Below are 72,089 nucleotides of genomic sequence, written 5' to 3'. Positions count from 1 at the left end.
ATCAGCAAGAAGGGATTTTTCCTTTACCTTGTTCACCATTTTTACCAAAGTTTTGATCTTTTCCTTTCCTCTCCTTTCTCTATTAGTTTTCAAATACTCCCACCACAATGAAGCATGACCTTTCAACTTAGTAATTGCAATCTTCACCTTCCTATTATTAGGAGTGTTTTCATAATCAAAGAACTTTTCCATAATAGAGATCCAATCTAACACAACATTGGTGTCCAACTTCCCATCATAAGGAACAACTTCTATAGTAGGATTCAAATGTTCCCTAGACAATAACCTCAACAATATTTCCTCATCTTGATCTTCTAGTTTTGAATTAGGGTTTGGTGCTACTACTTCATCATTATTCACATCCTCAAGATGTGCTCCTATTCTTTGGGCTATATTCACAAGATCTAATCTGGCTACAATTTGTCTCAATGTATCCAATATGGTATTATTGACATTTCCTCTACTAGGAACCAACTTTACAAATTAGGTTCTTACAAGATTGTAATCCTCTACATGTTATAGGTTAAATCCACAGATTGACAACCCTACAACCAAATCCACAAGGATGAACCTCAAGCTTCGATACCACCTGATGCAAGGATGGAAAGAAGAATTAGGGCCAAAGGCACACCCATCAATCAAAACCATCCTTGTAGAGTTAAAAAAATGGAAGCAAACACACAAAGAGAACAACACCATTGAGAGAGAGAATGAAACACTTTATTAATTCATGCCCACCTATAAGGCCTTGTGGGTTATGGCTAGATACAAAATACATTCAATATCCAAGATCTTGCTTCAAATTCACACTTCTAGACACATATGCAACAAATTTCTCAATCCTCCAAACTTCTAGACACTAAGCTTAAACAGGAACATTTGACACATTTAGGATCACTCAACACACGAAGGATAGCTCAACACACATTGTGGAACTTGAAACATACTACAAAGTGAGATGGGATAACACACTAACTCAAGTGTTAACATGACATAGGATAACTTCAACTCAACAGATACTACAAAATTACTGGCACTCAACAATTGGTACAACTTGACAATGACTGTAACTCAACAAAAATTGATAGAATGAACACAAATAAGTAGGATAACACATCAACCCAGGATGCTCCTACATCATTCTTAATTAGCCAGGCTACTTCTTTTGGATCAGTAGACTCCAGCTCTAGAAATCTTTGTGAAACTCAATTATCCCTTCCTTAACTTGATAGGTCAAACTATCTTCCAACTAGTAGACATCTCTAAAATATTCATCTCCACCATGTCATCAAGGATAACTTTAGTAGCTAATATTTTCTAATTGACTAATCTCACTCATCGAGGACCCTAGATTTGGCTCTTTTTTATTGTACTTTTGTGATATCCATGTCACCTACACTTTACCAAAATTGGGTCCCATAATTAGGCTAATCATCAATAATAATACAAAAGTATTTATATATTAGTGATGACTTTGTTGATGAATCTAATTTTTCTATGTAGTAAATTAAATATTTTCACTTACAATTTTCAAGGCTTGCCTTAATTGATGGTCATATTCACCAATATTTGGTAAAATTTTAACTTACACTACAAATTAATTATTTATATTTGACACGTGTCTCTATTCTGAAGACTTTTCTTGAAACTTTTAATCCTTTCTCAATTTTTTGCAAAATAGATTTGAGTGGGGACACATGTCTTTACTTTGGAAACTCTCTTTAAAACTTGGTATTCTTTTGAAACTTTGGCTTGCAATAGGATTTAGGTCATTGATTTAGGATCATCGAACAGTTAAAAAAATTAGGGGTGCTTCGCCAAAACCACCATTCAATAATTTGGAGGGAAATTATAATGATAAAAATGGGCTAAATTTAACCTTAAAGTTTGATAATTAACTAGGCACCATATAATAATAATAATAAAATCATTTTTTTTAGGTATGTGTTCTTTTTTCAACAATTTTCATCAATAATTAAAGATTTGTCATGATTTTATAGAATTTTCATATGATTGAAAAACAATCGCCAATAAAATTTAAAAAATTCCTACTTAAAAATAAAAATTCACCAATAAAACTTAAATTTTTCCCCCTGAACTAATGTTCGATTTGCCAAAAAAATAAATTTCAAAGGGGGATTTCTTAAATTTATCCCTACTAATGTCATGGAGATTACAGTCATCTTAAGGTCTAATCTTCTTGGAAGGATCTTCCAAGATCTTCACAAACCCTCTATAATGAGTCCACAAGATCAATCAGATCCTTACTCTGATAATCTTCCCCCAGGTCCTTGAATAAACTACCTCACCTTTGGTGATTTTATACACACTCAAGAAAAACTTGCTTTGATACCACTTGATGTAGTGCAAGGTAGGAGAATCCCCAAAGGAGATGTCCTAGCCCCTAGCAAATAACCACAAAATGAAAGAATAAAAATAAATAGAGATTTAGATCCAAAATAATGCCAAATCTTATAATATAATCATAATATTTACATCCAACACGCCCAATTGTAAAGCCTTCTAGGTTATGACCAAATACATAAAAAAATACAATAACCTATCTACAAGATCTCACAAGATCCAAAACCTAGCTAGCCCACATCCATAATCTAGTAGAAAACCCAAAGAAGAATGTAAATTTGTGCTCGCAAGCCACCAAACAAATTTCTTATTTTTCCAAGCCACAACAACTATCTCTACTAAAAAACTTCTCTCTTCTTCTTCATGCTAGATGAATACGTTAGCATGAATGCAGATGATATTCCTTTCCAGGATTATCATTAGCATTGCCAGAGTATGTGGGAGATTCTTAACATTATTGACATGTTGCATTCAAGAGTATGTTTGTCATTGATGAAAACATAGTATTGTTGACATTAAATCAAGCTTTTTATTAGTGACAACACTTATTTAGATTCTATATGGTTACTGAGCTTGTTGAACAACCTACAGTGTTTTCCATGTAATTCAGTAGCCACCAAGCTTCATAGTTCCTACCAAGCATTCCAGTGGTTACCAAGTAAATTCATGTAGTGTGAAGTCCTATAGTTCTTACTAAGTAGTTTAGTGGTTACCAAGCTTCACAGTTTCTATTGAGCCATCAGTTCACATGAAGTGAAGTTAGTGTTAACCAAGTGATGAGATGATTAGTGTTTACTGAGTTCAAGTATGGTAAATGTGGAATTCAGTTTCTACCAAGTTGCATAGTATCTACTGAGTTGCTAGTGTAGAACAAGTTTGAGACTACTCTAAGATGATTAGTATGGATTGAGCTTCCACTTCTAGTGAATGCATGACAATGCCAAGTAATGATAGAGGACATCGTGTATCAAAACTTCACCAAGTCAGTCTTCAGAACCTGAGTGTCTTCATTTGAGCTGAGTTTATAATATTGGTGTTAACTTGTATATTGGTCAACTCTATAATTTTGTAAATTGGATATATATATATATATATATATATATATATAATGTATTTTATCATATCCATATAGAGAAATAGATGCAAAAAAAAGATGTGTATATGCATGAATGAAAAGTGAGAGAAAAGAATATGTAAGAAACATGTGAATGTGAATAAAAAACAAAGTATATTGTAAGGTCATATCAAAAAAGGAGTAGTGAAGTCATATCTATCACATAAAGGTGATCAGTACTTCAAAGAATCTCTACCATAAAATTAGTTGTAAGTCAGAGATCTACTATTTCATTCTAATAGGTGAACCAGTCCAAAATCCTCTAACAAGGTAGACTTAACAATCTTTTGTCAAATCTCTTTACCAAGTACATACTTCATTGTATGTTTGCAAATCCTCTAACAAGGTGGACCTAGCAGTCCTAATTGCTCCTAACAAGGTAGATAATAAAAAGTGATCATTGTAAGTCTTAATAGGCCAACTTTATGTTGTAGTATTGAAGTTTTGTGGGTATCATCCCCACCCCAGTTTTACTTTCTATTTGGAAGGTTTCTAGGTCACTAAATTATTGTGTTCGTGTGCCATGAATGTTTATGTTTTTAGTTTCTCATGCATGCAGTTAGATCTGATTTAATGAATCAAATGATTAATGGGTTATTGCAATTAAGATATGAATTTGATGAAGTTTTAAGGTTACTGATTCACCCCTCCCCTCTTAGTAACCTAGCATAGTTTTGAATATTTCCAACAATTGGTATCAAAGCATTATGGTTCTCAGGATAAAGCTTGACAGCTTGAGAAAAGATCAAGTTCAATGGAGATTTTTAAACTTGATAAAGCAATTGACAATGAAAAGCTAGATCTAGAAATGGCCATTGCACAACTCAAGAAAGCTAAGGAGCAACTTTTCCAATCCTTGAAAAGATGGAAGGAACTTGTAAATCAGATGAATGATCACTAGTACATTGAAGAAAAGATTGAAGATCTTTTCCCTTTAAGTAGTTCAAATGAAGTAAATAATGCAGTTAAAGAACTCCTAGATGGTTCCCTACAAGAAGAAATAAGAAAGCTCAAAAGAGAAAAAGAAATTTAGTCAGTAAGGCTATGTGAAATCTTGGAGCAAAGGAACAAGATGAAAGAAGAAATGGATGAAAGAAACAATGAGATCCATAACCAATCCATTCAGCATGAAAATATTATAGATCAAATCTCCAATGCAAACAAAGAAATCATGAGTCAAAGACAAATCAATGAAAGATTAAGAAATGATCTAAATTCATAAAGACTAATCAATGAAAGAATAAGAAATGACCTAAACACTAAAAAGAAAGTCAATAAGAGAATGATGAAATCTCAAGCAGACATGAATCGATTGAATAAGCTAAATGAGCACAATCTCTATAGACAAGAGGGTAAAGTAGGAATTGGATATAAAGAAGAAGGTTAATCATCCAAACAAGGTGCTCAAAGGAATCAAAGACCTACTTGCAATCACTATGGTAAGATAGGTCATACATCAAACAAATTTTGGAGTAATGGAAAAGAAAAATTCAATGGTAAATGTTACAATTGCAATCGACATGGTCACAAGGCTATTGAATGCAAAGAGAAACCAAAATTCGAAGGAAAATGTCACAAATGCAAGAAACAAGGTCACAAGGCATCAAACTATAGAACCAAATCATTCAATCTAGCATAGCAAATTGTGAAAGCATTATTTGGTTGGGACTATAACACCTGGTGTAGATGTCATTACTGTGGAGAGTATGGATGAAATGGAATGAACTATGTTAAACATCACACAAGGAAGAGAGATAACACCATAAGATGTTTCACTTGTACAAAACTTGGTCATCTAGCCAAGAATTGCATGAATATAGGTAGAATTGAAGATGAAAAGAAAGAAAAAGTAGATAACATCAGAAAACAAATGAGGCAACAATGGATTCCTAAATCCATCAAGGAAGCTAGTACAAGAAATGATGGTCATGTCACTCAAGAAGTGGGTGACTCCACCATTTCCAACTAAGTACTTAAGTAAGAATTGGAACTGTGTAATCATAGTCACATCTAAAATAGCTCCAAAATTGAAAGGAAGCAAAGATCCAAATCAGTATTTGAGATACAAAAGGATCATAGAAGATTAGTATTAGTTATCACTGAGTAAGGTTGGATCATGCACTCTACCAAGCAAGGTTGGGAGTAACTAGTCACACATGGTTGGTTACCAAGTTATGAAGTATTCACTGAGTGATCCGAACAGATAGTGGATGACAGCCTGTCACACATAATGATCTCATCATAGCTACTTTCATACTAAGCATTAATGGAAAAATGTTATCAAAAGGGCAGGAAGTTGAATTCATTTTTTTCACCAAAATCTTGAAGTGTTATTGCGATCAAGCAAATTACAGAGTGATCAAGCGATTTCAAGCAGAATTTGCAGTCAAATTTTTTGAAGTTTTTTGTAACCTACTAAGTAACCATGGAAACATCAAGTAGCATAAACAAGGAAAAGAAAGGGTCAGAAATGTTGGTCTAAGGAGTCGAATGGAAAGCACCAAATTTCAAACTTGTACCAACAATTACAGAAACCCTCAATCCAAATTGAGTGTGCAACTCAAGAAATTGGAACCCTAGAGATGGATGATGCCCTAGGTGAATTATGTGTAAATGGTGTTCTTAAACCCGAGCATAAGCACTTGGAAGATAAGGGTTTAACCCACATTCCCCACCTACCCTAAAGTTTCCAAATCAAATTGATTAGATACATCCAAAGCTGAGTTCATAAAAGTCAGTTATGGCTTGAGCAACTAGTCTTGATTACTAAGAAGATGATTTATCGCATGAAGACCAAGCTTGAAGATGATTGAGACTATTATTAACTTAATAAATACTGCATTGGTAGCATAATTTGTATATTGTACACATATCAAGCTGGGGAAGCCTTTCAGATTATTTTAAATTTTTTTCTCTCCAAAGCCAAAGCTACTAAAACCCTAGGTTGGGTGGAGTTAGAGAAGAAAACCTTAGCTGAGTGGGATGGTAGAGGCATGAATATTAGTAGTCTAACTAAAGCAGAACTAAAATTTGGCATACATGTGATAGCACATAAGATTTATAGTTCGAGTTGTCTCAATAGTGTGTCATGTGAAGTAGTAGACTTGGCATTCAAAGTCATGAAAAACAATATGTCATATGATCTTGTAGATTTATAGTGGAAACATTTCAACAAAAATATGGAAAGTCTAAGGACATCTAAGAACAATTCTTGTAAATTCGGTTCATTGTTGACATGTCTATTTTTCTATGTTCAATTTTTTTTCCCTTCTAAAGGTACAGTCATATGGAGAAAGGATGTGCCAGTTTTGTATCAAATTAATGAGTACATTGAAAAAATGGGTGAAAATTTTGTCAATGTAATGGATAACTACTTTGATGTTTTCAAGGAGAAAATGAATAACAGATTCAGGATTCCCAAGAAATTCATTGAAGATTACAAAGATGATGATGATGAAGCAAAGGATGAACATGAGTCTGAAAAAGAAGAAGAGCCAATGAAGAAGCAAGGCAAGGTGATCATCACCAAGCCGTCAAAGCCAACCATTGTAGTGTTCACCCAAAGATCTAGGAAGAAAGGTAGTGAAGTTGCATATAGCAAGCCTCCTCTCATGTTCCAAGAAAGACTGAAACAAATGGAAGAAGGTACAAGAATAACTAACTTCAAATCATTAAAGTATGAGACCAGGATAAAGGATGAGAAGAAATAGATTGAGGAATTGGCACTAACCAAGATGGGTAAATGGAAGTATTCCCCTGATTAGATAGCTTCTCAAATTTCTAATGATCTTTTAGAGAGATTGAAACCAAGATGGGACTTAGCCATGTAGATAGAAAGAGATATCTATGAACAAACCCTGAGGCAGTTGTTGCCAAGCATTACAAATGTTGAGGCAAAAGAGTCTATGAAGAAATATGAAGATAAAATGACTCTTAGATTCAATACTTGTTTAATTTTGTTAAAAGATATAGAGCATGTAGTCAAGAATGCTACATGCATGTGGAAGAATATTTTTCACCTACAGAAACTAAGTGACTCTCTAGTAGAAGTCAAAGATGATAAAAGTGACGATGAGGAAGAAGGAACAAATTTTGAAAAAATTTAGTTTGACAACAAAGAAGTTGAAGAAGATAAAGAGGAAGAAGTTATTGAGGAAGTCAAAGAATATGATGAGGAGACTAATCCTATAAAGATAGCTGTAGTAGGCATTGCCTCACTTCCTCATTCTCCAAGCAAATCAATAGCTACATCAAATTTAGAGTCAACTTCAACAAGTTTGATTGTGATCACAGTAGATACATCAAATGTCCAATCACTCTTCGCTCCCTCACAACTCCGCATTCACCAATGGAAGTGTCTACCACTTCATCTACCTAGCTATAGCCTCCCTCCTCTTTAGTTCCTAAGTCAAGTTCATCAACACTATGTACAACATGTTCTACAATTTTGTGTTCTTCAATAGTAAGTACAATTTTGAGTTCTACAATTTTGGATTCTACAATTTTGTTTTCTATAGCTTTGGATACTTCAGAAAGTATGTTAGCTTTGGATTTAGTAAGCATTCCAATCAATATTCCATCTATTAGTACTATATTAGTTTTTACTCCTAGTCTTGCTATCTCTACTAATGTTTCCATTCTAGATTCTAAGGTAGTTTGTGTAGACACCTAAAAACCTTTAGAAAATAAAGTATTTTTATTTTCTAAAAAATTCCTGATGACATCATCATTAATTAATTAATTAATTATTTAATTAATTTATTTATTTTTATGCCATTAAATCCCTTTATCTTAATTAAAAATATTTAATTAAGGAATCCCTCCCAAAAAAATTTTAATCTTATTTAAACATTATTTCCTTATTTATTAATTATTTAATTAATAAATTGACCAAAAAACCTAAAATAAATTAAAAAAATTATTTTTTGCCCAAAACTTGGCCAATTTCCTTAAGACCACTAACCTCTTCCAAAATCTTCTAATCCTTCTTTAATTTTGATTAAAGGCTAATCCCATCATTTCCTACCCCTAATCCCAACTCAAAATATTTAATTAAGATTAAATATTAATCTCATGTTTATTAAAAAAGTTTTAATAAATATCTCCTCAACCCAAACCCTTGAAATAAATAAAACTTTATTTATTTCCTAAAAATCTAATTTATCCTCATCCTAAGAAGTTCTAGACTCTTCTAGAAAGTCTTCATCCTCATCTTAGGAAGTTCTAGACTATTCTAGGAAGTCTTTATCCTCATCCAAAGTCTAGACTCTTCTAGAAGATGTCTTTAAACCTAATCCTAATCCCCTCCTAACCTTGTCACATTCTCTAAACATGGGTTAAGACTTACTAACCCAAGCCAAAGTTAACAAACATCTCCTCCTTCACCCACCCTCGTTAAATGCCATCCACTTGCCTATCCCTAAGCTAATCCTAAACCATCCTAATCCATCCTCTAATCATTTGCACAATCCTAAGCAATCTTAAAACCTTCCTAATCAAGCCCAAGTCGAAATTCCTCTCATCTCCTTCAAAATATCTCAACCATAAAACTTTATGAAGCCCACTAGGCCATAAATGACTCTTCCAAGCCCTTTTATTGCTCTTACAAGCCATTATGAGGGCCTTTATGAAGATTTTATCACTTGAGCCTCCTTTGTTGACTCATCCTTCCCCTTTCCTCCATCCTCTCACCCTGTGACATGTGTCACTCCCTGATTGGCTGTAAGGAAGCACAATCCATGTGCTCTCCTCTCATGCAATCTGAGCCCTCCATGAGCTTTTTCCCATCCTTGCATCTTAGCCCTCAATCCCTCAAGCCTCTTGCCTATAAATTGGATCCTTCCCCTTTGCAAAACAACACAATCCATGAAGTAAAGTCATAATGCCATTTTAAGAAGCCATTTTACATCAAAACCATACACTCACACCCAAATTCCAACTCCATTTGAAGCCCTTTTTGAAGCATAAAGCTTGAGCATACATCCTATCTATTTAGACGAAGCTACTCAACAAGAGAGTTTCTCATTGAGAGAGCCCATTAATGGCTCATATTCTCAATTAAGAGCTCATCTTAGTCTATCTTGAAGTTTATGAATTTTGTTTAGTTTGTAGAAGCTTTATTTAAATTTGGTTTCTATTAGCATACTAACATTGCTCATATACAGTTTGTACAAAGGTAGTGTAAGTCAAGGCTCAACCTTGTACAAGAATTTTGAGTGGAAAGGAGATAGAGGAGGACATCGATTTAGATGAGGAGACTGAGATTCCAAAGTTGGATTTTGATAATGCCACTATAGATCAAATGCAAATAGCTAGTTAGCTCCTCCAAAAGAAAGCCAAGTAGAAGAAATTAAGAGAGGAAAGAGATAGAGAATATAAAATCATAGAGAGTGCTAAGGATATTTTGACTGAGGTAATAGGTGTTGAAGTTTGTACTTCTCAAGACATTCTATTTGAATTGGAAGAAGTAGTCCATAAGTTTAATGAGGACTCTAGGGGTCAAGAAAAAATGATTGAGAAAGCTGAGAAGAAATTTGATAACAAAGTACTTGAGCACATTGCTCAAAAAATTGCTATTCAGCAAGTGGAGCTTTCCTCAATTTTGACCAACTTTGAAAATTCTTGCACAAATGTAACGTCACTTTTTGGAAAATTATGCAATGTTACCAAGTTCACAAAGCAAATAAAGGGAAAATTGAATAAAATTGATGAAGATCTGAAGGTTAGTGCACAACAGTTGCAACTTGACCCTAGTTCAAGCTCTGCACATCATATGAAAATCAAATTCTCGTTAGATTTGCAGGCATAATTATTGAGAGAAGAAGCAAGGATCTGGTCTTCACTAATATATATTTAGAATATGATCCTTCTCATCATGGACACAATGCAAATTTTGAAATTTGTGCAACAAGTGATTATGATGATTGATCTCTTCATTGCTCAAATCTTTCACTCTTCCTCAAATATTTCACTCTTCCAGCATACTTATCCAACTTAGTTTGAATTCTCAGGATCTTCCTCTTCCTGAGCATGTCATTCATAAAGTTCTCCTTCATCTTTGGACCTTGAAGATGATGATGATGAGGATGGCAATCTTCTCCTTTTTTCCTTTTTCTCCTTGTGTTGTTCGGACTCTTCTCTCTCTATTTGTAGCTTCTTCTTTGTAGATGTCAATCTCATAAATCCTTTAGGTTCCACTAGTGTTGGTAGTGTGACCAGTTGGTCAACTTTCCTGTGTGCATCTTTTTTCTCTTGTGGAGTCTTCTCAGCAATGTCCCCTTCTAGACTTCTTTTGCCGTTGACTCCTTCTGTGACCTTTGTTTATGATGTTTCCTATGTGTTGAACTTCTGTTAGTTTTCTTGGTTGAGTGTCACCTTCTTAATTTCTCTCCTTGTGTTGAGTTGTGCATGATTTTTCCATTTTAGTTGTCAATGGCATGTTAGTTGTCTTTGGGTTGTCAGCTTGCATATGTGTGTTTGGAGTGACTTGAGGATTCACCAATTCTAGTGATATTTTTGCTTTATGCCTTGGGGATGTTAGAGGGTCAAAGTTAATATGTTTCTCATCTTATTCTTCAACATATCCCTCAAATTCTACTATTCTATTGGTTCCAATAGATGTAATTGTCTTTTTCTTGCCCTTATCCTTTGGATCTAGTCCTATTAGAGCTTTTGCTTGCTCTACCAACCTTTTCACACATACTATCTCTACTTTTTTTGTTATCCCTTTCCATCTTTTGATTTACTTTTCAAATATTTCTCTTTCTCTTTACGTTGTAACTAATGCAACATTTTCCTATGTTAAGAATACATTAATATATGCCTCTATGTAGATCTACCTGTCTAAGGTGCAAATTTCAGTCTGCCTTTTGCCAGTGCATCATCAAGAATCTCCTTTAGTTGTGCAACACTGATTTTCCATTTCTTGATTATAATATCTACCAATTCTTCTATTAGAACCTTCTTTACCATGTATGGCATTCTATTGTAAGTCCTCATGCTTACTAGTACTACACTTATAACATTATTCTAGTCCTTCTCACTCATAATTGCAAATATGTACCTTATTGTATTATAATTTTTATTATGAATTATGTCATTCAATGTCATTTATTGAGAGTGGATGAGTAGAGTTTCCTCCTCTTCTTGCAGGTTTCACTGTACTTGATGATAACTCACCTATAGGTCGATTTGGTTTTGTTTGTACATATGTTCATTTTTCCTTGACAACTATTTCATTCATCTTCTTTTTTCTCTCATCTCCTCACTTGACTCTGGATCTGGTGAGGTTGTCTCTCTTCCTAAGTTGATATTTCTTTAATCACTTTTTTATCTCTTAGGGATTGTGGTCTTGGTACTAGTTGTCTTCTTCCCCTTTCTTTATTTCCTAGCTTCTTTTTTATTTTCTTCCTTATCCTTTTCCATTTTGGTTGTTGTGCTTCTTCTCATTGAGATGGTACCTTTTTGTCAATAGGTATTGAGAGTATCATCTATATGGCATTTCTTGTCTCTTTCGCTATTAGCTCATACTAGGATCATGTAAGCTAGTGGGTTCTAGATTTTACTGTTTCTATCATGCATGTGTCTATCTATGGTAGAAAACATACATCATTCTTGTATTCTTCTACTTGGGTGAAGGGCATCCTTTCCCTTTTCTTCATTATGTCCCTAAAACTATCAAAATATATTTTGAACAAAGTATCCCTATTATCTCCCAACATCATATATGACACACAAACTTGTTCATAAATTGGCTTATCCTTGAACCAAATGATTATGCCTTATCTAGGAAATTGGTGTAATGCCCCGCTAGGGAACCCAAAAGAAATTAACCTAAAGTTTCACTAAGTTTTTCAAACTTTTTTTTTGAATATATAAGAATGTAAATAACATACAATATTAAATAGAAAAAGCATTAACTCACATACATAACAACCATCATAAACAAATTACATCTCTTAGGGTTTTGTGATGTTGAATCACATTTAAGTTTAATTAATACTAAATCCAATATATAACAAATCCACATTAAATGATAACAATGAGTATGAATCCATATAAATAATATACAATTACAAGATGTCACTTGGAAAAACCAGAATGCACAATCATCCATTGTACAAGTCACGGGGTATGAAAGGCTGAAAGAATATACATCAATAATAATATACATCTCATAAGATATCTAATAAAAAATTACAATACAACATAATATAATCATCTGGCAAAAGTATAAGATCAGAAAGAAGGGTACAATTGGAGAAACACCTCTAGCAACGACATCTAGTTGTCGAATCTCAATGGTATAAGAAAATACACTACCACCTGACCTTGTGAAACCCAAAAAGGTCCACTCCCACTACACTGAGGAGATAAACTCAAGTCCCATATGGAAATCAAATGCATAGATCACAACTAACATCTCGGTCAAGGAAACACTTGAAAGAAAACTATCTCAAAGGGTACCAAGACACAAGTATCAACTAATACCAGAAGCAACACATACATGTAGGAAATCTACTATGCAAGTGGGCAAGTGTCATCGCATGAGCCAACTCTAAGGTTACCTGGTCTAGTCTTTTAATACTTTGGACCCCCTAGTGACTCTATGTGGCATCAATATCTTTTGGTACAGATAATGCATACTAACAAGTCAGCTCTAAGGTTACCCTGGTACTCTTTTAATACTCTGGCCCCCTAGTGACTTTCTGTGGTACCAATATCTTATTAATTCATTTTAAACCCATTTAATGAAATGTTATCACTTATTGAAATAACCTACAATGGGTTACCCGTCAGCCTCTTTAGGGCCTCGACCTTCATTGCAAGCCACTTCCCAACATGACATACAGAAAACCTACCCTAAGCTCAGCAAAAGCAAAAGATCTCAAATGACCATAAATGACACATCAATTCTTAAACAAGCAAGTGGAAAGCATTGAAATATCGTTGATCCAAATCACAGATTCCAGTAATACGGTCATCCTAATAGGACTAATCCAAATCATAGATTCCACTAATATGATCATCCTAACAGGACTTATCCAAAATCAAGTACACATCAACCAAATCCATCTCATAACATGACATTACCAAAACAAATCATTTCATCACCTCAGTCCTATACAAACAACTAGGAAGTAGTCAAGGATAACTGGTCAAAGACTCAAAGGTTATATCAGGAAAGACACATCATCCACCTCAATTCTACACAAGAACTGGAAAGTACATTAAAATATCTAATCAAACTCATCATAGCACACACATGACACATCACCATGGTTGGGTATAAAAGATCATAATCAAAACATCATCATGAAATCACAAAACAAAACTCCCAAGCCTCTAGTAACATCCTGACTAGTCAAAGCTAAGTCAACCCCAAAACCCAACATTAGTAAAATCGCACATCTCATACAGAACATACAATAGTAAATTTTCATAATACATTAGGTTTTGAAAAATACATGTATTTAATTTTCACTATAGGTTTCCAAGTTTTCATTTCCAAATATTACAGTTCATAATGTTTTCGATCTCAATCAGGGTTTCAGTTTCCATTTCTTTAGTTGCCAGATTCACTATGGTTTCTGTGTTCACTAGAATCTCAGATGATTCAACAATTCATATAAAGTTGTTTAAACATTGTTTCATAGTTCAATTTGTTATCAAAACATAAGAGTTTAGTGAACATACACATCACAATTTTTGTCTTTTTTAACTATGTTAATTACTAAGGTTTTCGAATAAGAAAATTTCCCTAGCAATATAAATCATTTTCATATAAAATTGAATCATCAAGCACAACCCAAGTTTACTAAAGATAACCATTAATTCTCTCAATTAGTTTCTTTGATTTTCAATTTACTTTATAATTATATTTAAATAATAAAGTAATAAATCAATTTTTTAAATAATTAAATTTAAAATTTTAACAATACTTATTAAAATTATTAATAATAATAATTATCACTTATTACCATAATAATTTTAAATTTATTGAACTTCGGAAAAACTTTCTCAAAAAGGAAACCTACTAAAAATAGAAACTTTCTCGAAATGGAAACCCACTAAAAATATAGACTTTTCCAAAATGGAAACTTGCTAAAAACATAAACTTTTCTCAAAATGGAAACTTACTAAAAATGGGAAATTTTCAAAAATGAAAACTTACTAAAAATGAAAACTTTCCAAAAATGAAAACTTACTAAAAATAGAAAGTTCAAATTAACAACAAGGGTTTCAATCCCTTCATTCATTACAGATGCTTTTGAAAATGAAAAGCAATAATTTCAACATGATGGTTTCAATTTCTCAAAGCACATAAAAAAAATTCTCAATCAAGGAACAACAACTCGCATACAAGAGTTTTCAAATTCAATTCAATACTAAAAATAGATTCGCAAACATGGAGAAGACAGAAGTTCGAAGAACGAAAACTACTATACAAATAAAACCACGAGATCCTACCTCGATCTAATGCTAAAACGACGGACACACAAAACATGCAATAATTCTCCTTTTTTTCCTAAAAAACCTTCTTCTCTCCAATTGCTCCTCCAAAACCCGGTTAATGAAGAAATGAACTCTAGAGCTCTGATAAAAAGTTCTTCCCTAAATTTAGGGCTCTAATTGTGCAATCACACGAGGGAACTCGTTGATCAAAATCTTTTCATTATCTTATTATTTTTTACATCTTCATGCATAAATTTTTAGATATTTAATTAAAATATTTTGATTAAATTAATTGGCTTTTTCTCTTTAATTTAATTTATTATATTTTAATTTCATGCATACACTTTATGCAATTTAATTAAAATAAACTTTATTAAATAATTGCTTACTCTCTCTTATTAATTTGCGAGATGTTTTAATAATATATTTAATTAATTTTATTATTATTATTATTTAGAGTTCATTATTAAAATAAAACTCCTAAATAATTATTATTAAATTAAATAAATATAATTACACCAAAATTAGAACTTTAAATTTAATTCTTTTATTTAATTAATTTATCAATTAATTAAATATTGAATTTTTTAATATAATTTTCATTAAATTAAATCATTAAATTATCTTTTAATATGATTTAATTAAAACATAAAATCATCACAGACCCACAAAACCAAATACGACAACTCAACCAAAAGACAAGGCATATAATCAAACTTCAAGGTCAAAATCACGAATTCACGTCACTTGATGAATTTGGAAAGGTTAAACTAACTTAGATACTTGTTCTATTTTCTAAGACAATTGACTTAGGGTTATGATTTGGACTCAAGAGTTATCTTCCCACTTATACCACTGAAATACTATGATAGGGTACGCTCATCCTAGCAATTCAGGGAAGTCGATACCTAGTACCTACAATCTGCATAAAATCTACGCATGTACAAACACATATGTTCTAAACTAAATAAGTAATGGTGGAAAGTGGTACATAGTGTAGATCTCGACTAGCAGGTGACTACGACTCCCTCCCTCAACCACATCGGGAACATCAAACATAAAGAAAACATACACGTACACCATACACATGTAAGTATGGGTTAAGTAACCATAGAAACTGCATATAATAAATCCATCTATCTAACCATCATGAGATAACTGAAATCACTAACTGAACATACCTATATCATCATTGAGATTATCATAAACACATTAAATAAGTAGTAACTCATCACATATAATCAACTAAATATAAAACAACATCTAATCAAATCTAGTAACCAAGCACCGATAATCATAAAACATAATCAAAAAATTGACCTAAAAGAATATGACAATACAATCAGAAAAATCAACTAGGGGCAAGCATTACAATTTGCATGAAAATAGAAAAATATACATACTAGGACAATTTTGAATTTGAATGGGTGTAACTTGGGGTTTTCTTTAATATTCATTAGGTTCAGCATCAGTTGCTCATGCAGTCATCCAACTAGGTAAAGTGGGGCATGCTCGTGAATGATTTGATACGTTGGGTGTACCACTCCATAGGGTACACTATTGGCCATGCTTGAGAAATATAGTCTATATGCAATTGTCATTGCATAAAACTTCATTTTAGGGTCAGAAATTTCATCAATGGCTAATGCTCGTCCTTCCTTATTTTCCCCGATAAGTCTAGTGACTTCTTCAAGTGTGACCTTTCCTATGTTCACTCATGCTCTTGTGTCATTAAGTCTTATTACCCTAAGGATAACTCACTTTGTGATTTTATAGGGGTTATCAAGCCACATGAAGTTTCCATGTACTTTGTTCAATACTCATCTCAATCAAACCTCATGGATGTAATCTGGGATTTCTATTGTGTGGTGCAATTTTGTGTTCATCAGATGTCCCCATTCCTTCTTCAATCTACTATCCTCCAAGAATGTAGAGAATGCCTTGTACAATTTGGTTGCTCCCAAATCCACAAGATTTGTCTTTAGGTATCCACCAACATCTTCAACAAGTAGAACATCTACAGGCAGTGAAGATAGTGTTGCTACTTGGTTTCTTGTGTATCATTTCAACGAGGTAACTACATATTGTGGTTTTGCAAGCTCTTTGTAGCTAACTAGCTCAGTCTTGTAAATGTTGTCAACCATAGTTTCCTTTATGCCTTTCTCAGGCTATTGACATTATTGAATATGATATCTTTGTTAGAAATAGGAAATATACTAGGGGAGTGAATCAGTATTTTTTAAACTTTAGCCCAAAACTGGATATTATTAACAACCTTATAACTTGCATATGAAATCAAACTAATTATGTTGAATAGTACATATAACCATGCAATAAGAGAACTCATAACATCATATTCTGTTAACTAGGGAAACCCTGGCCAATAGAAAACTCCAGTGGGGACGGTACCCACAAAATGATCCATTAATCAAAAGTAACTTGTGAAAGACATTGACCTTGTTAGGAGTCTATTACATCTATATAGTGTATCATTCTTTGTTAGAGGACTTAGGCCTTATTAGAAGTCTCAACACTATTAGAAGTTGTTATATACAAATAAAAAATGTATGCAAGATGAGTCCACTACCCTAACATGCAATATACAATGTAGTTCTTTAATACAAAAACCTCTTTTACACTATTGTTGATATCTTCAATATATGATATTGCCTTAGCTACTCAACATTAAACTTTATCTCAGTTTGAATTCCTCTAATTATACATCAAGATTCGTATATCACACATCACATATATTACTTCTCAAAACTTTGCATTCCCAATCTTTCTTTTATACCTTTGCAATTACAATATTATTTCCCAGTCGACCTTCATGCTTTTACACATTTTATAAAACACATTATTTTCTTTCGTTGACTTAGGGTTAACATCTAGGATGTCATCCCCAATTAGTTAAGTAATTATTTTGTAAACAAAATAATTCCTTAACTCGAAATATCCAATTCTTTGTTATGCTTTGTTCTGCTTGTGAACTGACATAACTAGTAAAGTGTCCATAACTCTTGTCATACTGTTAGTACTAACCTGTGGACTTGATTATAGATTCATCACACTTTGTACTATCTTTCCTCAAGTGTGCACGTGCCAATATGATTTCTATGAACTGCGCTAATCAAAACTCCATATGTTTTGCCACATAAACTGAGTGATACTTGGACAATTTTCTAAGTATAAATAACATAACTCATTCATCAAGGTTTTCCTTCTTCATATTGAAGTTATGTTGCCATAAATGACAACATTCAATGTTTACCTTAGCCAAATTTCCAACAATCTCCCCCTTTGGCATTGATGACAACATATGGGAAAATTGGCTAAGTCCCAAAATGACAAACTTCAAAATTTCACAAAACTTGGCCTTAACAAAATTTCAAAATTGTGGATCATTATATTTTAACCATCTTTCATTATATCTCCTAATTACATTATATAACTCCCCCTTTGACCTATCTCTATTTCATACATATCTACACAACCTTTATACAATTTTCCTTATATTTCTCTCCTCCTTTGACATCAATGACAAAGGTGTCGAAACTTATGTATAGATAAAAATTGTATTACCTTTCCTTGAGGCCGAATCTGAAATGCTTGATTCACAATCTGCAAAGCTTGTTTTTAATCTCTCAAGTTCTTTCTGTCAGGTGTCCTTGATTGCCTCTAATATGCTGAGTAATGCACATAGGCCATAGGATACTACCTCTACTGCGTTCAAATTTGTATACATGAACTTCTCATATGATGTCTTGGCTATAAGACATTCTTCAAGTTGCTTTTGCACATTGCTAATCTTTGTGGTCAAATGCTCTCTTAGCAAAGAGAACCTCTTTATTACTTTCACTTTTCTCAAATAAATGATTTTGATGTCATCATGAACTTGTGCAATTTCGGCCTCAACTTCTTCAATTTTGATATCTGGTTGATGCAGTCTTGTTGTACATTCAGCTTAGCACGGAATTCATCATTTATGTCTTTGGTGTGATTGTATGACAAAGTATATTGTCCATACAATTTATTTCCTTCCTCAAGACATCTCCTTAGCTCCTCAATGCAAGCATCAAGTGTCTGCAAATCATTCCCCACATTTGTACACACTATCAAATAGTTGTGCATCATGCTTTATTTGTGCTTGACTTGCTACTACCTCTGCAAACTGAGTAAATTAATTGTTAAAAGCACTTATCAGCTCAACTACTCTATGTTGGAAATAAGTATATGTTATCCTAATAGATACAACTTCTTGTAGCTTGTCTGATACTTCTCCCAAGGTTCTTTCCAAACTCTTTACTTTCTTATTTTTCTCAAATAACTTGCTCAAAGATGATATTAGGCCTAGTTGATCATCATCATCTTTGAATAAATTCTCCAAAGTTGATTCTAAAGGTGTCTTACCTTTCTCATAAGTCTTCAACGAGATATCTTCTTCATGCTAGAATTTAACTTTGTCAAACTTTGTCTATGTATGATTGGGTTGAGGTAAGAATGAGGACTCTTGCATTACTATCTGTCAATTCCTCTTGGATACATTCTCAAGTTCATTCCTTTCTTCTTCTTCTTCTTGCCCTTTTATTTTCTTCTTCCTCTTGCTTCTTCTTTTCTTCTTCTTATTCCCTTTTCTCTTCTTCAACCATTTCTCTCTTCTTGTCGTCTTCTTCTTTCTTTTTTGTTTCTTCCTCCTTTTTCCTTTTCTTCTCTTCTTCTTCTTCCTCATTTTCAAAGCTAGTATAGCTCACCAAGTTTCCAACATTTGTTCCAAAGTCCTCAAATAGATCCTTTGTTGTATTAATTGTGACACTAGTGTTGTCAATTTGCATTGTGTCAGTATCAATGGTGATTTGTAGAGTAGCCTTTTTCATTTTTGTGCCCTTCCCGACCTCTGCCACTAACATGACTATTGGTATAGTCACTATTGACTTCTCTAGCATTGTTGCAGTCTCAACTAGCAATGTCTTCTTTTTCTATCATAGGGATTGCTCACCCTAAAACTTTTCTTGATTGTACAACACTGGGTATAGAAGTCATAAATTTTATGATTGTTTTCAATGTCTCCTTATTTACTTCTTCAACATTACCAACCATTAACAAAATTGCTCTCCTTTTGTTTCTTAGCAAAGGCTCAATACCCTTCATTATCCTCTCCATGTCTTCATCATTGTTAACTTCACAAAATTTTCTAATTAGGTTTTCTCTAATTTTCTTGTCTTCGTCTGTTACTCTTCTTCTCCTATTAATCAATCCATTGTATAGATCTTTTGGTATGTCCTTTTGAATGTCTTAAAATTTCTTATTTGTTAGAATCATATGCCTAACTATGGCATTCTCCAACTACAATCTCTCCATGTTGTTGTAATAATCATAAGACTTGTTTAACTATACAAAGTTATTTTTATTTATGATTGCAACATTAAGGGTTTCCAAGGTTTTCTTCCAGAAGGTTTCTTCACTTCTATCTCTACTTTCTCAACTGCTTTGTCCTATGTTTCCTCTGATTCCTCTTCATCTAACTCATCTGATTCAACCATTTCTAGTGTCTTTCTCCTCTTACCCAGTCCACGACACATCTTCTTGGTTCTTTTTTTTAAAGGTGATACAATTGTTTCTAGTTTCACCTCTGCCAGTCTTGCAGACCTCCTGGTGCTAGGAGGGGTTACTGTTTGGACTCTAGTTATACTTACTTCTTCTTCACCTTTATCCATTTGCACTGGTTGTACAATAGTAGGTTGTACCTGGGAAACTACGGCATATGGTATTGTTGATATTGTTTCTTGAGGTTTTGCGATAGTTAAACCTTCTTATGGCCCTTTTGCTGCCAAAGATTGAGGCACATAAATGATTCCTTCCCGACCACTCTGCTCCATTCTAGTAATGTATGGCTTACTGCATCTACTTCTTTTGGGGTCATTTGTGCATTCTCCATGATCTTTCTCATGGTGGCCTCTACCTTCTTTGAAGATTTCTCAAGCTAAGCTTAAGTAGTTGCTTGCATAATTTCCTCATAGGTTCCAAACCTATTGAACTCATCATCTCTTGCTAACTTCAAAAGTACTAACCTCATAACCAAGTGGTTCAACATATATCATTCTTGGTTCAACTGGCTCTATGTAAGTAAAATCAATATCAACCATAAAGCATATGTCATCCTTGAATTTCCTCACAAGTGAAGATGGGATCTTATACCTTTGTTTCATTTCTTCTTGGAAAGTCTTCACAATAAGATCCACATTACTCTCAATCTTATCAATTGGATATCTTCTATACAAATCAGTTATCTTCTCAACAGTGCACTTATCATTGTTAAGAAATTCATTCACAGATAGGAATGGAAATCTTTTTATCAAATGGAAAAACATGTAAGTAATCAGTGATTTAAATATGAACTGACTATTCTTTACTTTCTTAATCCTTTCCAAGTTCTCTATCAACTGCGGTCTCAAAATTTCACACATGTTTACCTTAAATTTTTCTACACACATCTTATAGGCCCCATGTATAAAACTTGTTGCCATGTCATCCTCTCTAGAACTAGCACATATTTTAGACATGATGATCCTGCATTTGAATCTCACATCATGTTTCTTTATCTTTCTTATCACAATTCCTCTCCCATTGTACTCAAACTTGGTGTTTTCTAATACAAGTTTCTTCGCATTCTTTTCATTAACTGGAATTGATTGTTCATTGCACAATCCAATTATTTCATGAATTAGGTTAGTTGATATGTCTACTATATTGTATCCTAACCAGAATTGTCCATCGTGAATCCTGCTCAATATAACTTTTACCAATCCTCATTGTCAAAGTCATATGAAAATATAAACTTAATCATATCATTCTATTCTAGGTATTCATAACCATTTTTAAGACTCATGTCGTGGTTGTAAACATGATCAAATTCCTTTGATATACTTGCCTCTCTTATTGATTCAAACTTAATTTTAAGATAACTTCATATGTTTTCCAAATACAGAACTTGGTTTGGAATAACCGAAAATGTTGTCGTGGGGTCTTCCTCCAAGGGTTGAATAGGCTTAGCCTTGACCTTAGGTTTTGTCTCATCCTCAACATTGTGAATCAAACTTCTATCCATGCCTACTACAAATTCTAAACTCAAATTCATAGAAAACTTTCAAAATTCGATAGATACCTCAATTTTGCAAAACTAGGGCTTCTTTTGTTTGCACTTGAAAACTCTTTTAACTTTGTCTTAAATTCACTCCAAAGAACTTCTTTAACTCTTGCATGATTAAATGGTACTCCATCAATCGATTTTGATCCTTAAATTTCTTTCAATTCATCATTGCATTAATTGTGCAAGTATGCAACCACCAAAAAAAAATCTGGTTACCAAGCAACTCAATTTCTTTTGCACAGTCACATACGATCTCCAACTCATCTACACTCTTAACTATGGCTTCAATATATCATATTCTTCCTCATACTAACTCTGCAAACCTTAACTCTCTCTATCATCACTTTTACCTCTCTAATGTTCGATCTCTTATATAAAGTACTTAATTCAAATAGGATGAATCAAGTACAATGGTCGACTTTAATCTGCCTTTAGGTGCTTCAAATGACTGTTCTTCTAACACCACATGTGAAATGGATGAATCTTTAGCTTTGACAAATACCTCTTTGAATTCTTCTACATGTTCCTTTATGCTTTCTTTCTAATTGTCATTGCTGCTATCTATGCTTCTATCATTCATGTTCATATTCTTTCTGAAGTTTGGATTCATGTTGTTGTTCCTCATATCCATTCTACATAATCTTGATATATGACCAAATTCATTACACAGCCAACATACTAGTGCATTGTTTCCAAATTTGGGTCTAGATTGGTTTATAGGTGCTTCGCAATTTCTAGCTATATGTCCAAAGTTGTTACATTTGTAACACACAATGTTGTTCCTTGCTTCATTGTTCCCTTCTTCAGATCTTCTTCCTACAAGGTTAGTACCTCTAAACATTCTACTATTGCTATTTTTGAATGCTTTATGACCAAAACCATGATAATTATAACAATTAAAATTTGTTTATATGACTTACATGTGCAGTCCTTTTTCATATGATCAAATTCTTTACATTCATAACTCAATTTGCTCAGATTGCCTTGGTTTGTTAACTTGTTTAGGTTGATCAACTTGTTCAATCTCCTTAGGTGTATCAACCGATTGATTTGACTCAATCTTGTTCAAATCTTCTTTTTCTTGCATAGGCTAATAAATTTCAAGACTAGGTTCATTTCTAGCTTCAGAATTCTTAGCTGATTTTTCTCCAATGAAATATCCAAGACCAGTTTTATCATAAAAGTTATATGAAGATACATATGTTCATCAATCTTCGCACTACTGGAATACAACTTCTCTTGTTGTTTCTTAGACTAGGTTAACTCTCCTTTCACAATGGTATTGTATTTCTCAAGTTATGCATACTACAACTTGATAGATTCAAGTTTAGATATACCTTTTGTAAGGTTGGATTTTAGATTTGCATTCTCATATTTCAAATCTAACTAAACTTTGCTATCATCTTTCTTCAAGCTCAATTTCATATCAATAATCTTAAGTTTGTGCTTCAAGATCTCATTTTCTTTCTTCAATCTTGAAACTTCATCATGATCTTTAGGCTCTTTCTTGGACTTGAGATGATCAATCTTGTCTTTCAACTTTACAATGTAGTATTTAGCATCTTCATATATTTTTTTCAAAATATCTCTTCTTCAGTGAGAATATCAATCTGCTCAGGAGCTTCATCTAAGCTCTTTTGTAATTGTTCCATATCCGTAGGGATCTTACTCAATCTTTTAAACCTCTTTTGAGTAATTGTGCTCTGATACCAATTGTTAGAAATAGGAAATTTTAAGAGGGGGGGGTGAATCAGTCTTTTACAAACTTTAGCCCAAAACTAGATATTACTAACAACCTTATAACTTGCATATGAAAGTAAATTAATTATGTTGTACGGTAAACATAATCATGCAAAAAGAGAACTCATAACACCATATTTTGTTAACTAGGGAAACTTTGGCCAAGGCAAAACCCCGGTGGGGATGGTACCCACAAAATGATCCACTAATCAAAAGTATCTTTTGAAAGATATTGACCTTGTTAGACGTCTATTAAATCTATATAATGTCTCAGTCCTTGTTAGAGGACTTAAGCCTTGTAAGAAGCCTCAACCCTGTTAGAAATTGTTATATATAAATACAAAATGTATGCAAGATGAGCCCACTACTCAAACATGCAATATACAATGTAGTTCCTTAATACAAAGAAATAGATACAAATACCTCTTTTACACTACTAATGATATCTTCAATATCTGATATTGCCTTAGCTGCTCAACACAAAACTTTATCTTTGTTTGCATTCCTCTAATCATACATCAGAATTCACATATCACACATCACATATATTACTTCTCAAAACTTTGCATTCCTAATCTTTCCTTTATATCTTTGCAATTACAATATTATTGCCCAGTCGGCCTTCATGTTTTTGCACACTTTACAAAACACATTATTATCTTTCACTAACTTAAGGTTAACATCTAGGATGTCGTCTCTAATTAGTTAAGTAATTATTTTGTAACCTGAATATCCAATTCTTTGTATGGCCTGTTATGCCTGTAAACTGCCGCAACTGATAAATTATCCATAACTCTTGTCGTATTGTCTGTACTGACCTGCGGACTTGATTGTAGACTCATCACACTCTATACTATCTTTCCTCAAGTGTGCACATGCCAATATGACTTATGTGAACTGTGTTGATCAAAACTCTATATGTTATGCCAAATAAACTAAGTGATACGTAGACAATTTTCAAAGTATAAATAACATAACTCATTCCTCAAGGCATGTCTTCTTCATATTGAAGATATGTTGCCATAAATGACAACATCCAAAGTTTACCTTAGCCAAATTGCCAACAATCTTGTTTTCTCAGAAGTTTCATCAGAGGTAGAAATGACGCGCAATTACTCATATTTTCTCTTGTTTAGCTTCTCAAGACTTAGAGTTTGCAAGGTGATTGATCAAACCCTTTTGACCTTATGTATGTCTTTTGATGAGTCATCATTAGGTTTACGTTAATGAGAAACAATAAACTCAACATATACCTATCTATCCTTTCACATTTAATATCAGCGACCTGTGCAACAACAATCGCAATCTCAACATTCTCTTGCCTTGATATAGGTTTCTTATGCTTGTTTTGTGCTTCCTTTTCTCGATTTTGAGTAGGGGATTGATGTGTGGTATTTTCTTTGGCATGTAACCCCTTCTAAGCTTAGTTTAGCTTAGTTTTCCACTAAAGTCTCACCATTGATATGTGAGCTCTCTTCTTCTTCAGACTTGAACCCTTTGCTCTCGTATGCTTTCCTTGCCCATATCTTGTTGAAGTCCTTTTTGACTTCCTCTTTGTCCACTATCTTGGTCTTTCTTTTGTTTTCCAAGTTGGGCATGTTGGCATCTTTTCTTGATTTGTAGTCTCTAGCAAAATGATTTATCTTGGTCCTCTCCACGATCCTAAGGAGTTCCTTTGACCGATTCCCACTTGACAATGACTAGCTGCATGTCCTTTGTTCTCATAGATTAAACATACAAGTGTACTAATTATGTTCTTCCAGCCTGGATTGGAGGCTTTCTGAAACTGTTGATTTGTCCATTGTCTTGATTTGCATACCTCAACCTTGTGTCTGTACTTGTTACAATAGTAATAGTACCCACCAAACCTTTTCTCATGAATGTGAGACCTGCACTCCTGAGAAGTGTGGCCATACCAATTATGTGTTGTAGTACCCGTAGAAACTATAATGTACATTAGGTGTGACCTTTTGTGATAGCATACATTTGAGGTGTGACCTATTTTACCACAACAATGACAAGTGGGTTTCTTAAGTTTCTTACCTTTAGAATATGTTTTCCCTTGTCCTTGCTTAGTCCAGTTCTTACTTTCAAATGTCTCACTGCTTTCAATCTTGCTCTTACCTTCATAGCCAAGATTGGTTTTGTCCTTGGTCCTTCTTTGAGCTTCGAGTTGTTCATCTATCTTCTCAAAGTTTCATTGAACTTTCTCAGCTTCGTGTTTCTTTCATTGGTGCTCTTTAGTTCCTATGTTAGCCTTTGAATCTACTTGTCCTTTTGTTTGTCGTTCTCTTCTTCTGCTCTCTTTGCTGCCATGGCTTCACTTAGTGCTCTTTCAACTTTCTCCAGTGCATGTGTAGCATCATTTTTCTCTTTTTTTTATTGACTCAATCTCTCTAATGCTTCTTCCAACGCTTTCTTTAGTGTTGCAAGTGACTTGCTCAACTTCTTGTTGTCAATTGTGAGATCAAAGATAGTTTCTTTGGATCCATCTCAATCCCTTTGTTCTTCCATATGCTCAATAATTTCATGGCTCTCACTAAGTTTCTTTACAAGCTACTTTCTTTTTGCTAAAGATTCTTTCAACTTTTCCTTCAAATTCTTTATGGTGCCAAGAGCTTCTTCATACAACCTCTTATACTTCATGATTGTTGTTTGATCTACCCCCAAGTTGTAAGGCTTGTGACTATCGAGGTTCAGGCTCTGATACCAATTGTTGGTCCCAACAAGTGCTAAAAGGAGGGGTGAATCAGTACCATGTCGTTTCTTAGTCTGGTTAATCTTCTAACCATTTCTACTATACTAACTAGCAGCCACTTAAGTGCTAATAAGATTATGAATGCACTAAGATAGAAACAAATCACATGTGAAAGCATTCATCAATAAGCACACGATTTTATACTTGGAAACCCTCGATGAGAGGATGAAAACTAAGGTGGGAATAATATACCCACTAACCTTAAGAATGTCAGGAACCTATTAGGATTACTATAAGGCACTTCTTGCTTGGTAGATCTCCAATGAATACCTTTTGAAATGTAGTGATCTCCTCTTGTAGCTTGGGCGCTCTTAGCAATATCCTTCTGTATTACTCACTTTGCTCCTCTGCTTACCTTTGTATACAGTGCATTCTTCAACTTCTGGTTAGATGTGACATTGCATCTTGATCTTCTAAGTAATTGCTTATATTCTTTCACTATGTTCTTCCTGCTAACTAGTTGTTTGTGCCATTTATGCCTTCCACTCCTTATTGTTCACTTTTGGCATACCTCATCTCTCTTTGTCTTCCTTAAAATTTTCCATAAATATGGCAACAACATTTTTTTGAATGAGTGAGATCTTCCTTTTTTATATTTGGGTGTCAAAACCCTAGACGATTATCCCACTTAAACTAGTGAATTCAAATTTTGAATTTAGATTGTTGAGTGTTTCACGAGTAACCCATGACACGTACAATGTAGGGCATAAATTAGTAGAGTTGATAATTGGTAGAGTTGCTTATCAACTCTGGGTCTTGTCTCAATTACCTACAATGTAGGGCCTAAATTGGTAGAGTTGATAATTGGTAGAGTTGCCTATCAACTCTGGGTCTTGTCTCAATTCTCCCATCCTTTTTGCGGTTTGTCATTCTTGTAATTGTATAGACCAAATTTGAATTCTCGTCATATTTGCTCTGCCAAGTCATGGTGATGAATCTGCATGTTGACTTTGATAGGCTCTATTTTGTATTATGCTTTTGTGCATACCAATGAAGATGTCTACTAATACACACAAGATAATGTATGTACTTTGACTAGTTGCCAATCAACAACACACTTAAACCAACTATACTCATAATGCCTCTGTGTGCGCGTGTGAATAATATCAACTAGTTGCCAATCAACAACACACTTACACCAACTAGTTGTGATATATATATCTATGCGTGTGCATGTGCGTGCGTGTGAATTATCTTTAGTATATTTCTTTTCTTAAATAGATCCTCATGATTATAGTTCACATATATCAATTGTGTTGTAATAAAATTATATTTATGTATTAGAATAATTAAAATTATATTTGTATAAACATGAAAGTCCATTCATTACTAAGGTAGGTAGGGAATTTGTAAAGGGAAAAGTAGAGTAATTTCTACCGCATAACATATTATCCCATGCTAGGGTTAAGCCTTGAGTGATGTTGCATGTAGTATGTTAATAATGAGGAATGTGATGAAATTTCATAAAACAAAGATCTCATGAAACTTTACTAATATCAATCCCCAAGTACAATTAAGACCATATAGGGGAATTCTAAAACAAATCCCCAAGTACAATTAAGACCATATAGGGGAATTCTAAAACAAATCAAGCAGGGTTCATAGAAGGGATCATTACATCTTCCTTATTGGAATCATCAGTTATTTTAGATCATTCTAGAAATTCATATACCTTCACATTTGCAATTTCAATCATCTTGTTACATATTTTATTGTTACTCTTCTATGCCTTACTCTTGGAAGAGTATCCTAAGAAGATACCTTTATCACTCTTAGGATCAATATTTCTTCTCAATTCATCCCTATTTATGTAAATATTTTTTCATCAAAAGCTTTTAAGTTTTTTAAACTAGGGAGTATATATGCAATAACTCATAGGGAATCTTACCGGTTCCTCTCTTCACTTGTACCTAGTTCATGGTGTATACTACAATATTATGGCTTCTCTCCAATACCTCTTGGTTGTCTCCTTGAATTATCATGGTTCTAACAGCATCAACAATGGTGAGTAGGAGGTATTTTTCCACGACAATTCAAATTGTAATATTGTTATCAGGATTCAATTATGACCCATGTTTCATGCGTGTGTCGTCGTAAAATGGAAGCACCCATCATTTAAGACATTTTAGCTCACTTACTTTAATGACCTTATGGATCATGGATGGATTCATGCTCAATCAACTCTTTCACCTAACCTCGGGGTTCGCTGTTTTTTAGGCCAACCCTAAAAATGACTGAGGTCAACCTATTACAAAATAGGATGAATTTTGTAACTGAAATGATACATTTCAAGCTGTTACATCGACAATGATCCACAGGAATAAACTCAACCTTTGGAATTTGGAAGACAAAAGCTGACCTCAATCTCAACTTACCGCTTGAAGGCTCTTAAATTCCTCTTTCCTCCCCTTGTTTGTGGTGAGACCGAATTATTGCAACATTGGTTTTCGTCTTGCTTTATTGCAGCCACACCCACATTATTCAAGCATTGAGCATAACATCTTATACAAACAAGACCACCACCAACAGTGATCTCTACCCGTAAGCAAAAAGCTGCTTGTCTAAGCATCAAACTAAGATCTCACCCAGTGGTCAGCATAACAATCTAATGGGAATGTTGGTTGCATATGTCAGTAAGGTGGTCTTCAGAGCTTGTATGGACAGGTGGCTACGTAAGAATGACCAAAATTTCCTTTACCACATGGAAGTAAGAGAAATGTTGCAGGAAAGAGTTCAAAGTCAACATCTCGGTTTCATTTTCGTATCTATATGTAGTGCTGTCTTTTGCACCAAAAGTATCAGGTTTTGTTTTTACGCTTCCAAGGCTGATTATTTTTCTCTTATGTTGACTGCATGTTCATTGTACTACAGCGTGTGTGGTCTAAATTTGGTTATGGTTTTTAACTGCTGTTCATAATAACTGTTGATTGTCTTTTGATTATGGACACCAGTCATAATGTCTTCACTGCAGTTTGTATGGAAGTAAGAGAAATGTTGCAGGAAAGAGTTCAAAGTCAACATCTCGGTTTCATTTTCGTATCTATATGTAGTGCTGTCTTTTGCACCAAAAGTATCAGGTTTTGTTTTTACGCTTCCAAGGCTGATTATTTTTCTCTTATGTTGACTGCATGTTCATTGTACTACAGCGTGTGTGGTCTAAATTTGGTTATGGTTTTTAACTGCTGTTCATAATAACTGTTGATTGTCTTTTGATTATGGACACCAGTCATAATGTCTTCACTGCAGTTTGTATGGTGTATCTGTACATTGTTTTCTTAAACCAATATGAAAAAGGAAACAGAAATGGCTCTTCTGAATGATATTGCCTTGTCCAAATCAAAAGAATGTCATTACTATTGCTCAAGGTACTTTAAGATAACTAGTAAGCTGTGTAAATCGAATGTTTTCAACTTAAGCTTTTTGCAAAAGAGAAAAACTTTTCCTCAAATAGATGCAATAATTAGCAGTATAATTATCAATCTTTCAGATGAAAACAAACCGACTTTAAGAACACAAGCATCCAATTTTAGGAGTCCAATAAACATATCTGTGCATAGCTACACAATCAACGAAAATATAACAAGGACTAGGACAACCACCATCTGAAAAGTTAAAGCAAAAAGTAGCCTTAACAAATTTCTGTTGAAGTAGCATGTCATAGAAATGAAAGAATCTGAACAATGAAGCAGACGAAATATTTATTGATCCACTAGAGAAAATGGTTATGAAAATGATCATAACCAATTAGCATACAATTATGTTTAAAATCCCTAACAACAAAAGGTTTACTCCATTGAAAGCCTCTGATCAAAATAAGATAGCAAATGCTCAAAGACTGTCTAAAATTAAAACCAAGTTATATATTGTGAGACAAGGAAGTAACCTATAAAATAATTTAACATTGCATTGCTTACTTCAACATGGCAGTAGAAATTTAAGTAAACAGAGTTTTTTAGCAATCCAGATTTGAAATTAACAAATTTCTGTTGAAGTAGCATGTCATAGAAATGAAAGAATCTGAACAATGAAGCAGACGAAATATTTATTGATCCACTAGAGAAAATGGTTATGAAAATGATCATAACCAATTAGCATACAATAATGTTTAAAATCCCTAACAACAAAAGGTTTACTCCATTGAAAGCCTCTGATCAAAATAAGATAGCAAATGCTCAAAGACTGTCTAAAATTAAAACCAAGTTATATATTGTGAGACAAGGAAGTAACCTATAAAATAATTTAACATTGCAATGCTTACTTCAACATGGCAGTAGAAATTTAAGTAAACAGAGTTTTTTAGCAATCCAGATTTGAAACAAGTTCTCATCTCCTAAGACAAAAATAAGTTTTAAGAGAAGATGTGACAATATTATAATGTTGAAAAGGTTAACAGGCAGGATAAACATCCCTATAAGAATAATCTGATCATTCTATCTCAACAAGTTACATCTGCATGAATCTGAAAACACAGTATGACTCAGTCACTTAAATCATTTGTCGTAATCTTTTTTCTAAAGGAATAATGAACACATGAAATTACTCTTACTTAACAAATGAAATATCGTGCAACCATCAAGAGATAAAATTATTAAATTTAAACTGCATCAGATTTATTTCAGAGGGCAACCGCACGGTCTCTGAGATTAAGAAACAATCCTTGCTACAGTAACAATTAACAACCAAGATATTATTTTATAAACATAGCTTGCATCAAAACCATCTCAGAGACTAATAACACCGACCTATTTTACTCCAAATAGCAAGAACTGATACGTGACAGTTACTTTAGACATTACCACTTGATAATAATACTCGACAATTTTAAATAAATGATAGTAAACGCACAGTAGTCTCAACAACAACTTAAATGAATGTGCAAAATCTGTTCTCAAAATTCAGGGATAATTAAAATGATCTAGAAGAATAGCCACCGCCTGCAGCAGCAAATAGTAACTACTTACTTTCGCTCTTATGCTTTCACTTTACCAAAAATCTTAGCCTTCTCTAATGATGTCTGGAACCTTCCATGTCCGAACTTGGAGGATGTGTCAATAAATTTAAGCTTGATTTCTTCCAAGGCAGTTCGAGAAGTCTGTTTCAGGAGTGACTGACGCAAAGTCACAACTCGCTTCTTGGGACCAGCACAGCATCCTTTGATCATGATATAATCATCCTTCACAATACCGTAGTGAGGAAATCCACCCATTGGAGTGATATCCTTCTCGGTCCGGTCAAAGTCAGTGACTGCAGTGTGAGATTCCTGGTCTCGCTTGCCAATCTTATAGATCTTCTTATTCATTTCAGTACGATGATGGTATCCATTCTGCCCAGCCCTGGCAACAGTAAAGGAAACTCTGGCTGGATGCCAAGCACCAATACAGGCAACCTTTCGCAAACCTCTGTGTGTTTTACGAGGCAACCTTGTTACACCCCACCTAGTTACAACACCTTCATACCCTTTGCCCTTTGTAACACCAATAACATCAATCATTTCATCTTTCTGGAAAAGAGCATCAATGGGTACCTCCTTCTCAAAAAAGTTGTATGCATAATCTACTTTTTCTGGGATTGTTCCACCATTTACTTGGATTTCCATCAGGTGAGCCTTCTTCTGCTTCAACCCTTTCATCTTCTTCACCTGCAAAATACCGTTAATATAAAAACACTACCTATATGACTAGCATTTCTGAATCAATTGAAAATATTGAGTCACTTTCCATGATCTGACCAGATTGTTACAATCATAACACAAGCATCCACTTTTAAAATTAAAAGCTCTCTAGATGAAAAGCTTGGCATAAACTGTTGATCCGTCCAAATCAAGACTATTGTTTTCACAAGACCCTCCATGTAAGAAATTTGTATTAGTATTGTCAAAATATTTTCACAAAAAAAAACACCAATCTTGGGATCTAGAGAGACATACCATTGCCAGCAATAAAGGCGCAAGCTATTCTTTGAGAAACTGGGCATTCACCAACAAATGTTTTCTATTTGTTATAACTTATGTTTAATAAGAACATAAGATAAACTGTTTAAATGGTGCTTCACTAATTCCTAGATCCTCAATTGAATGACCCATCTGTTGTTATTGATTTCCAATGTGTATCTGCACATAGGATCCTTGTTGGCTGCATATTGATCTGCTTGGGTCTGAGGGACCAAGTATTGAAGCAACATTTGTTATTATAGATTTCAAACATGTATCAACATTTGTTGGCTGCATATTGATCTGCTTGGATCTGAGTGACCAAGTATTGAAGCAAAGTGTCTGTGGTATCACAGATTTGAGACATGGAAAGACGTCTCACCATGGACCTAAGTTGATGTGGCTAGAATTTGTTTCCAGATCTATTTTATATCCTGTTACACATTTTGACATACCGAGTTGGACATCCAAAGTTACCCTAAAAAGGTTTTAAATCCACAGGGCTATGAAAGTTTTTAAGTTTATATGATGCTTGAACAGCAAAGCAGATCTGTGTCGTCCAAAAGTATGCAGAGTTGTATTTAAACCAAAATCTTATTGCAGATTTTGATCTGAACCAACTTCTTTCTGCAATGAAATAAATTGAACTGTATATTTCTGAAAAACTAAGACAAATTCGTTAATTTGGCATGATTAAGATTCATAATAAACAGCAGAATCATTTTTTTGGACTCAAATCACACAACACTTATCATTCTGTTTCTTTGAAAACCTGACACTAAAAATTATAAAATTGCAACTAACTAATCTTAATCTAAGCATAAGATTATATAGTACAACAGGAAGAGGAGAGAAGATAATGCAAACTAAGGCCAGCAATCTTCAAATTCTTGCACAATTTGGCAAATAGACAAACTTGACAAATCCAACAGGTGTGCAAATCTTATGAATTGGATCAACTATGGAAGTCACTACAGGCTACAGTAACAACACTATTACATACATAGGTTGAAGAAACAACTCACAGTTGATGTGCACAACAATATTCACTTTCCAAAGGTACACAAACATACCAAGGTTGACAATGCTAAGTACTCCACTGTCAGCAAGATACTAGTGATATAAACCACATTTCATTTACATCCAATATTTATGAAAAAAAATTCCTCTCAAATACATATAAGCCGAATTTTACAACAAAAAAATCCAGAAGTCATTTGAAACTTCGTACTCTTTAACTTCTATTTTACAGTTCATTTCATCAAAAAACTAATGTCTTCACTTTTCTTTTGCATCTTTTCCTGCAAATATGAACCAGAGTGGTCCAAAACTACTTGGGCCATGTAAATAGACAAATTTCACAATAACTTTAATTCAGACTTCAATAACTTCAAGGGAGCCTTTTTGTGCGGATCCATTTCCTTTCCAAAATCTTTGTAAGCAATTAGTATCTTCAGAAACCTATTGATTGATGCTGCATTGAAACTTGACACATATGAAGAATCTTCAAACCAATCATCATCATACAAGTGGCACCCCATCCTTTCACAAAAAATTTCTAATGTCAATAACATTCCAGGCCATGATCTCCCCTTAAACTTATCTATCCCATTTTTGAAGATTGTCATCCAGTGCCTATATGCCTCTTTCTATTCCTTATTGAGATAAGTTGTCTCAATAATCTAATATACCCTCATCCACTGAAGTCCAAAAACCAACTCTAAAACTTTAGGGTGTTTATTCTCTGTAAGTTTACAAGCTGTCAAGAGTGAGTCAAATGTGTGATCAAGGGAACTGTTTAGTTTTCCACTCAGATTGTTGTGTGATTAGTGAAGATGGTAAGCATATTGCTGGTGCAAGTAAGGTTGTTAACAATCTATACACTCTTATTGGTATCAAAAGAGCATAGTAGGGAGTGATTTCATTCCATCTTTGAGTTGTTTCATTCCATCCTTGAGTTGTTGTTTCGACTTGGGGGAGCTATTCATTGTCACTTTCTATTCGCCCCATTTCAATTAAGTGGGCTGGTATCAATCATTGATGTCAGGGGGGTGGGGTTCTCAGGCACAGATTAAAACTCGATCAAAAACTGGTAAACTTTTATTCTTTGACATTTTAATTTTATTATTTATTTGTTATTAAATCATATTTCAAAACAGGTGCATCATATGTCTCTTGGAAAGGTCACAAGGAAGTCAATTTATTCTTTCAATAAAGCTAACTTTCCTAATTGCAGGGAAACTGATTTCTTTCCCTTAGGGTGTAATAAATTCCAAAAAAGGAGCAAAGGAACAAAACAATGGCAGGTTACTTAATCCAATGGAGAGACCTTGCAGAGGATGCTATGTGGGAGGTTGCAAAAAATCTTCAACAATTTGTAATTGCTTGAAGGAAAGCAATATTGTGCAGCATGAATTATAACATCCTCTTTTCCAAATTGAAACCAGATTGTGCCCATGATAATAAATTAAGTTCATAATGTCACAGGTTGTGTTAATGATATTATGAAACAACATGATAATGCTTAGGGGCTCACTTGAAGTTAATATATAAAATAAACTCTGTTGTATTTATAGCTTGATTTACATAATTCCCCTAAAATATCAATCAATGGTCACGAAGAAAATTGACAAGTTCTCTTTTACAGGGAAACCTTTTTACAGAAGAAAAGAAAGGAGGAGACATATTTGATCAACCATTCTATACCATTCCATTTTGTAACTTCAACTCTGTAGTGGAACATTGAACTTTGGTTCATTCAACATAGTCGTATAACATAAAAACCACATTGTGCAAATTAGGTACATTTTTAAGTTGTAATTGTATCCTTTCAATTCTAGAATTCATAATTGCTTTGCAACAATTCATAATCTTTGTCAAGGTTGAACAAATTTTATTGTTCAAATTATATGACAAAGTAACTTTTGTAGTATATTTTCTATCCAATGGACAAATTTTATTTGCAAAAGGATAAATAAGTGGCAGACAAAAAAATAATTACTAAAATTGCATTTTTTTTTTAAATCTAAGAGAAAAATGACTATTTCAATGGCAAAATTTGCAAATTTACTAATATATTGTGACAAATTATCTGCCATTTTTGCTGGTGTTTATTATGATATACTGTTTGATTTTTCTTAACTAATATATACCTAGCTCATAATAATAGTTTGGATCATAGATACTGATAAGATTTGTCGATGAATAGTAATATTAAAAACTTATAATCTGTATCCACATCTACAAGGTAATCAATCAAATCAACACAATTGTAAATTTTCTGTAAAATTACTCTCAAGGAAATTGTGGATTTTAATCCCCTCCAATTCTAGACCTAGAGGGGTTTCACCCTGGCTAATTGAATTATAGTCCCATGCTCCACAAGGAGTGAAAATCAAATAATTAAATGTTTTTCAATGATGCTCCTTTCTCCTTACTTGGCCTCCCTAATAAATGTACATCTTCAATGTTCCTTGAATAAAAATAAATCATAATAACATTTATCTTATATTGTCCTTTAATCCCTGCTGGAAATTGCATCTTGTCTTGTATTGAGGATTTAACTTATTTATTAAGAATATGTTATATTTGCCAATTCTATGATACCCATCCTATTCTCGACATGATTTTTAAAGTATACATAACATTTCTCTAAAGATTGTGGGTGTCAATGGACCCACCACATCTTATCTGCCTGAGATTATTTTCATTGTATTATCAATGAGTTCTTGGTTTGGACCCACATTGTCAATAAATTCCAATGCTCCCCTTGATTCTTTTCCTTATTTTCTTGTGAAATGTGTCATAGAGGTGGTGTCACCTTATCTCTATGAAGACATTATACTAGCACTTCTTCCTGCTAGAGCCCACCCACTTCCAAATTCTTCTAGGTGTAGATATTCTACTTAATCCTTATATTGGATGTGAGATAATTGGCAATAAAGCATTAACTTTGTCACAAATCAAAACCAATGTAACACCAGTACTGGGGTACATCAGGACGAGTTTCCAAGACGGGGGACAATGGGCCTCATTTTTAGGATGGTGGGGGGGAAGGCTAAGAGACGATGGCAAGGGGAAGACGAGCAAAGAGGGGTGTTGTATACATAAAGAATTTGAAAAGCTAGTAATGAAATGATGTTTCAATATAACATACCAAATTAAAATACTTGAACATGGCAAAATTGCAACACGAACTAGAACCATTGAACATTCAACATAGTAACATGTTACATACCCAATAGTAACATTCAACAATCAAAATTCAAATAGAAATTCAAGGACCCATTCGAGTGATGGCATGGTTGCAGAATGGCAAAAAGGTGGGGGTACTTGGGTACTCAAGTACCTAGTGCAGGGACATCTCTAGGATGGGTACTTTGAGGATTCAGAGGGGCATTCAAGTCCCTATGTCTCACTGATCAAAACCTTAAATTCCAACTTAGTTTTTTTCCCATGGCATTATTGTTGGCAATTTCAAGCTTTAAGTCTAACACATTTCATTTTCTTTCACTCTTTTCTTGGCCCAATATTGCCCTCAATCGCATATTTTTGGTTAATGCAAAGAAAGCAGTAATAATCAAGCCCATTCATTAAATGTTATATTTCCAAGACCCAAGAGAAATGTTAAAAGGGTTGTTGGTTGAATCAATTTAATTTCCAAGAAGAGAAATTCCATTAATGTATGTTCTACACAAACAATTCCAATAATAAAACACCAAAAAAAACTTCACCGACCATCAACAATTTGAGAAAATAGTGTGTGCATATTTATTAATTAGTGCATAAGCTTTAAAAACTAGTATGACTATCCCATTACCAATTACAAATTCATCTTTATAAAAAAATTCAAGAGGGCAACAAAGGATGACTATCCCATAACCAATTATGAATTCATCTTGGTCAAAAAAATTAAGAGGGTGCTTTAGCTTGAGAGCATGTCACATTCACATTATGCAACTTGCCCATATCCCACAAATTACAAGAACATCCAACCATGATTAGTTTCCCCCTTGGCACATACCACAAGAAGCCAAACTATCCAACTACAACCAATACCACCCCTTAGGGTAATCAAATCAGCTCTCAGCCCACAAGGGGTAAGAATGTCCAACTATAAGAGATTCCATCCCCTTAGGATGGCATAATTATTTAGGAGCCAATAAACAACATCTCCCTATCTTACTTCCCCTACCTCATATGTGATTGATTACAAGATGCACATGTGCATTTATGTTAACGTATGATTAGTCATAGATAGAAAAATTGCAGACTACTCGATGAGCTTTACCAAAAAAATCACAAGTTGAGGACAAGTTTTGAGAAAAACTTGCCAAAAGTCCATCAATTTTTCAAAGAGTTTTTTATAAAACCCCTCACTAGTTTTTCTTTCAGCTTCCAAAAGGGAAAAAAAACATCATTTTTGAAGCACATTCTTTATTTGAAAGAGGATTTAGTCATTTTTTCAACTCAAGGGGAGGAGGATTTATACAAATATATCATTTAACTTTGTATACTTTAAGTTATATCTGTATAAATATTGTCAAGATGTTTGAGATATATTTTAGCTTCATAGGAGTTAAAACGCAGATTCTAGATTTTGAGGCTTTTCAAAAAAAATCAAGCTTGGCCAAATTTCAAGATTCAACATGCCTTCAGCAGTATTATCTCCCACAACCTATCATGGCTATTTGACGTCAAATTTGTTAGTGTAGTTTTAGTTGGATAAAACTCATTATTATATATATATATATATATATATATATATATATATATATATTTGTTTCTGTGTCTGTGTGCATAGAATGGAACGAACGACAAAAGGTACGTTGGGCATCCAAATCGGGTGACATGAGCACATGATTATAAGGTATTAAGAGACATCGAGCATTTAATATGGTATGGTTTTGTTAATGATTATTCCTTCCCATGTTTAATAGAATATTGTATGGGATCCATAATTATTAACATGGATGGTACCATATATGTGTGTGTGTGTGTGTGTGACTCACAAAAGACATGCAACTCTCTATCAAGGGTCAACACAATTTGACATCAATAAAGGAAAGGAAAAATTTACAAGGACCACATTGTCATCAAGGTAAGTAGGAACTTGGATGGAGTGCAATTTATTGAATTCAAAACCACCCCCAATAGTACATTGATTGACACAATTAAACCTTACTTCCTAGTACATTGGTTGACGTAATTAATCATTACTTCAAAATCACTCACAAGGACTAACAATGCATAGAGTGCAACGAACAACAAAAGGTACATTGCGCATCCAAATTGGGTGACATGAGCACATGGTTATAAGGTATTAAGAGATATTGAGCATTTAATGAGGTATAATTTTGCTAATGATTATTCCTTTCCAAGTTCAATAGAATATTGCATGGGATCCATAATTATTAACATGGGTGGTAACATACATACATTACATATATATATATATATATATATAGATAGATAGATAGATAGATAGATAGATAGATATGGTTGTATATCCGTTTGAAGGAGTGGGTTGAGGATATGTTTTAGTTGATCTTTGAAGATTCTAATCATATCAAAAAGTGATTATGTTAATGACTATTCCTTTCCATGTTTAATAGAATATTGTATGGAATCCATAATTATTAACATGGGTAGTAACATATATATATAGGTGTATTTAATGAAATAAAATTTATCAACATCAACAAAAGGAGGTCAGTTTCAAATAAAGTCTTACCGATTCATTATTAAGCATCAATATGTTGATATAATTTATTTGGGAGAACACGCTTATGAAGATATTCACGAAATTAAATGTAATCTTGAAAACCATCTTTAATTATTGTTAATCTCTCATTTATATTTCTATATGCATTATAAGAACTATGTGCTTTGATCTTTTCCTCATAGAATGTTCTTGCAAAAAGAGGGAGATTGTATCAAATTCAGAGGAAGCACACATCCGTTTGAAGGAGAGGATTGAGGATATGTTGTAGTTGATCTTTGAAGATTCTGATCATATCAAAAAGAGAGCGAGTGTTGACTTCATGTAAACTTTTGGTATCATGCATGTGATACAAGATTTAATGGGCCTACCCCTTGTGTACATCATGAGGGAGTGAAGTCTTCCAAATGATTATCACTTTATTTGCAAAAGTTATTGAAAGGTGACAATTTTACAATAACTTAATTTTCTATTATGGTGGATATCTTACAACGTCTATGCAAATAATGATAGATTATACTTTGCAAAATGGATGTTCATATGGTAAGCAATATGAGAATGCGTGTGCACATACGTTATAAAAAATTTGAGTACATGGTGAATGTTACACAAATTGATGTCTAGAAGGCCATTAAACAAAGTACATGGTGAATGTTACACAAATTGATGTCTAGAAGGCCATTAAACAAAGTACATGGTGAATGTTACACAAATTGATGTCTAGAAGGCCATTAAACAAAGTACATGGTGAATATCATATGAGATGACATTCAGAAGGCCCATTACTCACAGTACTTGATGAATATCTTGCAACTCCACATTCAGAAGGCCATTACTCAAAGAGTACATGGTGAATGTCATATGGGATGACATTCAAAAGGCCATTACTCCCAATATCATTAGTCAAAGTATTTGGTGAATATCATTTGTAGATATTCAGGTGGCCAATATTCATGATATCAAATGTGATATCAAAATGTTGAATATCTTCTGATCAGAGATATTCTTATATTACATTGAGGTAATATATGGTCCTGTGTTTATACTTTTGGACTAATTTGTTATGCTTTATTTGCTTGAGTTTTAAATAAACTACTTACTATGATATATTAACATCTAGTCTTATAGTAACTAACTGCAATTATGTATTTGCTTCGAGTTTATAGAAACTGCTTATAATTTTGCTTGTGTCATCTGCATTCCGCAAGTGAATGTGATTTTGTATCCACTTTGCATTTATATATATCTAAACTCGGCTTGTTTCTTTTAAGTTCTCACTAATTAACTCATTAGATGCATCTTCTCATTGAATTTTGCAATAAAAAAATGTATTTTTAATTAAATTTAAGCTATTTTTTAAGTTCCCAAGTTTTTCCCGAGTTTTATGAAAAACTGGCCAATTTTTCCCCAAATTATTTTGGAAGGGGATTGTTGAGTTTTTGCTGATTGAGAGTTTTCCATCTATGTGATTAAGTATTAATCCTATTGCAATCATCAACTCATAATACTTATAGAAGGTCATTTGCATTCAATAACTAGCAAAGCACATGGCAAGATTAATTGCATATAATCAGATCAAATGTAGCATTATCTACAACAAGCAGATTGAAAGCATTAATATCTACAACAGCTTATAAGCAAATCAAATATACTATTATCCAATACTGTACATAGAAAGAATGAATGCAATATTATCTATAATTGCTAACATGCAGATCAAATGCACTGACAGTTAAAATCTATTCCAATTAATGGATGCAATATCACAGTTACATGTCTGACAACTGAAGAAATTCTTTTCTTAGATTGATGTTCTTCCTATCCTTGTGGAGTGCTTAATAGGCTGTCCTTATACCTCTCAATTTGGCTGGAAGGTCATGCCTTTTCCCAAAAGATGCTCAAATTCAAAGATAGCATTACATGCCTTTTCCCAAAAGATGCTCAAATTCAAAGATGGCTGGAAGGTCATGCCTTTTCCCAAAAGATGCTCAAATTCAAAGATAGCAACCCTTCATCAAGTCTCATTCCTTACATATTTGCTTTATTGCTATCCAACCATATTGTGTCATGTCCCCTCTTTAGCTCCTTCTGGCAGTGATATGTGAGTTAGCCTATCAAGGAGTCTCGTAGGTTGGCAAGAGTGTTTAGAGGCTCAATCAGGGTTACAGTGTTCGGATTTGAAGTTTTTGACAGTGAGGGCATGATTCAGAGGAGTTCCTTAATTATAGGAGAAGACCCCTACTTTCTAGGAGGTGGAAGTATCATCTAGCATTGAGGTTATAGGAGACCATCCCTTGGTTTCAATTTCGAGAGATTCAGAGGTCTTCCTACTTTTTAGGGTTATCCCTAGATTTGAGGGATGAGATTGTCGATTATTTCTTGATATCCAACATCAGTCATAGGTGGTGGCAAGTTCAATTTCACCTTCTGATGGTGATTTGGCTATTAGTTGGTTCCTGGGGAAATATTTAAATATATTTAAATATTTCCCTAAGTTAGTAATTAAATATTTAAATAAGGTTAATTTATTAGCCACTAGGTTGAAATAAGGAGATTTTTGGCTCTAGTTGGTCAGTTGTGTTGGGGTGTGATAGTCTGTTGGAAAGTGCCAAACCTCTACTATTTGATTTTCAGCTACAAGAGCTTCGGTGACACTTGATACTTTTACCATGATTGAAATAATGTTTTTTCCCTCTATGTTGGACGCCAATAATGAAAATAAAACATTATAACCCAAAGTTTCCACTTAAGTCGTATTAGGTCATTTTTAGGGTTCGAATGCCTAGTACGGAGTTATAAGGAGAAGTAAAGGAAGGAAAGATTATCTTTTACATTATTCATCCATCATTTTGGGCGCTTTACTTTGGTAGAGCATTCCTCCAACTAGGACGCCAACCCTAGGTTGAGAGAGTAAACTGTTTGAGACGTAACCCTCAAGCAGCTGTGATTCAGCAAGTCTGCAGTACTATATTCAGGCAGAAAGCAAGCAGTTTCAGCAATGGCAACCCTTCTTATCTGATCTTCAGCAGCAGCCGCCATCTCAGATCTGATCTTCAGAATTGGGCCGCCTTTTCTGCACACCTGGGCGTTGGAATAAGAACAGATCTGCTGCAGACCTGTAGCTGGCTTCCTATCCATATCTGGCGTTGACTGTAGCTAAGGTACTGGGTTGCTTTTATTTTTGTAACAGTTATTATTGGGTTCATTTGGGTATTCCCAGCTTTCAAGTGCTGTGGTTTTGGATCATTACTATGCTGTTTAAATATTGCTGTTACTGGTAGATATTGTAACACATCTATTTTGAAGAGAAAATTTCAAAAATCAAACACCAAACTTCTGCACTTCTGTCTACTCTGTAAGAACACTTAAAAATTGCTGGAGAATTCTATTTATTTAAATAAAATTACAGCAGATCAGTGAATCGGTCTGCTAGGGATATTTCATATTGCATTAAGAATTTTTTATTATTATTGTCATATCTTTTATAGCTGTTTTATTTACTGGGATCACCATCAATTCTGCTGCAATACAAGATAAAATTCCTCCCTCGTTTACTGATAGTCTGGGCCTGATCAGCCTTCACAGAGAATTGTGAAGTCTAGGGTAAGGCAATCTCTTGTTTGGAGGTCTTCATAATTTTTAATGCATTTAGATATGGCATGAATACGAGTGTTTATGGAAGGGGCATTCATTTGAGGACCTAAGAAAACTTGTTGAAGAATTGCTAATATACTAAGTAACAATATTTCTTCATCTTTGGGTTACCTCATAAAAAAAATAAGTTAAGTAAAATTACATATATATCATAACATATTCCATTCAAGATATTACGTGCATGTCAGGTTAACAATTCTACATGAAAGTTGATTGAGTTTCAAAAATTGTGCATATGTCACTTCCTGCACATTAAAAATCAAACCCAAGAAAAGCACATTTTTGGGTGTCTTGTTCATTTTTTAGATGTGTTCATTTTTTGTAGATGGTTGACGAAGGTTCATTAATTCCCATGTAGTCCAAAATTGATAAGTCTAGCATCCTGGATTGGCTAACTGATGTGGTTTTATTGATCTTTAATATATATGTAAACTTATTTTCACAAGATAGAGAAGTTGTTGCAGATTTTGTGCCTCCTCTGCCTTCTGAACAGCTCATCTAGGGAGGGTACTAGAATACTCAAATGCTTCTTTAATAGCCATCTTAGTCTTTAGTTTACTACAGTAACTTCTATTCTCATCTTTAGTTCACAACATTTATTTTTGAAACATTATCTTTGGAAATCTTTATAAGAAGTTTTCTATATTCTCAGTTTAATACAATAATGTTATGGTATCAGAGTGGGTCTGGATCTGACTCACTGATACGAGGGTTCAGGGTTTGGGAAGCTTTTCAAGTTTTGAATAAGTTAATAATCCTAAAATCTTCTTCAACAAATTTTTCAGTGAATTTTTTTCAAAAGTTTCAGTTGTCAAGAGATGGAGAGTTGATGAAATCGGGCCTATTTAAAGATAAATGTGAAACCGATTGAGTGAGGACAACTTTTCCTGTGACTAAGTAGCTGCCTTCTTGTGTGTAGGCAAACATCATCATTTGTTGGCTGCAAATTGTGTTTGAGCAACCAGCTATCAAAGTGGAGCTTTTATGATATCAGTAATCTAAGAGAAAGGTGAGATATGCCAGTCTGTGGTGTAGGTGTGAATGAGTTGTGGTACTCAGTTGCTGCAACCGGAAAGTGTTTCCAGATCTATCAAAAGTCCATTTAATTGTATACGGCTGCCTTTGTTGGCTGAATCTAATCATTTTGTATTTGGAACCTGAAGATTATATTAAATTATGATCGAATCCAATGTAAGTTTCGGCCATTTTTGGCTTCTGTTGTAAAAGTGCGATCTATGCTGATTAAAGTCTGTTGGTTTTATCTGACCTACTCCAGCTACAGCGCCATATATAAAATATTAACGCTAATGCTTACCAAGATCCAAATAGTGCTAACATTCCTCTAACCTCCCATCAATAAAAATAGAAAATAGGCGATAGTCTGAAAATTATGTTCCCTGTTTGCCATAAGTAAGCGTAAACCCACAAAAAAATGTCAGTCATCTTACCTGAGTGTGAGCTAGAACCCGAATAACAGAGGCATACTTCTTCATCTTCTCGAGCTCGGCCTCGATGCTCTTTTTTCCATCTTCGTTCTCATATTTCTTTGCGTACTTGGTGAACGCCTTCTTCTTGGCTCTGTACCAATTCTTATAAAAGCGCCTCCTTAACTCCTCGCTGAGATGCTGAGCCCACACAGTGTTCAGCGTGCGGAGACCGCGAGGAGTCTTGATGTAAGCTACCACACCCACAATCACCATGGGCGGAGTCTCCAAAATAGTCACTGTCTCACAAGTCTCCTTCTTGTGGAGCTCTGCAAAATAGACATGTCACTATAAGCTACAAAGGGTCAAAATAAAATAATGCGTCTTGAAAACATATGGATTGAGAAAGTGGGCTCACTGGATCCGGGCTTCTCGACCTCTCTGACGATATGGGTCATGCCGGCCTTGTATCCCATGAACGCCGTCAGCTTACAGGGCTTTGTTGGGTCATCCCTCGGAAATGACTTCACTGTCATTCAATACCATAAAGCCTAGATTAGACATTGTATTTCTGTATACTGAAAGCTTTTCGATATTCATATATTCAGTTTTTTTTCTGTAGATTAAATTTAATTCTTTTGCAAAAATTGACACGATTTTTTCCATTTCGGTTACCTTTTCCTCTGTGACGACGAGCTCTCTTGCGAGGAAGGAATCCCAGCGATCCATGCCTGGGATGCTCGAACTTCCTGTGACTCATCCTGCTTCCTGCTGCTACTCCAACAGCCGCCCCTGCGCGATAAAAAGAAAACCCTAACTCTTAATCTACGTATATATTGGATTATAAGAAAACCCTAAGCCCAGAGGTGAAATAAATGTGTTTTTTCCTAAGCTTAATCGAGGCTAGCCAATGAGATTCATCGGCATAAGCATAGATAAATTTAAACTGGCAATTCCACGAATAGGTACTCCAAGAGATGTTAAAGTCGGAAAAACTAGTCTATTTTTTTTTAAGGACGATTTAATCATGTTTTATTATCATAAAATTATATCTTATGTTTTATTATCATAAAATTTTATCTTAAATTTTATTATAAATATTAAATTGTAATGGTAAACATAATTCTAATCATATACTAGTTCATAATTCAAATTATAACGACATCTAGCTTTAATCATGAAATAAACATAAACTATTATTTTAGAACAAAGGCACATAATTTACTAAACTAAAATTTAGAGTTTTCTTTAAGAATTATGGTTAGAATAAGGGGTTCATGGTTACTACTATGAATAAGATTAGGAATTTGATTAGTTGTAAGGTTAAGCCTATGATTGAGGTTAGACTTAGGAGTATAGCTAGTTTTTAATCAAAGTTATGTCTTTATTATTGTCAAAGTAATGGTTTAACAATAATAAAGACCTTAACTTTGATTAAAGACTAGCTATATTCCTAATTCTAACCTCAATTATAGGCTTAACTCTAACCTTAATCAAGTTCCTACCCTTATTCATAGTATTAACCATGAAACCCTTCAACCATAATTCTTATACAAAACTCTATTGATTGTAATCACCAAATTTTGGTCTAGTAAACTATGTGTCTATGTTGCCAATAGTGGCATGTTGTGATGGTTAAGTTGTTGACTTGTTATCATTGCCATCAAGGTTCAAATCTAATAGGGATGAGGTCCCTCGTTTGTGGCCTCACTGGTTCATAGCTCTAGGTCAAAGCATTTACCCCTCTTTAAAAATTTAAAAAAACTATGTGTCTATGTTCTAAAATAATTAAATTAAATTAATACTAGACCCTATTATGCATTCAATCCACCTTGCATAATTAAAATTATCATTTAATCATTAAATTGATTATATCCTAAAGTTTGATCACCTTATCCTATGTGTTATTTAATTTAAAGAACTTTTTGTAGAGTAGGAAATGTGAATCAAGGATAGAAAGCCGAAGTTCATCACATAACCTACACACACATATGCAAGTATATAATGTAGAAGGAGGGAAGATAAGGAAAAGAATCTTTTCTATCTCAATTCTAACGAACTAGATCTAGAAAGATTAATGCTAACTAGATGAACAAGGAGCACAAATGCAAACTAGATCTAGAAAGAATAGAGGAAAGATATTCAATTCCTTATAAGTCATGGGTGTGTTTGGGTGGGTGGGTGTGCACATTGAAAGCTAGATATATGTAGAGATGTTAATGTGAAGGAACGCGTCTTTTAAGCCAATTTTTTGTTTGTTGTTCTAACTGAAATGAGTGGAAATTGTTGGATCCAGGCCTAAAATTGTGCAATGGATGAAACTCATAAATCCTTCGACAAATTGTCAGGGGCAAACTAATGCATCAGGGGTGCAATGCAACCCTAATTGACTATGTGCAATGTTGATTCTAATTTCACAGTTTTGAAGAAAGTCGAAAAGGGTACTTTGATCTACAACATGTTTGTCAATTTGGTGTTTGTTACCTACAATAAAAAAGGGTTGTGTTGTTGATGGGGGGTTTTCCTTAGTCAAACCCCAAATTACGAATTAACCTTGAATTGAAATAGCATGAATGTAAATCAAATGTATGAATTCACCTTATAGAAATCAAATCTCTTGAATTGAATGCAATGTGCTTGCTTCACCAATTGATTTAGATCAAGAAGATGGAGATGAATAAATGTAGAAGATGCAACAAATGATGGATTGAAGAAGACCTTGAAGATAAACTCCTTCAATTGCTTGAACACTTAAATCATTTATCTTGGATGGAGGAATGCTTGAAGACTTGAAGACTTGAAACTTGAACGATTGAAAGCTAGAGCTTGTGGATGCTTGGATACTTTAGAGCAAGATGTTGTGATATGATCTTGTTATGAAAATGGATTAGAGGCACTCTATGCCTCTAATAACTAGGCACACAAACCCTTTGGGTTGTCTTAGGGCTTTGAAACAAGTCTCCATATCTAGAAATCAAGTCCAAATTTTGAGGAAATCTCATTTCGGTGCAAGGAGTAGATTTCAAGAGGATAGATGGATCAAAAGGAGGGATATAGGGGAAATAAATCATACCTTGAGCTTAACACCATACAGTAGGAGCTTTAAAGAGGGTCTATTAGTTTTATCCCAATTCACTTAGGAGAAAGAATGTGTTGTGATGTGGAGCTTAATCAAACTCGAAGTTTTATTTGGTGTAGTTTCTCTCCAGATTAATGACCCTACTATTGTAAAAGGTGTTGGTTGCTATTTTTTTCGATTGGATGACTTATTCTAGCCCTAATTTTGTAAGCAAAAAAAGCTTGTATAAAATGGCTTAGGGTTAGGGATTTAATAATGTATGGTGATATTGTAGCTCCTTGTAGAGATATTGAGTTGTAAGGGATTGTGAATTGTAATTACAAGATAATAATAATATTGGACTTTTTGTTGGTGGCCATAGCCCAGGGATTAGGTGAACCATGTAAATCTTTGTGTCTTGTGTTCTCTTTTGTGCGATTTATTATTTTTTGATATTTGTTATATTTGCACGTAACTTTATTTCTATCCAAGGTTAATCCTACCAGGATGAAAAAGAGAAGAAGATATTGAAGAGAGAAGGAGATTATTGATCATGCATTAAATAAGTGCTAAACCTTCATTAAATCAAAGTGCTTCCAATTTAAGATGGTACATTTAGCCCCTACTTTAGTGAGAGGATGGAGAATTTTGAATCTCCTTCATGTTATTTTATATTTGCCTCTACTGGTGTACTTGTTGGATGTTACTTTTGATGGTGTATTTATTCTGAGTTGTTACTTATTGATTAGATTTCATTTATTATTGATAGTTGACTTTTATTAATGAGTGTCAGCTATTTATTGCTGGTGAATTTATTGTTGGATATTCTTATTGTTGGTGATTTACTTTTATTGGTGATGGTTGTTATCTATTGATTATTGTTCTTGGATGTGTGGCTTTTGACTTAAGGTGGATATATCTTTCATTGACTTTATCTTGATGTGATACAGTATTGTATTTGGTATTTAGATGTTGGCTTGGTGTGTGATGTTGGTATTGGAAGGAGTGTCCTTTCAATTTTAATTATCTCTTCTTTTTGAGTAATTTGTGTTACCCTTGAGGTAGTTTTGACTATCAAGATTCCTTGCCCAGGATTGTTTTATGATTTAATTATCTGTGTGTGGATCATACATTATCTCCCCTGCGCAGTGGGAGTGGAAACTTGACTAGGTGACCACACGGTCGGGAGGTAGTGTTTTCTTACCATTTGGGTTCCCCTCATATTGAAAAATATTGGTGATGTATCTATGTATCATGTATTTTGAGATCCTACAAGATATTGTATTGTATATTAATGTGCTTGTATCTATTCTTGCATACCCTACAACATGTGTAGTGGATATTATTCATTGGATGTATTTTTCTTGTATCAGTTGTACTTATGCATTTGCTTATGAGATGTTGTATCTATTATTTCTTTATGATCAATATAGTGCCTACCCCTAGTTTGTGTTTTTGTTATATTATTGAAATCTTTTAGACCAACTTTTATGGTTATGTGTTATGATTTAGTGGTACTTGGTTACCTGACTTGATTGATGTTATTTCATACTTAGTCATTTATTTGATGAGCTACTTGATACTCAGTTATTTCGTGTGTTCATGGTTATTGTTTCGATGACAATGCTTTGTATATTTTATATAGTGATTTTAGTGGTTTCGTGATGAAAATTATATGGATGATTTATATGTGGTTTTATGGTTACTTACCCAATACTTGCATGTGTATGGCATACATGTATGTTTTACTTTATGTTTGATGTTTCTAATGTGGTTAAGGGAGGGAATCGTAGTCACCTGCTAGTTGGGATCTACATGATGTTTCACTCCCCGTCATTGTTTGTTTAGTTTAGATTTATATGCATATGTACATGTCCGACTTTTATGCAGATTGCAGGTATCAGGCATCAAGTTCCCTGAATTACTAGGATGAGTGTGTCTTATCACAATATCTCAATGGTAAAGACGAGAGATAGTTCTCGAGTCCAAATCCTAAATCTAAGGCAATTTTCCTAAAATATAGGGCAAGTATCTGAGTTATTTACCTTTCCAAATTCGTCAAGTGATTTGAATTCAAGATTTTGACCCTTAAGTTTGAATTCGTACTTTGTCTTTTAGATGGGTTTTCTTATTTAGTTTATGGGTATGTTGTGATTTTCAGTTATAATTAAATCAAATAAAGATATTATTAATTGATTTAATTCAACAAAAAAAATTATTTAAAAAACAAATTTTAATTGATATATTAATTTAAAAGAGGAAATAAATTTAATTATTTATTTAAAAGTCCAAATTTAGTGTAATTATATTTATTTAATTTAGTAATAATTAATTTAGAAGTTTCATTTTTATAATGAACTCTAAATATTATTATTAGTTAAATTAATAAATATACTTTCTAATTACGTCTTCTTATTTAATAAATGCAAGTGAGAAAAAATTAAATAAACTTTACTATAATTAAAATGCAAAAAGTATGAACAAAGAATTAAATAAATTAAAATAATAAAAGAGAAGACTTTTGCACGTTCATAAAACCAAAACCCTAGGTTGAGAAATACTTTATTAGGAGATTAGAGCTCATTTCTCCAAACATAGGTTTTGGGGAGCAAAAATTAGAATTGAAGCAAAAGAATTGTTGAAAGTTTTGGAGGGTTTGGATTTGCATGCTTTCACAACTTGTCTCAGATTTTAGCCGTTGTTTTGAGGTAGGGTTTGAAAACCCATTGTAGAATCTTATTGAAAGATCTGTCTACTTTGTGTCTTCCCGGGTGCTTGCATAATGCTTAATAAATTATTGTATTAATCTTTGGATAAAGAATTATGTTGTAGATTTTGAAAAGGAAAACTTATTAGTCAAGAAAATGTGACTCAGGAAAACTAAAGAAAAATTTAGAAAATTATTATGACTATATTCTTTTAAAACCCTTTCTAATTCGATTATAGAAAATTGAAAGAAAATAACAAATTGAACAACTAGGGTTTGAACTTTAAATTTGTTATGTGATTATAATGAGTTTTCTAAATAAAGATAAATATTATTCTTATATCTAGAATAATTTAATTGCATAATTTATTGGAAAAACAAAAAGATTAATTGAGAGAAAAGCATGTTGTAGCTAAAGTTATACATGCGTGTGAAAACAAATATACTAAATATAGAAAACTAAGTATATTATGATTGTATGATTTGAGAGATCAAAGACGTGAAAATACTAATTGCATGTTTATTTTTATTTTATAAAAATATAATTTAATTCTCAATTTTTTTGATAAAAAACTTAACTTTGTTTTTATGATTAATTATTAATTTTAGAAAATTTAGAAGAAACAAATTTATTAATTTTTTAAATTAATTTTTAGATTATTATTATAATTTTTTTATCAATAAACGGTCGAAGCCTTTTATATTATATTATAACAAAAATATAATTACAAATATCTTTGTTCAAACGGGCACTGGTAGGAAAGAACAGAGAAGAAAACCTCAAGTCAAGTGCCCAAGACCTTAGTCCTTTACAGATTACATATATGAAAGGGGCATTCCTCAGTTTTAGAGTTTGTTTATCATATTACCAAATTCTGTTCTAAATCTCTCCTATTACTAAGTTTAATTACTAACTTCTGATACAATTGGGATTTTGGAAGAGAATTCTTCTTATTCTTCTTTTGTGGGTCTATTTAAAAAAAGAAAACCACCAATTTATCTGATCACTACCATGAACCTCCTCTTAAATTTCTTTTATACTTTGTGCTCTATTGATGAAGTATTTCTTAGTGGTTCTTTGCAATCGCAAACCACTTCAAACTTCTTCTTTTAAAGTTAGTACTATCTATCAATACATATTTTGATTTTGACTAGGAAAAAATTATAAACTATATTTAATACTAGACTATTTTTAAAATTAATACTTAGAACTTATCCCATTTAAGTTAAATTAAAATTACTTTAAGCTTTGTTCTGTGTTTTATCTTTCCTAATTATTAAGGGGTTGATTTGATTAGGATTAATAATTTTCCTTGTATTAGTTCTAAATTTCTTTCTTAATTATAATATATGATTACTGATTTAATTCTTTACCAATCATATTCTGGATACCTTCCACTACATATAAAAAGAAGTATTAAATAGTTTTTGTTTTAAGATTGGTGACAACATGTTCAGATCTTCTCTCTAATTTTAAAGTTTATTGTGTTTCTTGCTCATTTCTAATTTTTTAAGATTATTGTGATGCTTAATACTTTTATTTTTAGTCTTCTATATCTTATTATTATACTATCATCACCCACCTTATTTACTTATCAAATGCTGACTAGACTAAGAAATTAGATGTGATGATCCTACTTCTAAGGAGTTGAAACGCCTTTCCTGTCAAATGTTTATAGAGCGAGCTCTGGAGTTTTAAGGCTTCTTGATATGGAATGCTTGCAAATACTAGTCAACAACATCACCAAATCATATTGAAAATCACTATATTTTCCATCCTCAAATGAACATATAAAAAGGGGGGACATAATTAACACCATTGATAAAATTGTCATAAATACTTGAATGATACATTAAAACAAGACACAATTCATCATTCAAAAGTGTTCGCTTTATAGTAGTCATCTATAATACATGAGTATCAAAAAGTACTTAATACAAGTCATTGAGGGACATGGAGCAAGCAAAACCCCAAAGACAAAAATCATACATATGAGAAAAAAGACCAAAGTAATAGTATCTGTCCATACGAGGAGCTGAAGCAAAAAAAAGACCCCAAATGAAAAGGGAAACAACCTCCTAACCATCTATTAAACAAACTAAAACTACCCTACCCAAAACTTACTCCAAGATAACAGAAAGAACCAAAAAGATAACTTGAAATAGGGCTTCCACCCAAAAGAAAAAAAAAATGGAAAAACACATACTACTAGAGCGCTACACCTCCTCTGCTTTCTTCCAACACACCATTATAATATTTGTATCCAAGTTGTCTACCTTGGATCCTGGAGGGAATACAAAAGCCAATTTCTCTTTGCTTGATTTGAACAAATTAGTCAATGTGAACTCAATTTTTTGAAATCATTCACCCCTAGTTCAATGTAGGCCTCAAACATCTGTAGATAATGATATAACAAATTTTTTCTCTGATCTTCTATGGTTCCCCTCCATTGCAACAAAAAATTGATGCTAGCCTCCATCTTTGGCCATACTGCAGAATTGAATATTGTCACAAATGTATAAAGATGGTCGCCTAGCAACTTTGGCTAACCCTAGACTACCCAAAGGATGAGCCATATACACTTTAGGTAGCAGAATCTTTAGTTTCTGATCAATGCTAAGAATAGAATTCTCAAGACCCTCTAGCTAAATGGGATCGAAGATGTTAAAACATAGATGAACGACCTCCTATTTCCCTATATTAGCCCTAGCTAAACAAACTATGAAGGAGCCAATGACAGAGCTATTAGTACACCAAGTGAAATCATAATTAAAGGCCTTCTCACCTATAGCCCAATTGATAACAACCCTAGTAATGGCATCTACCAAATTTAGAATTCTTTTCCATCTCTCAAGCTTGATAGACCCCCAAAATGCCATGGTTCAAACCTCCATCGCACGATACAAAGAAATCACTAACTTCGTGAAAACTAAAGTTTAAAGCTAACATTAAGCATAATACACCAGAGGTGACAAGAGAATACAATCATAGCCAAAATAAATAGAAATCAAGAGCTAAGGAAAGACCTAGAAAGATCTAGAAAGGAGAGAAAAATGCACGTCATGCTAATTGTAATCATGGACTGGCATGTTAAATGCCTAGTAAAAAGCATGACTGTCGCATCACTAGCAGAATTACTCTTTTGAAAAGTTTTAATAATTGGAGCTATGATACTCACTAACTTATATACTTATCATTTTGAAATTAATATAAGGTTTGAAAAGTATAAAAAGAAAAAAAAAAGTGCAGGAGGTAGGGTAGGGGGAAAAAATAAAACAATCAACCGAGAAGCCATGCTTAAGGCATTATTGATGCTTGTAGAATAAAATCCTCACTTTCAACTCCTTTATTTGCTAAATAATATGCTTATGTGTTTCCTTCTCGATATATGTGTTGAAACCTAGTTTCTTCAAACTTGTCAATTAAACTTAGAACATTTTAAAGCTTTGATTTCATCAGCCAATTTGGTACTTTTTGTTTCCTAATGGCATTAATTATGATTTGGGAATCTCCTTCTATGATTATTCTTTTCATCCTCATTTTAAACTCAGTACCGGCCCCTTACTAAGAGCTTCTAATTCAGCTATGTTGGTTGAGGTGATGCCTAAAGGTTTAGCTCTTTTAATGATCCATTCTTCGATGTTTGACCTTATAATGCAATCTATTCCTGCTTTTCCTAGATTACCTCTTGACATTATGTCGAAGTTGAGTTTCATCCATCCTTTTGGTGGCAATTCCTATTTGCATTATTTTCTTGCTTTTTGATCAATTTTCTCATAGACTAGGGGTGGGTTGACCAAGAAGGCCCAATTCCTTTTTACTTTTTCATCCCATTCTGAAAAGGCCCCTTTGACTATTTTTCTTAAATAGTTATTTATAACTTATGTTATGCTTGCCTCTACTTTGTTAAGAAATGAGGTAACCCTTAGTTTTGTGTTGCAAAAGATACGCCTATTCCTTTCTTTCTATATTTTCCACATTAGTATGGTTGGGGATATGTTCCAAAGTTTACAATATATGCTAAAATAATTTTCTTTATGCCATCCCAATAGATGTCTATTAAGATCGTTAGGGAGAGGGGAAGTCTAACATAACTTTTGTTAGAGCTAATAACAACTTTCTTTAGCACGAGTGCAGTTGTACAGTGAGTGGTATGTTGTCTCAGTACTTTCCTTATAGAGACAACATCTTGATGGGCCTTCAAATCCCATCTTTGTAAATCTGTTAGCTATTAGAATTCTTTTTTCCATTGTTGTCTGTAAGAAAATTCCTGTCTTTGGTAGACATGTTGGGTTCCAACATAACTTGAGAGGAATGCTTATGTTTTCCCATATATGTGAGTTAATAATTAGATTGTATCCTTTCTTGACACTATATGAACTATCTTTGGAAGCTCTCCATATAAATTTGTCTTTCCTATCTTTATGTTTAACCTATTGTTGTTTGAGGATGATATCAAGGGTCTCTTTATCTTCAGGTGTTAGATCTACATTCTCCAAAGTTTTCCATGCACATATATCTTACCCATTTTCCTTTCTAATATATTTATAATTAGATACCTTTGTCCCCCATAAATTTACAAGCACTTTTTTACATTAAAGGGAATGTTAGAGTTATTTAAAGGAGGCAATCTGTCCCAAGAGTCCTCCTAGAAAAGAGCTTCATCACCTCTTCTTATGTCCCAAGTAGCATATTTACTAATCATTGACTGACATTTAATCATTAAATTCTAAGCTTGTGACCCTTTGGGTGGGTTCCTGATTCTGAATAGTGATGTTGGATCTTCTGCATTCAAATATTTATTGTATAAGATCTTAGCCCATTTGCTCTCTCTTTCTAGGTACATTCACCATACTAATTTTTCTCCCAAAGCTTCATTTTGCCAACTAAAATTCTTAATGCCTAGTCCACCTTGTTCCTTTGGCTGACATATCCTCTCCCATTTGATCAATGTTGATTTCTTTTTTCTTTTGTTCCACTCCAAAAGAAATTTATGAGTTTTCCTTCTAGTTTTTTGTTGATATTCTTAGGTAAAGGCAAGCACGACATTTGATAAATAGGTATTGATGAAAGGATAGAATAAATTTTCAATGGTCTACTAGCTTTTGTTAACCATTTCCCTTTCCATGTTTCTGGTTGTTTATCAATTATGTCTAAAATATCCCATCCTTTTTTTTTCCTCGCTCCTTTTTCTAAATGAATCCCCAAGGTGCCCTTCTTATATCCCATCTCATTACATATAAAATCTTCCATTTCTTTTGAAGTGTTAAGAAAAAAAAAACTGATTTTTCAACGTTCACTTTCCATCCTAATGCTTCTGAATATTCTTGAATAATTTGTTCAAAGTTTTGTGCTTCTTCCTTAGTACTAATCCTTGGAAGAATAGTGTCATCAGTAAATTTTTGGTGGGTAATATTAGGGATATTGTCTATTACTGTAATTCTTCTTATTTTGCCTTCTTCTTGAACTTTCTTTACTGTTCTCCTAAATGCTTCAACCATGATAACGAATAAGAAAGGCAAGATCGGGTCTCCTTAACGGATACCTCTTGATGTAATGAAATATCCTTCTAGGGTTCCATTTATAAGAAGAGAGATCTCTGGTGATGAAATGCAATTGAATATTACGTTGATCCATTGGTGTGAAACCCTAAAAGCTTCTAATGTTTTACATAAAAATTCTCTAATCCACTACATCATATGATTTTTGGATGTCTAGTTTCATAAACATACACTGTTCCTTTTTGGAAGATGCTGAGTGGATGGTTTCCTGAATAATCAATATCCCATCTAGAATGGATCAACCAGCTAGGCATAAAGCCAGTTTGTTCTTTTGAAATGATTTTAGGGAGGATTGCTTTAATTTGATTGCCAATGCTTTAGAATTTTTTTGTATATGGTGTTACATAAAGCAATAGGTTTAAAATCACCTATAGTTTGTGTGGTTATTTTTTTTTGAATTGAGGCAAGGAAAGTATGGTTAATTTACGTTAATATTGATCCTCCATTTCTAGATGCTTATATTGCCTTCTATAGATCTTCCCCTATGATATCCTAACATTTTTTAAAGAAGAAAGCTTGAAACCATCCGATCCTAAAGATATGTCTGGATTGAGATTAAAGAGGGTTGTCTTAATTTCCTCTATAGAAAATGGTTTATTGAGTACTGATCTATCTGCTCTTGTGATCAATTTTGGAATGACACTAAGCATCTTTTCTAGAGCTATTTGATTTGAGAATTCAAAGTTGTTAAGGATGTTTTTATAATAATTTGCAAAAAATTCTACTAATTTAAGTGGGATTTTCTTCCTCATTTCCATCACTATCTTTTATTTTGGTAATTCTATTGATTGTTCTATAGTGGATTGTGCTATTATGAAAAAATTGTATTTCTATCTCCTTCTGCTCACCATTTCCTCTGGATTTCTGTCTCCAAAATATCTCCTCCTTTGCCAATATTTCTTCCTATTTTGCTAATAATTATTTTTCTCTAAATAATTTTTCATTGTCCATACCATTTTTAATTACTGCTTAATTTAAATTCTTGAGGTCTTCTTCAGTTTTTATTTTTTCTTTAAATATGTTGTTGAATTATGTTTTATTCCATTTTGAGATTTTTTCTTTGAGCATTTTCAATTTAGATAGAAAATAATACATTTTTTATCCTTTGAATTTACCTTCTTGTCACCATAGTTTTATTTGTTCCATGAAGTTTTTATCTAGGAACCACATTTTTTCGCATTTAAATGGGTTCCTAGAGGGTTTATTTGGCTTTACTAGTTCTATTCTAACTGGGTAGTAATATGAACTACCTATAGGTCAAATAGATGCTTGAATTGTGAGATTCATGTTTATTAAATCTCCTTTAAAGATTAATCTATCTAGTTTTTTTGCTATGGAATTGAAATATTTCCTTCTGTTGTTCCAAGTGAATATTGTTAGTTGAATGTCAATGATACTACTTTGGGAGTATCCTAAGCATTGGAGAGTATCCATATGTTGCATTCATGATTGTGTTTGTCATTGATGCCAACATAACATTGTTTATGTAAAGATTGGCTAAGTAGCAGACAAAGATCTTGATGGTACAAACAATGGTTTGATTGTTTGGTCATGCGCAATCATGGACATGTTCAGCACAGTGTCCTGATGATGTGGTCAAGTGCGTAGAGTCTAAGTAGAAGATGTACAGAAGTTGTACCTAATTTACAGAGAGCAATTTAGAGATAGAATATTGGGAAAGCAGTTCCTAATGATTGTTGGCTATCTTACATCTGGGATGTAATGAAGAGATGCACAGTCAGGCAATGATAGAGGATAGTAGGTTAATGATGTTAGTGAGTGTGCAAGCCTTAGTATCACACGTGTGAAGTTTTGTATAATCTGCGAGCTGACAATGCTATTGTAATTATAATTAATTAATTATCTTATTTTAATTAATTGGGAAAATCTCAAGGTTGACTCAAGGAATTATTATGAAGATATGGTATTAAGGAAAGATGTTTTCCTTGATTGTAATGTGTATTGATATCCTTGTTTAAGTGTGAAGTGCAAAAAGAAGCAAAGTGCTTACTAAATGCGTGCAATCGATCCAAGGGATTATTGGATGCAAGATTCAAGATCTGGTTACAAGATCTAAAGGAGCATAAGTCTGGTTGACAAGACAGAGATAGAGGAACAAAGTACATTTTAGTTCTATTATTCTACAAGTAATAATATAGAGATCATTTGGATAGTGGATTCATTGGTCTTTTCCTTGAAGCTATTTGGGCAATGGGTCCAGCTATCTTCGACAACTCCTAACAGGTATTCAAAGTCTCCTAATAGGGACTCATATGTATTGAATGTTGTAACAGAATCCTAATAGGGTCTATCCTTTAACAAGGAATATTTATATTAGTACATCATCTTGTGGGTACCATCCCCACCAGGGTTTTTCCTCTGATCAAGGGTTTCCCTAGTTAACATATCTAGTGTTATTGTGTATGAGTATCTTGTTGTGGTTTCAATTTATATTACTCATATGGTTAAGATTATTTAAGGTTATCAATTGTGATATCAGTTGGATAATTGATTCACACCCACCCCCCCCCCCCCCCCCCCGCCCGCTCAATTATATCAGTGGACTATATATTCTAAAAATTGGTATCAAAGCTTTAGGTCCTTGAAGAATAAGCTTAACAACTTTGGGAGATCAATGGTGAATATGTTTGGGAAGGATAGTCCAAGATTCGATGGGGCCAACTATGATAGTTGGAAGGAGAAGATGAAGACTCATCTATTGTGCATGGGTCCAGGATATTGGATCTTGACAAAAATTCAAAAGATAATTGTTGAAGAAGAAAAGCTTGAAGGATGTAGTGAAGAAGAGAGAGATCTATTCATGTGTAACATGAGAGCAAGAGAAGCTCTATTGACAACTCTTCTAGAGAATGAATACAGTCAGGTAAAGTCACTTGTAACATCTCATGAAATTTGGAAAGCATTAGAATCTATGTTTCAAGGTGATGATCATGCAAAAAGAATGAGATTATAGAATTGGATATGTGCATTTCAAGATGCTAGAATGATGGAAGATGAATGTGTAAGAAGTTATATTGGAAAAATATTAGAAATGGTTGCAAGAATTTGATCTCATGGTGGAGCCAAGGAAGATGATGAAGTCATATGGAAGATTTTGAAAAGTTTGACACCACCATTCAAGCCAATAGCCTGGATGATTTTGTTGGTAATGCCTTGCACCAAGGATTTCACAGAGGAAACATTTTTTGGAAGATTAGAAACAACAAAAGTAGATCTAAGACAATTTGGAGAAATTGCAAGAGTCGAAACAACTTTCAGTGCTCTAAACATTCAACCTAATTTGACAAGGAGTGCAAGCACACATGGAGATTTTGTTGGTAGTAGCAAAGTTGATGAAGACAAGAAGATCGAGGAAGGAATGGCCCTTCTGGTGAGAAGAGAGAAAGATGGTAAGAAAATATTTAAATGTTGGACTTGTAATGAATTTGGTCATTATGCATCTAAATGTCCTAAAAGAGAGAAAATGTATAAGGGAAATTTTAACCCTAGAAGAGATAGAGATAGAGATTGTTTGTATGCTAATGAAGATGAAGACTTTGATGACTCAAAGGTCAAAGTAAAAGTGATAATGAATTAGGATTTATGGCTATCAAAAAGGATGATCTTGATAGAGAAATTAGAGAAGAAAGAGCTCTAGTTACCCAAGTGGAAAATAAATTTGATTGGATAATTGGCAATGGTTGTTCACATCACATGACTGGTGATATGAATAAGTTTTTCAAGTTTAAGAATCATGATGGAGGTATTGTCAGAGTTGGTAACAATGAATCTTGTCATATAACAAGAACTAGATCCATTACTCTTGATGGTAAAACTAACACTGGTGATGCCTATTTTGTTGATGGATTGAAGCATAAATTGTTGAGTGTTGGACAGTTGGTGGACAAGGGTTATCTGTTGAAATTCATCGAGAAGACCTGCACTATTAAAGATAGAGATGGTAAGATTATTGAAACTGGCACTAGATATAAAAAAAGAGTATAAATCAAAATTTGACTTTTAGTGGTTCTGTAGGATTTAGACCATTTTAAGCATTTTTACGCGTAGAAAAAACAACAAAAAAAGTTTTTAAAAAATTTCCCATAGTTAAGCTCTCATTTTTGAAGATTTTGGCTAACTAACTAAATTGCTTTTTTTTGTCTCATTGCAGGTTGGAGCACATATGGAACCACTAACCATGTTTCTTGCAGGTTTTCATGTTGCTAAAAAATGAACTTGAATGCTTAACCATTTTTCTTTGAATGCATGTTGCTAAAAAATGAACTTGAATGGTTAAACACATTTTCCATTGAATGAATGTTGCTCAAAACACACTCTTGAATGTCATGGATTAAAATCAACTTTCCTTGGAATGCATGCTTAAAACAACAAATCCAATCTTGAATGCCAAGGATCAATTAACCATTGCAATATCAAACACTTCATTTGGAGCTTCTAAAATTGAACAAAACAAATCTCTTTTCCACATGCAATCTAGGTAAAGTTTGATTTTTGGACATTTAAGAAACTTTGTTAAGTTAAAATACAAATTTAAAAAAATCAATTTGAGTAGTTCCTTGGACTCACCTCTTTTCTAATCACCCATCAAATATTAACCATTGGTTGCAATCTCAGCGCCATTTATGGGGATGGATCTACTTGAAAAAGGTGTTAAATGTTCCACAATCTAACTCACTCACTTGGTCTTTGAACGTTTGCTTTAACTTTATCAAAATTCTTAAATGGCCAAAACTCTAGATTAAATCGATCACACTTCAAGTTTGGGCACTAAAATTGAACAACAACTGACGTGGAGAGCCTCCGGGCCCTCGCTTGAAATCGAATCTCACACACTTTTGTTTTGGGCTTAAAACAAACTCACACTCAATCTTGAATGCCTTAAAGAAAATTAATCGATAGTTGACGTGGAGGGCCTCCGGGCGCGCGAGTTTGCTTTTGTTGACCCTAACTCTTCTTATTGTTTGCATTCTTCGATCGATTTACTTTTGTTGGCGCTTCAAGTTGGAATTGAACATTGCCTCTTAAACATGAGTGCTTGCAAAGTCTAGATTAGCACACATAAGAGTCAGTTGGTAAAAGAACAAGTGTGTTTTTTAGCCCAAGGTCATCCAAGTCTTCTCTCCCCTTGTCATCTTTCAAGGCCATCTTGGGTGCATAAGATTAGGATCCAAAACCTTGTTTCTTTTTAGGAGGCCTACTTGGGGATTTCATCACCCCTTGGACGACCTCAACTCCAGCGTTCCGGCGGAGTATAAGAATCGGGAGGTGAATCGAAAGACACCTCTCTTGGGATCAAGATTTTGTCATTCGGGCTAAGCCTCAAGGAACTTTATACCCTTGAGAAGTGAAAGAGGAGAAGTGGGTTACCGCTCCTCTCAGCTGTGTGACATCCTTTTGGTCTCATCTACGGATTTGGGCCTCACGTACCTTGCGTATATCGAGGACTCCCTAGCTAAACCAATTGTCTGCCTTGCAGAAAACCATCTAGGATGTTAATGTGTTTGGAGTGACTGATCGAAACATTTGTAGAACATACACACTTCTTGGTGCAAGTATCACATTCTGAGAACCACAAACTTCTATCTTGGTGTTCCTATCTATTGCTTGTTTTTATTTTACTTGTTGAATGAATGTTTGCTAAACTTGGTCAATCCTAGCTTAGGGCACACTTAGCGTAGTCACTGCCTATTTTGGAAGTTGAACAAGTTGAAGCAAAACAACTGAGATTTTTCCCAAAGCCAAGAAAATTCAAGAATTTATGTCGGAACAACCCAAACCCAAACAGAAGTTTCACAAGGTCAAACTCAAGCCATCTCTAGCATACCAAGAACTTTCAGCCAAGAGAAAAGAAATAACACCAAGCCCATGAATTTCCAAACTCCACAAAGCAGAGGACAAAGCTACCGACGAAGCACTTCAAGAGGCCTGGTTAGAGCACGCCATCAAATTTAGCCAACATCCAGAAGTTAATCATGCTTATGCCTTACCAACTAGGCATGATTTCTATGATTAGACACCCTTGTTTCTCCACATCTTCTTGGATAAGCTTCACTTTAGAGTCATCTTTGTAGAAAAGCTAGCCATCTTAGGTTATCCCCTTAAGCATTATTAGCTCATCCATCTCATTTAGAATCATACGATCTAGCCAGTAATCAAAAATCTGCACATCTAAGCTTTCAAAATTGTTGTCACTTTGCTAAAAGTTTGCCATTCCTAAAATCTTCCAAATCCACCAATCTCACCAAGGTTATCCCTTTGACAGAGCTTTGTCTAGGGTAATCTAGCTTTGTCACTTGTTATCCCTCATCACCTTGAGCTAAAGGTTGGGATCCACAAGTGGTCAATCTCGTGTTCTTCCTAAAGGATCATCAGTCTATCCTTAAGTTGACACAATCACCACCAAGCTTGCACATAGGAAAGCAGACCTTTTGTGCTTTGACAACATATCTTTGAAGTTAGAATCCCCAACCCAATCCTCCTTAGGTTTTTTCATATAGATTTGCCTCAACCTAGGAAATCATTTGCATAGAAAAGCCTTCCCCCTTTTGCATCCATCAGCATTATTGCATCTCATCCCTAGGAGCATTTTTCATGCCACTCATCACTCGCTTAGCCAAGAAGAAAGAAACAATGGAGCCCTATCATTTGGATCGAACAACCTCACCCCCCTTGAGCACTCAGCCATCCTTCAGCCCAGAGCAAGCTATGCCATCACCTACTGACATTGAAGCTTTCATGAACCAACCAGGAAATGCAGTATTGGTAAACGCCATTATAGACAAAAACAAAGAGACAATCATGGCTAATTTTCGAAGGGACAATGTAGGAACCTTTGACTTTGGAAGACCCCCTCCATTATCAGATTCATCTCACCCATTGTTTGGGCAGCTGCCACCACCCATAGGCTCTTATGATCCAAATTATCCTCAATATATTCCAAAAGAAGAGCCTCCAGCCAATCCATATGACCCAACAGACCCAAACATACCATCATCCACCCAAGTTGAAATCTCCATGCCGCAAGCCAACCCAGCCACCACCACTCCATCCTTGGTTCACACCTCTCCGCTCCAAACCCCCTTTACTCAAAACACCTCACCGTTCACCCCCTTCACTATTGCTGCTGCTCCCACACCTAGCCTTCAAAATCCACCCATCTCCCAAATTAGTGCTAACATCTTTGGCCAACCTTAGCAATATACAACAGGGATGCCACCCATGGGGCCAAGTAATCAACCTTTCATCACCCCCAGCTTGTTCACCACAGCCCAAAGTACAATCCCATCATTTCCATTAAGTCATTGGAGCTCAATACCACCAGCCACAAATCCACAAGCTATTACCTTCACTCCACAAAGCTATCAAAACCCACAAGCTACTGCCAATCTTCTACCAAGCTCCCAAGTGACCCCAGCTCCCACCACCACTCTACCAAGCTTCCAAATCCAACCACAAAGCTATCAAACCCCATCAGTTCCATTCCCAAGCTTTCAATTCCCACCACCTCCACCACCAACTAATCCATTACCTCCAATTACCAACTACTTTTCAATGCCACTTCTAGGATGTAATCCACCACCCCAGCCAACCACCAATTATTTGCAGATACCATCCCAAATGGGGGCACAACCCACATATATTGGTCAAACCCCACAAGCCCCCCGATCCTTTCCCCAAGCCTCACAACCATCTTATACCTTACCTCCACAAAGCAATCCATTTATCCCACAGCCAGCTTATGTTCCTCAATCCCAACCTCAAATCCCATATCAACAGCAAGCCTCGCAGCACATGCAGCAATATGCGCCACCTCCCCCTCAACAACCCGTCATCCACCATGCAGCTGCCCAAACAATGTACAATCCCTATCAGCAAATCCCTCACAGCCATCCATATTCAGTGGCCCCATCCAGCACATACCTACCTCAAGGCACTCCTACATTGGGGGCACCTCAACCATCACCTATCAATTCAGAGTGGGAGCAAATGAAGACAGCTCTGAAAGCCATCCAAGAAGGGAATGATCCAAAGACATTCAAGTTTGAGAATGTGTGTCCTTACCCATTTGACAGAGCCATTACCACGACACCATTTCCCAAACACTTTGAGGTACCTAAATTTGACAAATTCAGAGGAAAAGGAGACCCTGTCATACATATCAAAGAATTTTACATGCATTGCTAGGACGTGGCATACAATGATGTCTTCCTCTTGCGCCTTTTTCCCAAAAGCTTGGCTGGACCAGCTCTTGAATGGTTTTATAGAATCCCCTATGGCACAATTAAAAACTTTGCTGAATTATCTGAGGCATTTGTAGCCCAATATGCCCATCTTGTTGAAACAGAGCTATCAATAGTTGATCTTGTCCACACCAAGCAAAAAGGTGGAGAAAGCCTTGCCGAATACCTACAAAGATGGCAAACCCTTACCACTCGCATATCCTGCACCTTGCTAGAACGCCATGTGGTGAAAATGTTTATTGATAATGCACATCCCAGCTTGGCTCACCACATGACCATGAACTGTTTGCAGACCTATAAGGATATCAAAGAGAAAGGAATGATTCTTGAGCAAGGACTCATCAAAGATGGTGTGGTAAAGATTTACAAAGAGGCCAACCAAAATCAATCACATTCCAATGACAAGTCTAGGTATTGGAACAAAAACAAGCATGTTGCAACAGATGGGGTTACTGACACCAGACATGTGAATATCGTTGGTCCTTCTCAAAACCAGTCTAACCCACCATATCAAACAAACAACCAACAAGCTATCAATTACCAACAACCAAATAACCAAAGCTATCAAAACCACAATACAAGACCCAACTTTCAAGGGTCTAACAATCAAGCTAATGCCATCAATGTAGTTGCAGGGCAAAAGCCCAGATTCCAACCTGCACCTAGAAACTATACACCCCTTGGTGAGCCATTGGATGTTATTTTTGAGAAATTGGCTAAGGAAAACCTCATCAAATTTCCTCCTACCCAGCAAATTGATCCAAGCCAATCCAAAGCTACATGGTACAAGGACAATGAGTATTGCAAGTTCCATAGGGTAAACGGTCACACCACCCTCAGATGCATGAAACTGAAAGACTATGTGCAAGACCTCATTGATCGGAAGGAAATCACTATTGGTGCCCAAACCTCTCCCAATGCAGGCTTACAAATTTATCAAAATGCTTTTCCTCCACACAACAACCAAAATACTGGAAAAGCACCTATCCAAAACAACACCAACAACCGCCAGCCAAACCAACAGCATGGGAAGAACAATGACCACACTTCATCCTATATAGACTATGGTAGCCTTATAGGTTGTATATCTGAGAAAGAGCCTCCTGTCAATGTTATCAATATTCGAGGACCAGACAATGAGTGTGCGATCACCACTCGAAGAGCACGATTTAACATCGCAGGCCCACCAGTTTCATCAGCACCATCAGCTCCATCAAAAAGCCGGTACAATATCTTGGAACACCTTGGGAACATGCCAGCCCAAATATCCATTTTAGACCTTCTCCGCACTAGTCCTGTGTACAAAGACATCCTTGATAGTGCTCTCATAGAATCCCGTGTCTTTTCTGATATCAATGCTACTGATTTTCGTAATCTTGTTGGACACCTTTCATCCTCATGTGCCCTGTCTTTCAAACCCACCGAAATACCCATGGTTGAGCTAGATCACACCCTTCCACTTCGCATAGCCATCATGGTATCCAATTTTGCCGTGAAAAGAGTAATGATAGATAATGGATCAGCCTTGAACATTTGCACCCTAAAATTTATAAAACAAGCTGGGTATACTGAGGCAGATATGATCAGTGAGGTTATCACCATCAAAGCTTATGACAACTTGGAAAGGACCACGGAAGGGACTATTTTGCTACCAATCAAGGTTGGGCCGGTCATCCAAGAGATAGTTTGCCATGTTGTTGATCTAAACCTACCATTTAACATCCTCCTCGGTCGCCCATGGATTCATGCTATGAAGGCCGTTCCATCCACCTACCATCAGTGCATCAAATTTTCGCATCAGGGCACTAAGGTAACCATCCACGCCGATCCAGAACCCTTTGCTTACTGCAATGCGGTTGAAGCTTCATATACAAACCATTGCCCTAGAATAGACATCGGCACAGCCATCGCCAGCTCATCCCACACTTGTAATGATGCAGAAACCATCCTCACCTCCACCCTATCTACTGTAAAGATCAACAACAAAGGCTGTGGAGAATATAGTCTATCAGATGCATTTGCTGTCGGAGCAATCCCACTTGATCCACATACCCATGGACGCCCAACATATCACAAAGCTAAGGAGATTCCACCTCCTCGATACAAATGGTTTGGCCCAACAACCTTTGTATCATCAAAAATGCCTCTTCATGAGGAGCTCACTCCAGATATCAACAATTGGTTACATAAGGATGCCCCTCCAAGAAATCAAGCACGCCTTGATCACTTCAGCCAGAAGTATCCCCAACAACATAAGTTCATCACTGAAAATGGAACTATCAAGGAGGTGGACTAGGACCAAAAGAAAGGGGCATGCAATGTCCCATTGAAGCACATAATTGGGAAACGAAGTCAGGTCTTGGCTTTGGCATACCCACAACTGGGGGCACCAACGAGAACGGTCACGCTTTTTTGAACATTCACCGCGACCTTGTCAAAATCAAAGACATTTCCGAGGAAGTTGAAAAGAGAGCCTACGACGATATCCCAGACCAAATCTTCCTAGGAGACTCTGGTCTCCGAGAACTATCCATCCATCTCATTGACCTACCACTCGCTCATCCACAACTCATAGATTGGGACCAACCAAGTGTCATACATATTGATGAGTTTGCATCAGAGGAAGCGCTTCTAAGATTCATGGGATCTGAAACTCCTCATAAGAAGAAAAAGCCTGATTCTGCCTACATCTACAAGCTAGATCCCAAGGGGTATTTTGGAGAAAATCCCCAACCTAGTTTCGATACACCCAAAACTGGAACTAAGGTAAATCTGGGACTAGCTAAGGCAGCGAAGAGAACCCCTCAGCAAGAAAATCCAGAGCCACAAGCAGAACATGAGGATTTAGTATTGCCTCCTCAAGATAATTGACCAGAGGTGTCTTCTATTCTAATAGAGGATACTAGAGAAGTCAACATTGGTTCTTCAGAGATCCCTAGAATTGTTCACATTGCTGCATCCCTATCACAAGACCAAGTTGACCTCCTCTTTGAGGTTTTACGAGAGAACATTGGCCGATTTGCATGGTCATATCAGGACATGCCAGGACTTGATCCAAAGCTTGTAGTTCATCATCTTGTAGTCGATCCAAAGATCAAGCCCGTCAGACAAAAGCTTAGAAAAATGCACCCCAAGGTGGCATTACTAGTCAAAGCTGAACTAGAAAGAATGTTAGCTGCTAAGGTTATCCGACCTATCGACTACTCAGAATGGATCTCCAACATGGTCCCTGTCACTAAGCCTTCCGGTGACATCAGAATCTGCACTGATTTTAGAGATCTTAAAAAAGCTTGTCCAAAGGATGATTTTCCCTTGCCCAACATAGATATGATTGTAGATCTTACAGCTGGACATGAAATTTTGTCCCTTATGGATGGATTTTCCGGGTATAATCAGATCAAGATTGCAGAAGAGGACCAGCATAAGACAACATTCACTACCCCTTGGGGAACCTTTTGCTACACCATGATGCCTTTTGGCCTAAAGAATGCTGGGGCTACCTATCAAAGAGCTATGACAGCCATTTTCCATGATCTTATCCATAGCATTTTGGAAGATTATGTGGACGATATCCTAGTCAAATCTCACACCTTCATGGATCATCTTGCTGACCTGGAAAAAGTCTTTGATAGGTTGGCCCAATATCATCTCATGCTAAATCCCAAGAAGTGTGTCTTTGGGGTCACATCTGGCAAGCTTCTAGGCTTCATAGTTTCTAAACGGGGTATAGAGATTGACCCCAAAAAGGTCAAGGCTATCTTAGACATGCCTCCTCCCCAAACACTGCGACAACTTCGCTCTCTTTAGGGAAAACTTCAATCTGTCCGGCGCTTCATCTCCCAACTTGCAGATAAGTGTACACCATTTTCACACTTGCTAAAGAAGAATGAGAACTTCAAGTGGGATCTTTTATGTCAGCGCAGCTTCGATCAGCTCAAGCAGTATCTCACCAATCCCCCTATCTTGGTTCCACCAGTTCCTGGTCATCCCTTGATCTTGTATATATCAGCAACACCTACTGCTCTAGGGGCACTTCTAGCACAACATGATGATTATAGCAGAGAGAGAGCCATCTACTATATCAGTAGAACCCTAGTTGGTTATGAACTCAATTACACTCCTATGGAAAAAGCTTGTTTGGCAGTTGTTTTCTCAACTCAAAAGCTTCGCCACTACATGCTAAGTCATACCATCCAACTAGTCTCTAAAATTGATCCTCTCAAGTATATGCTCTCTAGAACAACACTCACAGGTCGACTAGCAAAATGGGTTATGCTACTAAGTGAGTTTGACATCCAGTATGTGGACAGAAAGGCAATCAAAGGGAAAGCTGTAGCAGATCACCTAGCTGATGCACCTCTAGTAGATGCATATCCTTTGGTCACAGAATTCCCAGATGAGCATATCTGCCTAATTGAAGAACAGCCCCCATGGAAGATTTATTTTGATGGCTCATACACCTCTCATGGATCAGGGGCAGGAATATTATTAGTTACACCTCAAGGAGATTACATTCCAAAAGCCTTCAAGCTACAATTCCCTAGCACCAACAATATAGCAGAATATGAAGCTCTTGTAGCAGGATTAAAGATAGCTGCAGAATGGAATATCACTGAGTTACAAGTCTTTGGTGATTCCCAGCTCATCATCAAACAAGTCTTAAATGAATATCAAACCAAAGATGAAAAGCTATTACCCTACAAAGAGCTAGTTGATCAGCTGACCCAGCATTTTACAAAGCTTCAGTTTACACAAGTGCCTCAAATGCAGAACAAGGCAGCAGATGCCATGGCCACTATCGGCTCGCTCTTGGAAATTCCCCAAGAAGCTACGTAGTATGAGTTTTTAGTTGGGCAGCTCCTCACACCTGCCTATGCGAATGAGGATTCAAACCGTGTTTGTATCTTGGTTGGTCCCCAATCCCCTTGGTACCATGAAATTCACGCTTACCTTAACGATGGTATCATATCCCCTCACCTCACACGTACCCAATGCCAGAACCTCATCCGAAAATCATCCCGCTATGTTATCATAGCCAATACCCTATATCATCGGGGTTATCACAATACTCTCTCTCGATGTTTAGATGAAAATGAGGCCACGATGGCATTAAAAGAAGTACATTCTGGACTTTGCGGTGCCCACACGAGTGGTATTGTCCTAGCACGACAAATCCTTAGAGCAGGATACTATTGGCCTACCATTGAAGAAGACTCTTGTGACTTTGTCAGAAAGTGTCTCGCATGTCAGCAGCATGCAAATCTTGTGCACGCTCCAGCACAGGATCTACAGCCTATTGCACCACCTTGGCCTTTTGCTTGTTGGGGCCTTGATCTAGTTGGAACTATCACACCTCTCTCATCTGATGGACATAAATGGATAATAACAGCTACAGACTATTTCACTAAGTGGGTGGAAGCAGTCCCCCTAGTCTCAGCTACAGGAGTTCAAGTCTCCAAGTTCATCTTGTACCACATTGTTTGCCGCTTCGGCATCCCATCCACCATCTTCACTGACCACGGAGGTAACTTTGAAAATCTCAACATGGAAGAATTGTGCACTTCCCTCCGCATCCATCATCGCTTTTCTAGCCCATATTTCCCACAAGGTAACAGCCAGGCAGAGGCAACTAATAAAACCCTCCTCAAAATCCTAAAGAAAGTTGTCAATGATTCCGGTCGTGATTGGCACCTTCAAATAAATCCGGCTCTATGGGCCTATCGAACTTCCTTCCGTACATCCACAGGCACAACTCCATACTCCCTAGTCTATGGTGCCAAAGCGGTATTACCTATAGAAGTTGAACTTCCCTCACTACGCATATCTTTGCGAGGGCAAATCTCAGATGAAGAATACAGAGTAGCTCGACTCACCCAGCTAGATCTCTTAGACGAGAAGAGACAACAAGCCTATGACCATCTCACGGTCTACCAAACTCGTCTCAAAAGGAATTTCAACAAGAAGGTGCTCCGACGACACTTTCAGCCAGGTGATATGGTCCTCAAAGAAAATATGAAAGTCCAAGCAGATCGAGAAAAGAAAGGCAAGTTTGAACCTACATGGCTTGGTCCCTATGTGGTTACTGCCTCCTTTGGCTTCGGAGCCTATCAATTATCTACACCAGAAGGAGAACTCTTGAATGATCCCACTAACATCATTCATCTCAAGAAGTTCTATGCTTGAAGGTCTTTGGTATACCCAGCTTTTGAAAAATACAAAAAAAATAGTAAAGAGAAATAAGCATCCAATGGTGAAAACTTGGCAATTCAAGCACCTTGGATAGGTACCTTGGTGAAAACTTGGTAATTCAGGCGCCTTGTGTGCTAAAGACTAATCCATTATCTATCACTATCCTATCCCTCATCCATCCACCCACCATCCCATAAAACACCTGCTTGTTCCCTTGGTGTTCCAATCAAATATCCAAAATCTGATGGAGCTTGTCAATACCTCCTGTACAGCTTGTAAAACTTGTACCAAAGCTTGTATTATACCTTGTAAATCTTGTACCATACCTTGTATATATCTAAATCTTGTCCAAAGCTTGTACCATATTTTAGCTTGTAAATAATCTTGTATCCTAGCCTGTATCCTATCACATGCACACACAGAATCCCATTTTCCTTAAGCTTTTCACAAACCATCTACCTACCCACCTATCAACTGTTATAGACATCCCATCCTTCACAAACATTTCCATCTCACAAAAAAAACAAAACATGAAAAAACTTGTACATTTGTAACATATCTTGGTTTATCAGCTTGTACATCCTCTTTAGCTTAGTATCATTGTATCTATCTGGCTTTCGTGTTAGTTCATCCTTGGTCAACATCTTGCACACATCGCACACCTTGGTTAGATATTCCAATGCATCCTTTAGCTAGATCTCCTATCACCAAAGTGTTATCCTTCTTAGTTCAGCTTGCTAGACGCATCACTCATCCAGATCCATCAGCTTAGGTTCTCTCTGATAGATCCTTGCAGGATATAGCTTTCCTCATGTCTGATCTTGGTCCATTAGTACCTCGTCCTACCCATCTCGTTGGCAAACAGTTCTCTTTTGGATTTTCGCTTTCTTTTGATTTGGGATCTTCCCTTTTGGGTCTTGAAATATCTTTTCCAAGCAATCTCCTTGTTCCCTCCTCAAGGTTGCCACGATCTTCCATATCATGGTATGTTGTGAATGGGGCAATTAGAGCGTAAGGTCTTGATCAGGTCTTTTGCTTGTTTTCTTTTTCTGCTTGTAGGTTACCTAGTGTCGTTTTCACGCTGCTTCCTTTGGGATTCATGTGTGATACTGGGGCAATCCTTGTGTGTTTGTTTTGAGTCAGTTTGTCAGTCCTTTGGACGGTTGGTGAAAAAGCCTTGATGTTCTTGGTAACCTTGGCAATTAACCAATAGTCCTATAGCAAATCTAGTGCTCAACTACATGGTGGTACTTCTCTTTGAAGTATCCCCCCGCTCAAAAAGCTTCAATGGATTCCCTTCATCTCCATTATCCCCCATCCATATCCTACATCTGTCGCTCCTAACCCAGCTTATGCATCAGTATCTCTTTGAATCACTCCTCACGCTTAGCTTTAGGGATCCACAATCCTAGTCTTAGGGATCCACCAATCAAATCAATCCACCAAGCCTCATCTTTCGAGATCCACAATCCTAGTCCTAGGGATCTTCAAAACCCATCTTCCGCCAGTTTGACTCTTTGAAATCTTGTTGCATCAACTTTATCATTCTATCATCCATCTCCCTACCATGGATTCCTTTTATAGCGCTCTGCTCCTCCATCTCCCACCCCCAATCCTGGAAAGTCTTAAGCTTGCTTTACTGTTGTGCCTCTGATTTCCCTTTATCATTCTCCCATAGTGAGAGTTTGAGCTAATTCAGCCCCTTCTCTTCGCCAACCTGCGTCTCAGCTCGTCTCAATTTCTTGTACTTTTCAAGAAGTCGTCGAGCCTCATTTCTCTCCCTGCCGCCTTCTTGAGGGGGCATCATCTAAGTCTAGTCTCTCCTCTTCTTATCCGAGACTAGGGCAACCTTGTTGCTAAAACATCTTCTTCGTGTCGTCTTCATTCGAACTTCTTTGAAATAGTGTTGTCTCAACACTATGTCAAAGAGGGGCAAAATGTAGACACCTAAATTTGATTACACTATTTTAGTAATCCTATTTAGTTATCTAAAAAGGTATTATTAAT

At 35.0% G+C, this 72,089-nt stretch overlaps 1 protein-coding gene across 1 annotated transcript; it reads right to left on the bottom strand.

Annotated features, from left to right (window-relative positions):
• Nucleotides 1-31,376: 31,376 nt before the first annotated feature.
• Nucleotides 31,377-45,106, bottom strand: LOC149569252 (large ribosomal subunit protein uL3-like). The gene is made up of 4 exons (XM_089822001.1): nt 44,981-45,106; nt 44,724-44,834; nt 44,330-44,634; nt 31,377-32,215 (listed from the first exon to the last, which is right to left on the bottom strand). The coding sequence occupies exons 1-4, from the start codon at nt 45,063-45,065 to the stop codon at nt 31,547-31,549; spliced, it is 1,170 nt and encodes a 389-aa protein (XP_089678127.1). The 5' UTR covers nt 45,066-45,106; the 3' UTR covers nt 31,377-31,546.
• Nucleotides 45,107-72,089: the final 26,983 nt, after the last annotated feature.

This window comes from Cupressus sempervirens, chromosome 3 (genome assembly GCF_028749045.1).
Source record: "Cupressus sempervirens isolate cs-2001-9-10 chromosome 3, ASM2874904v1, whole genome shotgun sequence".
NCBI lineage: Eukaryota > Viridiplantae > Streptophyta > Pinopsida > Cupressales > Cupressaceae > Cupressus > Cupressus sempervirens.
Note: the sequence above shows the minus strand (reverse complement) of the source record. Positions and strands in the feature narration are given on the sequence as shown.

Excerpts from the sequence above, each read along its gene's own strand:
- LOC149569252 (XM_089822001.1), bottom strand. The coding sequence starts at position 45,065 with ATGAGTCACAGGAAGTTCGAGCATCCCAGGCATGGATCGCTGGGATTC. Across the intron at positions 44,835-44,980 it reads TCGTCGTCACAGAGGAAAAG|TGAAGTCATTTCCGAGGGAT; the intron begins GTAACCGAAATG and ends ATTGAATGACAG. Across the intron at positions 32,216-44,329 it reads GGGTTCTAGCTCACACTCAG|GTGAAGAAGATGAAAGGGTT; the intron begins GTAAGATGACTG and ends GGTATTTTGCAG.